The sequence below is a fragment of the Corvus kubaryi genome, unplaced genomic scaffold, assembly GCF_017639235.1.
Source record: "Corvus kubaryi isolate FWS band 111438036 unplaced genomic scaffold, C.kubaryi_AGA036_p1.0 37352, whole genome shotgun sequence".
NCBI lineage: Eukaryota > Metazoa > Chordata > Aves > Passeriformes > Corvidae > Corvus > Corvus kubaryi.
In genome coordinates this window covers 3,106,736-3,177,610 of record NW_024581114.1, presented here as the reverse complement: position 1 = coordinate 3,177,610, position 70,875 = coordinate 3,106,736, and the positions used below count along the sequence as shown (strand labels likewise).

At 47.6% G+C, this 70,875-nt stretch overlaps 3 protein-coding genes across 3 annotated transcripts; all 3 read right to left on the bottom strand.

Annotated features, from left to right (window-relative positions):
- Positions 1-15,525: 15,525 nt before the first annotated feature.
- Positions 15,526-16,989, bottom strand: LOC121666420 (forkhead box protein E3-like). The gene has a single exon (XM_042031921.1). It carries the CDS (start codon positions 16,420-16,422, stop codon positions 15,526-15,528), a length of 897 nt encoding a protein of 298 aa, XP_041887855.1. The 5' UTR covers positions 16,423-16,989.
- Positions 16,990-17,092: 103 nt separating this feature from the next.
- On the bottom strand, positions 17,093-42,375 carry TMEM201 (transmembrane protein 201). The gene is made up of 11 exons (XM_042032170.1): positions 42,164-42,375; positions 36,605-36,725; positions 35,869-36,063; positions 34,247-34,423; positions 33,260-33,639; positions 32,687-32,890; positions 24,158-24,375; positions 23,880-23,951; positions 22,009-22,299; positions 21,729-21,860; positions 17,093-21,312 (listed from the first exon to the last, which is right to left on the bottom strand). Exons 1-11 carry the CDS (start codon positions 42,235-42,237, stop codon positions 21,215-21,217), a joined length of 1,962 nt encoding a protein of 653 aa, XP_041888104.1. The 5' UTR covers positions 42,238-42,375; the 3' UTR covers positions 17,093-21,214.
- Positions 42,376-46,127: 3,752 nt separating this feature from the next.
- SLC25A33 (solute carrier family 25 member 33) lies at positions 46,128-61,435 on the bottom strand. Its single transcript, XM_042032169.1, has 7 exons — positions 61,243-61,435; positions 53,891-54,070; positions 51,539-51,616; positions 49,998-50,098; positions 48,872-48,938; positions 47,315-47,595; positions 46,128-46,680 (listed from the first exon to the last, which is right to left on the bottom strand). Exons 1-7 carry the CDS (start codon positions 61,290-61,292, stop codon positions 46,478-46,480), a joined length of 960 nt encoding a protein of 319 aa, XP_041888103.1. The 5' UTR covers positions 61,293-61,435; the 3' UTR covers positions 46,128-46,477.
- Between the last annotated feature and the right edge of the window lie 9,440 nt (positions 61,436-70,875).

Here is a 70,875-nt window from a genome sequence, read left to right as displayed (position 1 = left end):
TGTAGGAGAAAAGGAGTGAGCCCCAAAGACAAGGGGAGAGACCCTGGCTGGTGCTTGCAGAGTGCTCTCAAACGGGAAACAGTGCAATAAGGATGGGGAATACTCCAAGTCCCAAAGGAGAGTCAGGTGGATTTAGGGGATGAGAAGAAACACCTCCAAGGCAGGAAAGGTGCCCGTGGGTCCAAAGTAGGAGCAGGATAGGTTTTAACACACCTGGTGTTCCACTTCCACCTGCTAATCATGGGAACAGGACCAAGTACTCCTTTAAATGCTGGGTACCAAGGACACACAGGGTTATCCACTCATTTTTTTTCTCCCCCAACCTGTTGTACAGGTCCATTGACTGCAAGGGAAACCCACCCACGCACCAAACTACTGTGCAAGGTCTCATCCCACCAGTTTCCCAAAGCTCAGCCACTTCTCACACCCCTCAGGGCTGCCATCATCCTTTGCTCAGTGCAGCTCTCCCAGCTGTCACAGGAAATTAGTGGCTCCAAAGCAGCAGCAGATGGGGATAAGAAATGTTTCCAGTGTTCAAAGACAATAATTCCTCTCTGTCTCATTAAATTTTCAGCAGCAATTAGATACTCGAAGACCAGGTGCTCATTTGAAAAGTCTCTTTCTTTTCACGCATCTCCTCTGAAATGCCCACGGTACTTTGGGTCACAAATGGGAAAATATTGGGAATGTGGATTTGTGATTTTAATTATTTCACCCACACATGGAAACAAACAGCCTTGGTACAGGGCATGGTTTGTGGAGTCACCTCGACTGGTCCTGCAGTTTTATGACTCCCAGAATCACCATTTTTCCTAAAGTTTTTGCTGCCGGAGACATGTGATTAAGGTATAAATTCTTCCCCCCCCCCCCCCCCATATTATGATCTAAGAAAAGCTCATTATTCTTGCAATCTCTTTTTTTTCCCCTGAACATTACTAGTTGGCAACACAGATATCTTGCCAACAGTACAAGATGTGACTGTTGAAACATTCATTGTTCAACTCTGTTTGAATCTACTATCATGTCTCCATGTGACCTTTTAACGCTCAGGAATTGTCTATTTTAAATCATTGGCCCTGACATGTGTTGAAGATATTTTTAACAGACTATTTACAGGAATTCTGGTTTCTGTTCTGTTTTTTCCTTTTCAACAGCTTTTCTATTTATCATCTCCAAGTTTCACATGTACAGCTGTACTGAACACTGGCAGGGCATTTGCCCACATGGCTTGTGAGAAATTAGACATCAGAAACTGTAGGGGAGAGAAAAAGGAACTCAGGAAAAATAGCTGCAATCTGCTAGCTTTAAGATCCAAGACCCCCAGGAAAAACAGAAGGGAAGGTTACTTAGCTGATTTTCTTCTCTCTTATTGAGAACCAAACAGGGCTAATGCATTTGAAGAGAACACTCCTAAGAAGGGCAGGTGGCATTATTTCAAATACACCCGACATGAGGGACGTACAAGGCATGCCAGTTCACAGAGACCATCTCCACTCCATGCCAGTCTGGTTTACATCTACCCAGAATTGTTCATACCAGTCTGAAAGGTTAATTTTGTTTTTCTCAGCTCTTAAGCTCTCTGCAGCACGCGGACATGTGCTCTATGTCACCTAATCTGGTGAATTTGCAGAAACACACAATTCCACGCTGCTGCTGAGTCAGGGGGTGCCTTGTCCTCCTTGGGGAACGATACAGAGCCCAGCCTAATCTTCACCACTATCCCACTATCAGGAAATTTAGCCGATGTTTGCAGATGAGACATGGTCAGCTTTCATAGCAGAAACAGCGGGAGGGAGGATGACAACGAGCAATGCAACAACACCTTGGTATTTACAGGATCACCTAGCACGAATGCTTCCACCCAGAGAGAAAAAGACCCTGACTGCCCTCCTGGGTCCCAAGCCACAGAGATGTTGGCAGATGTAGTGAATAATAACACTTCTGAAGGGGTATTCCCCACTGCCACAAACGGGGCCAGAAGAGTCTCCCTTGTCCTTCACCTGCATGGGGCAAACCAACCAACCAACCAATCCAAGTCACTGCATTTCATTGCACCAGAGGGCAAACAGGAAGCTCGAGCAGTCTGAGGAGAGTTGAAGCTCTCTACTCCATGTGGTTAACAATGCTCGTAGTTAACACTGCTCAAGGTTAACACTGCTCAACAGCGGAAAACCGCGCCTGGCTGTGGGGCTGCAGACACGGCTGGGAACTCGCTTGTATTTAAAAGTCAAAAGAGGCTTTTTTTAGTTTGTTTTGTTGTTTTTTGTTTTTTTTTTTTTTTTGCAACAAGATCTGAAATAGGATCACAGCCACCCAAAGCCTGCGGCACTGATCCACGCTACCTGTCAGTGGTGAGCCGTGGGGCTCACCTGCCTGAGCACAGCCCTGGGTCACAGCCTTTGCCTCTGGCCAAACCAAACTGCTTCAAGATTTGAAGGCTACTGTTTCTTTTTCCATGTTACACAAAAGCTCTCTGTGCTGAAGAATAACCCTATGCTGCTACAGGTCTGGGGATTTCTTTAAACATGCACATATATATATATATATATATACACACATATATATGTATTTGGGGCACCCAGGTCCTCTTGCAAGCAAGCAACATGCATGTCAAAAGGACATTAGGAGAATTAGTGCAGTTTATCCTAAGTATTGTAACTGCACCTCACAGAGAACAGGAATAGGGACAAAGGCCTCCCAGAGCCCCCAGCTCTGCTCCCTGGACTGACCACTCCATACACCCCTAACTTGTCACATCCTGATGCTCAGACAGCCTTCACCCACCCCCAAACAAGTGCTGTTCCCGCTCTTCTTCATCTACTCTCCAGCAACCTTCTCAGAAGGACATTCCCCTGAAGACAAACGTGACAGGTACTTCATAGCGCAGTCTTTGGGACAGCTGAGGACACCGTGGTTTTAGTATGAGCTGTTTTTCTTTCAAGAACAAGGCCACAGTTTACTTGTTGATATTGCCACATGAGAGATTTCAGAGACTAAAACCATGACAAAACCTCAGCACGTTTTTCTCTTTGATGTCCATGCATTCAAACAAAAGCACCATTAAGCAAAACCTTTCCACAAGCTGTAAGGAGCTGATGGAGAATTATTAGGGGGTCGGATTCAAGGACCTGAGCAGTCTGTTCATTTGAAAAGCCTCTGAAATTGTGTCAGTTTGCAACCCCAAAATGACAGAGAGAAGGGAGAATGATGACAAAGTACTCAGCTCTCTTGCTGAAGGCCAGACTAGCCTGATTTGGTGTCCTTGCCCAGATAAAATACTGTTTTATTTGTGTGACTATGTATTTAAATAAAGGATACTGCAGACTTGAGAACAATGCATTCTTCTTTGGTTTCCCCATAAGTGTTTGCAGAGCAAAAAAATAACAAGACACGACCTGAGTCAGCTGCAGTGGCAGCTGAGATTCCCATCTTGACCATCAGCAGCACCACAGGACTTCGACAGGAGAATGGGCCCTGGAGGCAGTTTTCCTTCAGAGTTGTCAAAATGAAGCAGGAGGGTTTGTTTGATACCTCCTTGTTGTTTCTTCATCAGAATTTCTAAGTTATAACCTCTGCCCATGCCAAAGTTTTGTGTTGAGGAAAAAGGCAAGTTCTGTGGATCGCAGGTGTTGCAAGCAGCACATCATCCCAGAGAACAGAGTGGAAGGTGTCAATCAAAGGTGAGACTGGAGGAGATGCTACTGACCCAGTCCTGCAAGGAACGTGGGGCTACAGCTCTGTCGGGGATACAGTGTGAGTTGCTGACTGCAAAAATTTAAGACAAAGTTCTTTGGGGAAAAACCCCCACAAATCAACAAAATTGCCCAGCAAAACTACACACGCTGCTCTGAAAACCCAAGACTTTCAAGGACAGGATCTGGAGTGAGGTGCTCGTGTTCTGCTTCTCACACCGGTGCCCACGTCGCAGCTTTTACTGTGTCGTGTTTCCCTGCATGCAGAACACAGGGAACATTCCCCTCGTGTTCCACAGGGCATTTTGGGAAGCTTTGCTGTTTGTACAGCGCATCTGAGGTCTTCAGCTGGTGGTGCTGCACAGGTTCAGATCATCAATGTCGGGGCACACCACGTTTTTATCACTTCAGAACACAACTGCAGTACAAACACAGCGTTTGCCCCCTCAGGGAATGCCGCTCAAAAGCTCAGTTCTGTTGAAGAAGGTTTTTGATGCCAAACCAAGAAATGTCAAACACAGATGGCCAGAAGCTCCATCCCGTTTTTCACTATCCGTTCTTCAGGAGGGACAAACAACTTTCCTTTCTCTTGTTGTTTTCTTTTTTTGCAATACAAGTGAGCGATCTTTAAAACCACAGATTTCCATTATGAATTGTAACTGCCTCTTTAGCTAAGCCACGCTATTTAATCTTGAAATTACTGTTAGGGGGTTCTGGATCCTTTTCTTTGCTACCAGAAGGAAAGCAGCACCCAGTCTTCCCACACTCAGAAGTACAGTTCAAGTTCACAGAACTAGACCTCAGTGATAAAGTCACAGTGCTAAAAAGAAACTCCTTCATCCAGTTTGGGAATTTTGGGGGTCTTTATTAATTGTTTCCAGTAAGACCGGATCTTGCAGACTCGTGTGTGGGTGGCTGGCTGCACTCTGAAGACAGATGCAGGTGCCTGCCTGGGCTAAATATTTTGCACAAACTCAAGAGTTTGTTATGTTTCAGTGGTTTTTGTTTGTTTAGCTTTATTTGACATCTAAAATGTGTATTCCAAACTAAGCAACATTCAGAACCCAAACAAATACACTCTCTGCATAAAAATCAGAATATATGTATCATGTTACTAAGTGAGGCAGATGCCAGTGACAAATGCTTTAAGGATTTTTTTAGCAGCCACCTGAAAAATCACTTAAGAGTCAGAAATAAGTAGCAAAGGCCATTGCATGAGTCATCAGTGACAACAAGGAGAAAAGGAATGTGAATGGAATTTTTTTTCTTTTTTTTCTAAAATGAGAGATGGCTCTGGCTGAAAGAAAATTATTTTTACTGTTACCAGAGGAAAATTTCCATTTGCAAACCGGGGAATTTCCACCTGAGACATATTGATGAAGACTCATTTACATAGCTGGTGGTAAAACTACAGATTTTACCCTGGGAACAGTGACGAAGGAAAAACAAATTCTCTTCAGTGGCGGGAAAGGGCAAAATTTTTGTCCTCAAATTTTGGTCTAGAAATAGATAATGTTTATTTTCATTAAGTCTTTAAAAATATTTACAAAGAAGAGAAGATGTATTTCACAGAAGGGAACAGTCCAGCCAGCCTAAACAGAACCAGGACTGGGAAACTGTGCAGGACAAGTACTGACTGTGTCAAGCACTTGGATTATGTGCTACAAGGGCGAGTGTGGCTCGAAAAATAAAGTAAAAAGCTCCATTGTTTATTAGGAGAGTGTCATAATTTAAAACACGGCAGCAGCCAGGTCTGAGCAAGGGTGGGTCTGCCCTCTCAGCAGCAGGAGGCACTTGAGCAGCTCAAGGTGCAGGTCTCACCTTGCCCCTTTCCAGGGCACAGAACCACCCTGCCTTGCCCCTTTCCAGGGCACAAACTCCCTGCTGGAGTCTCCCTCCCAGGGCAGTGGGAACAGGAATGTTCAGTATTGGATCATTTCAGAGATCAGCATTTTTCCCCCCTCCCCTTTTTTCTGCTGTTCCCACAAAAAAGGGGAAAACCTGAGCACCACAAACTAGCAAAGTCTTTCAAATCAGTCACCTAAAACCCAAGAGAGAGGGGACAGCATGGAAGAGCACGCTGCTCATTTCAAGGAAAATACCTGGACACTTGAAAATTAAGGGGGAAAAAGTCCTGCTCCTTTAACTGGTGCTTTTTGGGTCTGGCACATTTTAAAAAATCTACTCCTAAATAGATAATAAAAACATTCACATCTGTAAGCAGCACTGAACATCAATTCAGTTATTGAATCGAGTGACTGACAGCAGTTTCCATGGGCAGTCTCAATTGCTTCCTAGAAGAGGCTGCAGCCTGTCTTTGTATTTGTACATCTTACAGCCCTGAGCAATAAGGCTTCACCCAAGTGATTTTTCCATTTTTACAGTATTGCAGCGAGCTAACACAAATTACAGACCTTGAGCACCTTTGCCCACACAACCACTCATTCACTCGGTTGGAAAATTGTGAGGATCTTGGATTGAATTTGATACAAGTCCATTTTCACCAGGTCCCCAATAGCCAGTGTCATGTGTATTAGTATGTCCTGAAGCTCCCAGCAACTCCCCTTGCACCCTAACAGGGAAAATGTCAGTATAATCCACACTGCCTGGATGTCCCTTTTCTAGAGGGTCTCTGCTGGGAGCTGCTCTGCTCCATCACACGGACCTGAAGTCCAGCTTTTACCCTGACACAAAGAGGAATAAACCATCAGACCAAAGCAGCCATAAAGCACCTGCAGTCTCTTGTGTGGGGGGCTCAACAAGATGATAACTTTGCATTGAATTTCCTATTTTATTTCCTTGCTACCTGCAACAGGAAAAAACTCAACCTCTCATTTCCTTCCTCCTACCCACTTTCTGTTTGGTGTTTTGAGTGGCTGGTGCAAACCAGCTGCTGTCAGGAGCCAGATTTTCAATTTGCTCTTCTTCTGAAGGCCATGGATAGAGACACAGAGCAGAGTCTGCTGGCTAAAATGACAAAGTGGCAGGGGTGAGGAGAGGGCAGTAACAGACACAGAGCTCACAGGCACAAGGGGAATGATGTTTAGATGCTGACAGGATGGAACTGGGCACGCAGCACTGCCAAAAAGGAGAGGATGGAGCATGACTTTGGCTTTCTGAATTAGTCAGGGAAATTTAACGGAAAAATGTAATGAAATCTTTGCAGCCTCAGCCACACAGGTGTGTGCTGTTCTGGACAGCAGAGTACTGCTGCCAAGCCACATTGGTGACTTTGAGAAGGGAATGACCATGCACCACCCACGCACTCATCCACTCTTAGGGGTGGGGACCCAAGGGACGCACTCAACCCTCTAGAGAAGAGTTTGCAAAGAAAAGCTGCCTTGAAAGACATTCCTCCCCACCCTCAGAAGCCCCCAACAAAAATACAACTACTGACTACACGTGTTATTCCTTCCTTCGGTGGCAGAAGCAAAAAAAAAAATCCATAAGCCCTTTGACACTCAAAAGACATCCTTCCTCCTCCTCGAACTTCTCCTTTCCCATAAAGATTTCTCTTTCTGTGCCATTTCCCAGTCTGTCACACTTGTGTCTTGGCTCCCACCCCGGAGCCAGACAAACGCCCTCTCAAAGCACAGAGCTCCTGATGGACCATAAGGGCTTTTACCGCCGGGCCCTTGGGCCACGGCACCCACTTACAGCCCATTCTCTGCTAACAGGTCATGCCCTGACTGTTCCTCCCTGCACGTTATTGATTTACCATTCTTCTCTTCCTTCAAAGCTTTATGGATTGCTGCTGCTCGCTCCGTGTTCCCTGCGATGGGAAGTCCCACGAGGCGCTGAGAACAGACACCAGCACCGCTGGCTGCTCCTCAAACACCACACGGTTTTCCCCTGTGGCCACATAAGGATCCAGACAGCAAACCTGGAGATTTGAACAGTTCCCTCAGATTACCAAATGACAAAAAACCCAACCAACAAACCCCTCCAAACCTACATCTTGTCTTTTTTTCACCGCTGAATCAGAACCAGCAAAAGCCCGCAGACATTTGAAATTGTGCATCCCTCCTCTTGGCAAAATACAAATAAGGCACCTGATATAATTTCCCAGTGTGGCTGAGCTCTTGTCCCCCATGGCTCTCATCTTTACTGAATCTTTGTCTTCCCTTATCTCTGATAAAGAGCAGGGCAGAATGTTTGGTGATAACAGATTTATCACAGGCACTGGGAATTGCTCAATCCACAGCATCAGAGCTTTTTCCCCTGCTCTTCTTCTTGAGCCTCTTTTGTGGGGTTCCAGCTGACCACAGGAGGAAAGGCAGCCAAACATCTACTCAGCTTACAAATTACAAAAAATAGCACATGAAATCCTGCTAAGCTGCACAAAAGTAAAGATGACAACACCCAACAAACTTGCACAGGAGAGAGCTGACAGAGCAAAGCCCCTTCAGTGCCCTTCAGCCACTTTGGACAGCACTGACCAGCCACAGCACAATCAAAACTTGATTCGTTTTTTATCACCTTCTTGATGCTCAATGTCTGCAGCTCATCACCAGATGGTTGTGCCTGTTACCTTGGTTGTACTCTGGAGCCCTTGTAAGGGCTACAAGCTGAAAACACGTCCTGCCCTCGTGTGAATTAGCAAAGACTGAGGGAGCCCAGTAAACTGGCCCAGGGAAAAGTGGTCTTCCCCCACTGGCAGCTTCAGGAGACACTGAGTGTGAGTTGTCCAGCAGTGCTCCCCACTTATTGCCTTGGGATTAGTCTTATAGCAGAAAATTAAAACCAGTCACACTGCTTCTCTTATGTCACAAAAAAATAGAGGAAGAGGCCATAAAAAACCCCAGCCAGCAGCGTAACTGATTCAGAATACAATATTTTGCTCTGTTCTGAATGAGGGGTCAGCAGCTCTGATTGTATGTGTGCAAATTCCCCCAAAATTTCCCTGAAACCTTCCATTACAGAAAGGCAACTAAACTCCAGTATTCAGTTTAGGCTGATACTTGTTTATTTACCTCAATTAAGATTATCTGTTAGATCTTATCATGGGTGAGTGAATCACCCTCTACCACATATGTGCAGCTGGTTCTCCCCGAGGAGAGGAGCAGAGCAGCAGCTATACAGATTGCAAGTGCTCTCTGTAAAGGGGCTTCTCCCAGCACTGATTTTTCCTCCCCTTTTGGCTGGTTGCCTTAACTGAAGAAAAAATTCTGGTGGGAGGACTAAGAATAGCCAAGTGACAGGCTATTTCCTCTGACATACAAGACAGTTGTAGCTTCTATGCTGGCTGTGTGCATCACAGGTTTACAAAGCCCAAAAAAAATTCCCTTAGGTAAAAAAATTCTCTGCAAGAGCTTGCAGAGCAAAGAGGGGAGACCTGCTAAATTCTAAACGGAGATGCTGGAAAGACTTGTCATGGGAAACAGAACCAGGGGGTTAACAACCCTTGGAATTCATCAGGAAGACGTGAATGAGTGTCACCATGAAATCACCAATGACCAAGTGACATTTAGCACACAGTAGAGACTCGCTGTCAAATCTTATTAACTACATCCTTGTATCACAGCAGACAGCTCTGCCCACAGATCAGAGACCACAGCATTACAGTGCAAAAATCATTCATGAGCCTACTGGTGGCTCTGGAAGGAACTGTAGAATGAAAGAGAAAAAGTAATCCTGCTGGAAATCTATTCCCACCATTTAGAAACCTGGACTAACCATCATTCTGTCCAGTTCCCTTACAGCCCTGGCACCAATTCATACATGGAAAAGTCAGGCAACCCTTCTCAACAAACATTTGCACAGACTGTGCTCACCTCTCCGTGTATCACTGGTCTCATCTGGTACCACTGGTAACTGTTGAAAAGCCACAAAAATGGCACTCACAGGAGCTCCAGTGAGGGGATGCCCCCTCCCTCCTCGTCCTGCTCTAATGTGCATGCAAAGCTCATTCATTATTTTTCATCTCTCCCCAGCCACTGATTTAAGGGGCATCTTACCCGATTCCCCTTCCTTTCCCATCCCCAGTGAAGTCCTGTCTTTCCCTGCTTAGGCAGCTATTTTTCCTTCTCCTCCCGGCCCATTTGCCTGCTGTTGTCTTGCTAATTATTTTTACAAGGCTCAATAATTGATGCAATCTTCCCCATTTTTCATCTCCTTCCTGCAGCAGTGTTTGGCAAGCAGGGAACTCCTGCAGCAGCTGCGCTCCGTTGGCTGCTCACCCACCTCCTGCCGAGAGCAGCCAGTGCCAGAACAAGACTGTGCAACCTAATCCTCTATTTACCTTTCCCTGGGCTCAGCAATCATTATCCAGAGGAGCAGCTTTGGAAGTCACTTAGCAACGTGCCAGCAAACCAGAGCTCTGATGTCACCTACAAAAATAGCATCTCAGAAACACCCAATTGTCTCATGCCCTGAACCAAAGCATCCGGGGCCGTGTAGCTCCATTCCTCAAAAATTGCTGCTTCTGGAGAATTTATCTTTGACTCGCTGGCAGATGAGGCAGCAACAGAGTGATTTCAGATGAAAAATAATCTCCCATTCTTCAGTAATCACACTGACTAGAGCACTCCAATGCGTGGCATTGAACAAGAGCACAGATCAGATACTGAAGTGACACAGGTCTATGTGGTAGAGCAGCTCCCTCAACCCTTCAAGTTATTCACCTGTGAAGATGAATTACAGATTGGAAACAGCTTTTTTCACATTTTGCTTTTTACTTATGGTCAAACAGGCCATTTCCCCCCCTCTCAAAACAGCGGGGAGAAAATATGGCAGCAAATACAGAAATTACACTGACAGCAAAGTTCCTAGTGCAACATCTTTGTTTTTTAAGAATGTTCTTGGGCCCCTAAAAAACAGAAGTTACAGCTCTTGAGAATTTTCAGTTCTTTGCTAATTTTCAGTTAATAATTGACCCTGGGTCTTAGTTTGGGAACCACTTTTCTGAGAGTTCACTCTTGTCCAGCTGTACAAGCTGGCCCAGGCCATGGAAAGGGAGGGCAGCTCCTCTCTGGGGCACTTCAAACCAGATGCTTCCTCATTTCACACACTTGAGCAAACCAAGACTGCATGGTGGCTTTTAAAGCATGAAATCCAAGATTCTGCAGGAATCAGCACTGGTTGTTCAACATTCAGCATTATTCTGACACTGAGTACCTTTGACTGATTATCACAAGACTCCTAAGAACAGGACAAATTCTAGATTTGTCCATCCAAGAGCAGTTGAGGAAAACAATTCAAAGGGGAAAATGAATGGATAGTTCTGCTGCTGCACAGCACTGAGCAGGGCATTTATGGGGAGCACACAGACCACAGCACCCCCTCCTTGGAGGGCCCCTTCTGTGCGACAGGACCAACACACAACCACGCAGTGCCTTTTCCAGAGCCTGCACCCAGACCTTTGGCAGGTGTTTCCAGGGGCTTCTTCCAGTCAAACAACCGCCAGCCCTGTCCTGCTCTCCTGCAGCTTGTTGTTTCTAAGAGCAGTGGTGTGAAAAAACAGGAAGCCATGCAGAGGAGAGAGAGAATACAGATTGAGGCATGAAACTGCAGCAGCCCCAGCTCCCCCAGCACTCACCCCACCCCCTCTTCCCTTCCCACCCCCTCACCACAGGCCACATTCTCGATGAGAAATGCTCAACTTGCTCTTGACGGGAAACTGGGTACGGAGCTGGGCGGCCGGAGAGCCTCGGCGGGAGGGGAAATCCAGCAGCATGGGGGAAACGCGGCTGCCCGGGCTCCGATGGCCACGGATTGCAAGGAACAGCTCAAATCTGACTCTGCTCCACAGGTGCATCCATTTCACGCTTCAAGGAAAAGTTTGAACCTCCTTTGTCCTCAAAAGTTCGGATTTGCTTCAAAGATCCAGAGGACTGTTCTACAGACTGTTTGAGCTTTGTCTATGATTTGCTGCAATCCAAACAGGTCTTTGCACCATTCTGTGCCCATATAATTGTTTAAGGAATAAGGATCCTGAGTCACATCTCCCTGTTGAAAAAAGCCACCAGATCCTCTTGTCTACAGGGCTCCGTATTCACAGCTCTCCCAGCTCACCCCGCACGGGCAAATTCTGACACAAAGTTTTTGTTTTGCAGGACTCTTCATTGCTCACACTCTTATCCCTTCAGTCTCCAACACAAGGCTGAGAGATTGAAAGGGTGGAGATGTGGAAACAACAGCTGGGACAAAAGCACTGGTAGGGGACAGAAGGGCCGAGCAAACCACCAAAACCACTCCAGCACCCCGGCTTCCATGGCAGAGAAAATATTCCCATCGTCATCCTGCACATAACCACGGCTGTGCTTATGTCAACCAACTGTCTGGATGAAAGAGGGAAAGAGGAAATGTCTTGGGAATCTTGGTGTTGCTGAAAGCCAGGAAAAAGCCAAGCACCACACACAGCTTAGCCAGTGCTTCTGGAGACCAGTGCTCCAAAATCAAAGTGAATAAGGTGGGATAAGCGGCACAGCCTGAGCCACAGAGGGTGACAGAGCACGAGGTGAAGGCACAAACGACCTGGCACAGCCCAGAGCGAGCGACAGCCCAGGACCAGTTACAGCCATTCGCCCATGGAGAGATCAGCACGGCATCTCCCTACACCGTGCCTAGCTTGTGTCAATCAAAAGTCTTTTACATCGGTGCTAACCCAGCACCAAGCACAGATAATCCTGCTTTTCTACTGTTAGTAACACATAAAACTATTGTTAATTGCCAAAACCAAGGGCAAATGTGTAAGGACAGACATGAGGCCACACAAAGAAGAATTAAACAGTCTGGTATCTACTGGTGGGAAAGGGGAATGCAGAATTTCCTTAGCCCTACCCAAAGCCTCTGTACTGTTCACAAGGGATTGTGCTGGGCTGGGGTTTATTTATAAAACCTATAAGAATGTTGACCTAAGGCTGTAACTTGGAGAAAAATACGCGAAGGTCAGGTTTTCTAAATGCAGTCACAAACCCCAGAGAGAAGCTTACCAGTAAGACCCTTGGCTTTTGGAGGGAAGCAGAACTAAGGAGAGGCCCCAGCACTTCTGAGCTGCCAAGGAAACCGTGCAAACCATGAGCCATCCCCTGGTTTAAGTGCAACCCATGCTACAGCTTTCTGTTCCAGCCACAGAAGCAAGGCAGGGTCTGGGGGGAGCTTGAGGATGCCTGAATGAGCCTGAGGGGGATTCCCAGCACCTCTCTCTGCTGGCAGAGGTAGCCAGCCTTCCCTGGCTCTTAGAATTTTTTGTCTTTTTAAATAACTGATGAAGAACTACGCTCCTACAAGTAGTGATTCAGAGCGGGGCCTTTATCTAAATGCTCTGGATCATTTTTTGTAAGAGACCATCCCTGCTGACAATTGAAGGTGCCTCTGGAGAAGGGAGACAAATTGAAGTGATTAACTCTTGTGTGGCATTTGCATCAGAACGTCCAAGTAAGAGACTGAGCTGTTTGCTGCTGGGGCTGTGGCTCGTTGTCCAAACCTGCTCGAACAAAAAGCCAAGGCCGCTGCAATAAAGGAGCATTGGAGGAGGAAGAACAAGCGGTCTGCAGTCCAAATGTTTGGCCCACAAACAGCTCAGCCATGGACATCCCTACTATTATTAGGAATACCATGAAGTCCTCATCACCTCGAGGAAAATTATCCAAGCCCAGCATGATGGGGGATGCTGTGGGGAGGGGGTGAGCAGGAGGAGCCCCCTCAGGCGCAAACGCCTCTTGAACATTCCCATCTCCGTGGGCAGACTTCTAGAATCTCTCCTTGGCATTGCTCCAGCGTGTATTGATTGTTTCGTTTTCCAGAGGGGATGCCGGTATCTCACAAGGAGCCTTTCCAGCCCCACGACACCGGTCCCTGCGGTGGGCTGTGGCACGAACGCCCCATCTAGTGGCAACCAGAAAGGGAAAAGCTCCGGAGCCCAGAAGGTGCCCGGCAACGCGCAGCAAAGCGCTCGTTTAGGGGCAAGTTGCTGTAAATGGTCGCAAATATCTGGGGGAAAAAGCTTTTTTTTTGTGTGTGTGTGTGTTCCACCTGTCTGGGCTGGGCCCTGCAGCCCAGCACCGCTACCACAACACAAACAAAGGAGAGAGAGACGACAAATTCCTCACTCTGAACCCACAAATAGCAAAGCTGCCCGAGCGTCTCACAGCCGCGGGCACAGAGCCCCTCAGAAACATCCCACGCTATAAAATTCACTTCACACACTCCTTAAAAACTCTTATTTTCAAGTGGAACAATCCCGGTAGGAGTGTTCTTTACTTAAGGGCACATAAAAGCAGCTTTGTCCATGCATTTGGTGGGACCACAGCCGAGACAGCCCCCGCAGCCGACGGCAGCAGGTCCCAAACGCAGCCCTCATGGAAGAAGAAATGGTCACCACTCACCTCAGTCCATCCCTGCCAGGTGGGTGCTGAGCCGCTCCAGAAACAATCCCTGGTCAGGCACACGGGGGTGCAAGAATTTGCGGGGATCCCCGGGCTGTGGGCGCCTGGGGCAGGAAACCCTCCCGACCCCACACATCCCCCGGGTGCGGCGAGTCTGGGGCGAAGCGTCTGGGTCTGATCAGCACAGATGAGCTACAGGTGTGAGGGGTGTGAGGGGTGTGAGGGGGGGACACCGCCCCCGCCCCCGCCCCGCCCCCGGCCTCTGCACAGACTCGGCTCAGGTGGGCACAATTATTACCTGTTCCTTCAGAAATGCGCACAGCTGTTGCTCGTCTACAGGAGAGGATTTTCGTCTTTAAAAAACCAACAACAACAAAACCCCCCACTAAAATAAACCCCCCACTAAAACCCCGAAGCCACCACTAAAAACCCCAGCGAAGCCTTCTTAAAAAGTTCCCTCTTGGGGCCGGGTTTCAGCCTGCACTGCACCCAGCACAGGTTCCTAAGGAGGTTCCATGCACTGGACCTGGGCAATGGAAAATGTTACAGTATTTCCAGTGCTGTTTTTATCACATTGGTGGAATTTGAAGATGACATTTAGGATCGCTTTTTAAGTATAAAAGTTACAAAATAACAGCTATAAAATTGAATTTCAGTTGTACATTCTTTCAAGAAAAGCATCAAAGTAATTTAAGTACTTTCTGGAGCCACAACTCTTAGGAAATACTATTAATATAACATACAAGTGCTGCCCCTCACATAACAGTATTTGAACTCTTCTCTCTCTTAAACTTAAAACATGGTTCTACTGGAAGCATATTTTGTCTCTGAGCCCTTATTTTGAGAGAAAAGCATAAAAACTACTCCCCTGAAATCAAAAGGAAAGAGATCCTTACACAGCAATTACAACATCATTTATAAGAAACATATTAACAATGAACGTATGCAAACATACATAACCAGCAACAATATAAAACAACCCGTATGAAAAATCCATATAAATTCACTCTAAGTACAAACCCACAAGATTCACAGTATTAATCCAAATATCTTTGGGGTTTTTTGGTTTGAGGTATTTTTCACCCAAAACAGATCTATATTGCTTTTCCATAGACCTTGAAAGAAAAGCTTCAAATTAAATTAAGGACATTTGAAAAAATAAGTTCCCTGCATGAGGCAAGGTCTGGCCTGTCCAGGACTCCTCCTGTGCTTTCAGGCTCAGAGGACGCGCGGTACCGATTCGTTTGCTCGGTGCTGCAGCTCCCTCTCGGGCTGCCTGGAAGCTCAAACAACAAAATCACAATTCCCCCCTCCCCCCCCAAATCCAAACCAGTGGAGAAGCACAGTTCACTCCCCTCGGGGCAGACAGGAGTGAGACAAGGGGCGCATCTCGGGCTCTTTCTGCATCGCTCTTCCTGCGGCATCTCCCGGGCGGTTCTAAGTGACTTCCTCAGGAATCCAGCGACGATGCAGCAGCGCGCCGAGCCCTGCCCGGGCCCGGGCACTCATCTGAAGGCGGGGAACAGCCTGACCCCCAGACCGTAGGCCACCGCCACGTCCAGTTCGGCCGGGCTCAGCGCCCAGGCGGGGAGCGGCAGCGGCAGCCCCCGGAGGACGGGCGGGCCCCAGGCGGGCAGCTGCGGGTACCCGCAGGGCAGCACCAGCACTGCCCAGGGCCCCTGCGGGCAGCCCGCGGGCACCGGGGGGACCGCGCAGGGCGGCGGGGGCCGGGGCCAGGCGGGGCTCGGGGCGATCCCGGAGGGCGGCGGGGGCGATGCGGACGGGAGGCGGCAGCGGCAGCGGCGGAGGTAATTCCCCCCCGGGAACATGTCCTGGAAAGCGGGATCCAGTGCCCAGTGGCCGGCGCGGCCGTGGCGGGGGGGCAGCCGTCGGAAGCAGGGGTTGAGGCTGAGGTGGTGGCGGACGCTGTTCTGCCAGCGGCGGCTGGGGCCGCGGTAGAAGGGGAAGCGCCCCGCGATGTAGGCGTAGATGCCGCTCAGGGGCAGCCGCTGCTCGGGGCTGGCGCGGATGGCCATGGTGATCAGCGCCACGCACGAGTAGGGAGGCTTCTGCGGCCCCCCCGCCGTGCCCCGCTCGGTGCCCGGCTCGGTGTCTGGCTCGGTTCCCCGTTCGGTGCCCCGCTCAGTGTCCGGCTCGGTGCCCCGCTCAGTGGCTGGCTCGGTGTCCCGCTCGGTGCCCGGCTCAGTACCCGGCTCGGTGTCCGGCTCGGTGCCCCACTCGGTGCCTCGCTCAGTGGCTGGCTCGGTGTCCGGCTCGGTGTCCCACTCGGTGTCCCGCTCGGTGCCCCACTCGGTGCCCCACTCGGTGTCCCGCTCAGTGACGGGCTCGGTGCCAGGTTCGGTGCCCGCCGCCCGCCGCTCGCCAGAGTCCGTCTCGGCCATGGTCCCGAACTCCGCTCGCCCCAGACCCGTGGGCCCTTTTAAACCCTCTCCCCGCCGCCCGGCCCGGTCTGGTCAGTTCGGGGTCGCAGCCGGGTCAGGACGGCGCCTTGGCTTCGCAGCCGCCAGTGCCGGCGACAGGAGCGGGGCGGAACCCCGGCAAAGCTCATCGCGGGGCAGCGCCAGGGAGAAGGCCCTGCAGCCAAACCCGGTGGAATCCCCATCTTTTCTCGCCGTTCCCGTACAGGGGCAAACACAGCCGGCACTTGTGTCCCCACCCATCGCCCCCAGCCCCGGGGCAGGGCCGCTCGCAGGTCCCTGCAGGTACCGGGAGGATGATGGAGAAGCTGCTCCGCTGCAGCAATGGATTCTACCAGTGTCACATCCGTGCAAGCACCGCAAGTCACTAAATCCTTCAAAATACACCTGTAGGTACAGAATTATTAGTGGGCTGTTGCCAGTCATTTAATTAAAATACATCCTCCTTTAAGAACTGTTGATTTGATCAGCTTATGCCACCTGCCCCCTAATTTACATTACAAAATAAAAACATAAAGACTATACAATAATACATAAACACTCTCAGTCATGATTTCACAAAGAAAAAAACCCCTTAAGTGCCAAATGAACACAAAAGTACAGTGTGCATATAACGGGACCACTCACACTAAGGTGAAAACTTATCCGGTTTTATTTTTTAAAGAAAAATATTCCTCTTTAAACACAAAGCATGAACTAAAAACCTCAGAGGAACAGCTTCTCCTTCCTTGGAGCACGTTTGACTAAACTGTACAGTGATAGAGCTCCCCAAAGAAGTACACACACATAACATACAGGCTTTCACAGGAAATAAGGTTTAGGACTTGAAATTGTCCTCCTCACCCTCTCTAGATACCCATTCAATCCAAAAATACTCTGTACCTTACTCCCACCCCAGAACACAGTGATGATAATTTCTGGATGCAACATATATTTAAAAAAAAAAAAAAGTATTGGCCAAATTGGCCCATTCTAGCCTTTTAACAAATGTCTGTGAGAGAGGTTAAGACCATCGTTATTTCCAGGAATGGTGCTTGGAAGAAAAAACAGCAGCATCCACAGGCAACACAAGCCCTTCAGTCCAGCTGCCCTGTTACAAGGAACCCAGCCAGTTCAGCAGTGTTTTACAGACGTTCCCAGCACCCAGGGAGTGGGAATCAAACATTCACAGGCCAAATATGTTGCTTGAACAAATAGCCTAAAATTCAGTGAATCTGGCCTACATATGCCAGCAATGAGGTTTTTTTTCCCCCAGTGACCAATTTAATGTCTAAGATTTTATGTAAAAAGGTATGATAAACTTCAGGAACCATCAACTTGTTCTACCCATTCCCTCTATCCCATCAAATAGATATGTGCATAATATTTGTCACATCTGCCAAACTCCCCAGACTGCAGAATTGGAACCAGACTCCAAAATACAAATTCTTTCTAATTCAGAACAGCAAAATCATCTAAAGTATCTGCAAGGTCTCAGAACATGCCTAACAAGCCCATATCCAAAGAAAAGTACCTGGACATTTTCAATGGAAAGTAGGAAATGGAAAAGGTCTGGAAATAAAGCTAATTTATACTCCACCTGATCATTAATTGTTGGTATCATTAAGTCATGTTCAAATCTTTATCAGGCCATTTTGCAAAGATCTTTTCTGCTCCATACACTCCAACAGTTTTTACAGTAGGAAAAGTATTAGAAAAATAAAATCTCCCCCCTGAATGACATTGTATGAAGATCAACATCATCAGTCACAGAGATTTTTACAGGGGGACCAGATAAACTTCTGTTTCCTCCAAACCAGCTTTGTACAGAAAAGAGCAGCAAGATAGACACAGTATCTATGAGCTAGATTAAGGCCAACAATATAAAGACAAACATGGGCTCAGATCTTCTGAAATGAAGAAACCTTCCAAATGTTTTTATACATCTGCACACACACACACACACACACACACAAACACTCATGTATTCCTCAAGCAAAGGCTTCACAACCGTGAGAGCACCACGGGAGAGAGTTCTAGCACCAGAATGAAAAACTTCCCTCTTCAGTAATAAAATCCAAAGTCTCTCTATTGCTTTGGACAAGGTCACCAAACTCCCTTCCAAGAACAGTTTCGGTGAGCAGCCACAGAGGTGCAGTGACAGGTTACAGCATTCCTGCTCTGGAATGGGGGTGGGAAGAGGCGTGTGGAGATGCTGCAGCTCCTGGGTTGCTGGAGAGGAGGAGAAGGGTGGTATTGCAATCTGGTCGAGACCGGGATCCAGGTGAGGGCGGTGGTAAAACTCAGCGCAGGCTGGGAGGTGAAAGTGAGAGATTTGCATACACGAAGTCACAGTGTACATCTGCTGGGTGACAAAGACAAGCAAAGCCACGGTATTCTCTGGCAGCTTGTCTCTGTATAGGAGGCCTCTAAGTAGGACAAGGATCCGTGAATGGGATGTCACACACTGCACCAGAACATCATGAAACCCAGCGAGCAGAGGTTTAAAGAGAAGCTTGGCAGTCGCTCTGCCATCATCCTGCCCGTACACATGCTCGAGTGAGTGTGCAAAGTCTATAAAAGGGACAAAAATCTCTTTACAACAAGGTTATGGGTCCAGTTTGGCTACAAGGAACAATTCATGCAAGTTACAATAGAATTAATCATCAATCTACAGCACATCATTGTGCTGCAGGTCTCTCCTGGCTCTAGGCCTTTGTCCAGGAGGTGCTGGCTGTGCAGCCTTCAGCAGCTCTCTGAGGAGGCCGAGAGAGATGCAGAGTCAGGAGTGACCTTTCCTCAGCCCCTCGGATCAGCACGTGTGGGTGCAGGTCTGGCCTCCCCTGCGAGGCACAGCAGGGCCAGTCTCACCCACAGGGAGGGTGGGAGCAGCAGCTGGAAGTGGGAAGCTAAAACTATGCAGGGAGGCTTGGAAAACACAAAGAGACAACTGGTTTTTCAGTGCTTGAACCAGCAGCAGTAAAGCCCCATTTAAGCTGTCACATGCCTGCTGATTAGAGTCTGGCTATGGCTCCCCTGATCTACCAAGTGAGGCTGTGGAAGGAACTCAATTAAAGCATGCAAGAAAAGAAATGAAGTGAAAGGAAAGGGTGATCATCCCTGCGAGGTGTGACTCTCAGGTTCAGAGCAGAGAATGGTCAGCAGCAGATACACTTCGTTCTGTGCACATGCAAGAGCACAAGAGAGGGAACAGCAGCAAACTGAAAGGGAGGGAAAGACACAGTAAGCACCAATTTAGGATGCAAACACAGGACAGTGGGGTGGGGGAGTGAAATTTGAGGTAAAGGAGCCCAAAGGAAGACACAACAGAAAAACTCTTAATAGATCAGAGTCCCACTTCAGGAAATACACAGCTAATACCAGTCAACTCTCTTCTCGCCAGGTATTCTTGACACACTGGTGAATCTTCTCTCTGCACTTGGTTTTTAGGAACCAAAACATCAAGATCAGGATTTCTTTTTTTTTTCCCTAAGATGCACTAAATGATTTTGAGTGTTCAGGACAATACTCTAAATGGGCCCTGAATTCTAAGCAATGCTGAAGACTCACCCAAAAGCAGAAATACCCAAATTATGAGCTGCTTTTGAAAATCTACTCCTTCCCTTGGGCTAGAAAAGAAGAATCTATCCAGAAGGCTGAATTGTCCAGAAGCAGGTTTAGCATTTCTCACTGAGAGCACCTGGGCATTTTACCAAGTAAGAAGTATCTTAAACAGTTACTTAGCAAATCCCAACATCAGACTGAGGTGCCAGGTTTCTGGACAGATGTATACAATCAGACAGCTCCTCACCTACCTCTAACAGAACAGATTTGTGCGATTTACAGCAAGAACAGGCTCTGCCACTCACTGCTTCAGTGAAAACTCCAGCAGAGCTGTGAGCTGAAGCCCTTTGCCTATGGTGCAAATCACACCAACATCCTTTCTTTTTACCCACTTCAGAGTAACAGAATTAATGCCTCCTGGGCAAAGCAAAGCAAAGCAAAGCATGGGCTTCCTGGTTCTGATGCAGCCAGCACAGGGTGTCTGTCTGGGGACACACAGAGCTGGCTGGACACAGGGACACACAGCGGGGCTGAGAACCAGCATGGCCAGAATGGAACTGGTGAAAGCGGCCTCAGGGCCAGGGCCAGGTGGAAGCACGAGGACATCTAAGATGCAAGAACATGACAGAGCAGCCAAGGTCACCCATGTGCTTAGGCAAGCTTAAGGCAACTAAAGAAAGTTCACTGACAATTTAGAGGAGAGTGCCAAAGAGAAGAGAGAAGAGAATCACTGAGCAGAGGCTGGGGATGCTGTCACAGTAGCCACAGCCCAGCACCAGCTACTAAACCATCCCTCTTCTACAGCTCATTTGTTCTAATTCTCCTCATTTTACCAGCACCATCAGCACGAGGTCAATATGTCAGAAAGAAGAGCTGAGGGTAGGTTCCTAAAAACGCAGCTCACGCATTTTCAGGCTTGTGTCTCAGGTCAGCTCTTTTGAAAGAACGAGTGTGGGCCAATTGACTGGCCTCCTGCTTTGAACTGGAGCTGAGAATTCTGCCTGCCATCTCTAGGGACAATCCTGGGATATGTTCTACCTGGAAGTGACGGCAGCAGCTGCCCAGGTTCCTTTTCATGACAGTTGAGTGTACAGTAGTTTTTTAGAAAACAGCATGCAGCAGTGGCACGGCCATTAGACATGAAACCATGGTTGAACTCTTCTTGTCTCCTCAGGACCAGGTGGAACCAGAGGAAAGGGAGTGTTGGCACAAATCAGCGCAGGCTCCTGTAGACATAGGCTGATGTGAAGACAGCATTGAGAGTCAGGCTCACGGCGAGCAGGCCCCGGAGAGCAGAGACACCAAAGTGACCTTGAAGAGGAGAACACAGAGAAAAAAAGGGAATAGTACAAAGAGATATTAAAGAACTGGTAAATAAAAATGAGCATATGTTGTACTATTTCTCTCTGCCCAGTGTTTTCAGCACAAGCAGAAATTGCTGAAGCACTTCTCCTGTCAGGAAAGGCTCCTCTGCTCTCTTTTGGCTCTATCTTCATCTCATCTCATGCTCTCGACACCTGCATCCCCACCCCTCTTCTTCTGTCTTGGTTTAGCCCTTTGTCAGTGCTCTTCAGACAGTCCAAAGACCAGGAACAGCTTTGTTAAGATCTTAGAATAGCAAGAAGGTCCATTTTGCAACTACTTATTTATTTGATTTCCAGGAAAGATCTGTTACACTTGCAGAAATGCTCACACATGCATGAAGCACTCACATGACTTGCACTCACCTCTCCAGCCAGCCAAATCTTCCCCTTTGGTAGTTGTGTCTACCACACAGGTAGACGAGTGTGATGACTGATCCTCCTTTTTGATGGAATTATCACTGCAAATACTCCCCCCTTCCACAGCAGATCTCATATCTGCAAGGAGAAAAAGATAAGAAAATTCACCACCTGGGCTTCTCCTGAAGGTTTCCCGTCTATTGTGGCCTAGATGTTGCAGTGCTGTGCTTGCAAACCAACTCCTTCCCACAAATGCCCTGCCAGGAGCGCAGCACCGGCAGCGTACCAGGCACTCCCTGCTCCACGAGGTTCTTCCTGGGAAAGCCGGGCAGCTCGGGGGCAAAGATGTTGCTGTCGGAGTGGGTGTGCTCCTCGGAGCCGCTCGGGGTGAGCAGGGCCTCGTTCTGCGACGGGAAGAGCAGCAGCTTCTGTCCCTTGAGGTTGAGGCGAGCGGGGCTGATGAGGGGCCGGCGGAAGCGCAGGGACCCCGAGCTGGAGGTGACGGAGCCGGCGACCGACGGCGCCGGGGACGGGATGCGGGAGGGGACGCCGCTGCCGGACAGCGGGGAGAAGGGCTCTGCAGCGGGAACACCACCAGACAAAACCAGCCGGTTAGCATCCCTGTACAACAGGCACAGTGCTCTGTAACAGTTCCACAAGAAAAAGGAGTGGGAGTTGCAAATGTCCACCAATACACCTTGTACTAAAATTCCTTCTTTCTTTGAGTCCCTGTCAGAGACTGAAATGGTATAGTTTATGACTTAAACATTTTCTTAAAGGGCTTTTAAAACTATTACAAAAGCTGCGAAGAAGACTCCCACACCCTGAATGGGGCCCTGAGTGAGGCCTGACGCTGCTCGCTGATGAAGATAAGATAAAGGAACAGCTCAGGGCTGGGACATTCACTGAGCATGGGCTTAACACCTCCAAGGTGGAGACCACAGCCCCAGGGCTATCAGCTGCCAGGCTGGCACAGACCCTCCACCAAAGGGTGAGGGGAGGAGAGGCTTTGAGTGTGTGCTGGAAATGCCTCTGGTCAGAAGCTTATCCACAGCAAAAGGGGGTGACATGGCCCATCACAGGGCCCCCCTCAAAGGGGTCCGCAGACCCTGCAGCAGAGCACCAGAGATGATGCAACAGACCCTCAGTGTTGCAAGGGACAGTGTCAAGCCGGCCCCTGCAAGAGAGGCACGTGGGCGTTCCCGCCTGGCCCAAAGTGTGCATTAACCCACGGAATTCTGCACCCTTCGGCTGTGGCAGCATGTGGCGGCGTGGCCACGGCGCCCACGGGGGACCCTCACCACCGGCAGACCGGATGGAGGGGAGCAACGAGACGTCCTTGGGACCCTCAGATGGGTGATGGGCTTCCACCTAACCCGTATCACCGCTCCCTGTTCCCCCACATACACTTCTTTTTTTCATTTTTCTCTCTTTCTTTTCTCTTCCCTTCTCTTTTACTATTAAATAAAATACATCCATTTTTTGCCATCAACATCTAACCTCGTTTGATTTTAATCTCGTTTCTGGGAATATTTTGAACCTTCTAAGTTCTTTCCAGTTTATGCACAGAGACTTAGCTTGCTCTGCTTTTCTGGGTTTAAACCGGATCGCAACAGTCCCCTCACTGCAAAACACGGAGAAATTCCACCTGTACTTTGCACTGGGATGCAGGAGGTTTGCACCGGCCCAGGCTGTGACTGCCTTGGCAGCAGCACAGACAGCCCAGGGACCCATCTGGGTCAGAAGGGCAACAGACAGGTCACGGAGGACATGGGAGCAGAAGGGCAGAGCAGCCAGGGCAGCCAAATTACCAACTGTTGGACTCTGCTGGGAAAGCTACAAAAGAGCTGCCCTAGGAACAGCTGAAGTCTCCTATCCAAGCAGGCTCAACTCAGCTCTAATTAGCAAAGGGCTCCTTGTTTTGTCTCACTGATGGCCCCATGAGCTCTCCCAGGGAGAACATCCAACACACACAGCACCTGATTTTAATGCAAATCCACTCATAGCTGGGACTCTCCCTGCAGCATTTCTAACAGCAAAATGGACATTTTCACTGGAATGCGAGTAGGGAGGAAAGAATTCAACCAGACCATGTGTTTCAACCCACTCAGTGCAAATCCTGCGAAGACAGTTGCTCTGGAAGGCCTAGAGCAGTACCTGATGTGGGGGATTCCTTGGACTGGGATGACTGTGAGGCCGGTCGGCTTCCACTGAACAAGTAGCCAGAATCTAAAAGCAAAAATGAAACAATTTGAACCCAGCTGGCTCAGCTACTGCCAAACCCCAAACTCCTACTGTTGGATACTCCTCTGTGCCACAGGAGCAGCCAGCCCTGAACAGGACTGTAACGTGTGGATCCCTCCCAGCCCATTTCCTTCTGAAGCACTGCACCATTCCAGGGCCATTCCCACTGGGACAGGCCCCTGCACACTCACCTGCCCTGGCCAGGGAGGGGATGGTGCCCAGCGAGAGCGCCCTGTTGAGACGGCCGGGAAGAGAGGAGGAGGAAGTTCTGCGTGGGGACCTGAAGAGCTGCTGGTTTGTCAGGTGCAGGATACTGGGTGGTGTTGGGACAAACAGAGACGTAGCAGGTGAAGGGAAGGCTGTGCCAGGGCTGCTGGGAAAGACAGTAATCGAGTCCCCAGAGAGGTACCTGCAAAGGACATGCATGACAGACACTTAGCAACGAGAAATCCCAGCAACTGCCTCGCTCATTGTGCTTGCAGGAACACTTGGTTTTGTTACCAGGTCTGGACTAACTTTTCAGTGCAGGAGTGCTGAAGAGTTTATGAGAATGTTCCTACACCTTGGGAAAAGAAGAACTGCTCAGCTGTACTTAAATTATTGTGCACCAACCTGTCCCACAATACAGAGTGGAAAAGAGGGTGGAACAGTTTAGGAACTCCAGTGCAAATACCTTGGAGAAAATTACCCAGAGAATGCTTTATGAAGTCCAGCTGTTGAAAATACAGGAATTTTGTATTATTTTTAACAACTGAATGAAAATACATGGAAGAAAATCTATCATATGAATCAGAATCTCTCAATGATCCCCTGTAAGATTTTTTAGTCACAAACAGGTAATAGAATTGTCAAATAAAGCATGATGAAGAACTGAGTATGAAACGTTTGTTTTTAAATGGAGATACCTGACTTTGCAGATACAGTATTTGGAGGCTTAATCTCACTTCTGATGGAAACAGAGACAGATGAGAGCAGCAATATGGTTACATGGCTTTTCTCCCATCAGAGAAAAGCCAGGAGTAAATCAGAGTGTGAAGAAAATCTCAGCCTTGCACTGTGGGGTGATTTATGCACGTGTCATTCTCTCCTGGAGATTAAAGAGGTGGTGCAGCAATATTATGCTGTGCTAACTCTAGAGTTAAGATTACAATTTAAAGCATCTTATAAACTACTTATCTGCTAGTAGGAGGCAGCCATCACCAATCCTGACCAGCTTAATGAGGCTGAACACGTGAGCCAAGCAGGGTCCTGGTGCAGGAATGCCTCTAACAGCAGCCAGGGATGTGCTGGTCTTGCAGCCCCAGGGGCCCAACCTCTCCAGGTTCCAGAGGACCTGCAAAGGGCATCCTGCTCTGCATCCATGGGGATTCCTTCAGTGACCCCACACACATCTGCCCCACCACACACACAGATGGATGTGCCAGCTCACCTTTGTAAGAGGAAATGAACGGGAAAGGGAATTAGAAGTGCAGCTCAGGACTGATATGAATCATAGGAGAAAGAGTGATACCTACCCCTCACTGTGGCAGGGCTGTGGAGGGCCAAATCAGAGCAGCACCTGTGAGCAACAAGGCTCTTTTGTCCTAACTTTGCACCTTCTGTGTTTTTGGACTAAAGGATCCAACTTTACACAGCTCCTCGCAGCAGCAGAAAACAGCTTAACGGGTTTATTGGCTTTTGGAAGTCTTTCATTTAAAGGGCTGGATGATATTACACTCATTTATCACTCATAACCACAATCCTGGGATTGTAACTGTTTTGGACAAGGCTTCCAATGGCTCTGCTGCTCATCAGCCCCACTTCTCAATCTCACCAAGTTAGTGCAGCCAGATCCTCAGGGTAGTGAAGAATCATTTGACTTGCACCATCCAGAAAAGGAATTTTTCTCATTAGCAAAGAGGAGCTGAAGAATTTTATGTATAGCTTATTAACGCCTTAGGACTGAATGCTGACCAAAGTATGTCTTAAATATTGATCTGTTCTGAACAAATTCCTCCTAAGTGTGCAAAACCCCATTCCTGTTGTCTGCACTCTTTAGTGTTTGTCACTGCCATGTCAAGAGGGCTCGATGCTGCTAAAAGCTCTCATGGGAATGTGCTTCATGCCTGAGAATGGGCAGCTGAACTAAAACTTCTTCCAGAAGCAGATGAAAAAAAGTGAGGAGATTAAGAGGATCATAAGGCAGGAAGCAACTATATCACAGCCCTGGGATGGAGCACTGCAACTGTGTCTTGGCTTCAAGCCATTTATCACATGGTAAGAGTGGCTCTGGCAACAGTAAAAAAAGTAACATAAAAAAAAAAGAAGGAAAAAAAAGGCTCTGGAGTCAGATAGCTTGTGGAAATAGTCAAGGCCTGGAAGCCGTTTATTTCAGAACTTGATATTGTGAACATCAAAAATTGGGTATCTTAATTAGTGTTTACAATGATCACAATGTTACTAGACAGTTTGGGCACAACTCTGCTACACAGATACTTAAAAAATAAATAAATAGAAGGTTAAAGTAGAGTATTACACGGTATGGGACTGTACACGGTCCTGAAGAAACACCTCCTGCCAGCAGAGCCTCCCCTCCTGTGTCCCAACAGCTCCCTGTTATCCACAGACACCACCATACGTGTGTGCCTCTGTAATGCACATTCTGCCACAGATGCTGCATCACTCCTGGGACAGAGGGAGACATGGGAGAGCACGGGGCAGGCCAGGCTGCAGAGGGACCCAGTGCTCTATCAGATAATTCAGCCCATGAAGTAAGAAGGTAAGATGCAGTCACAGGCAGGCAGCTTGGGGGATGTGCCCAGGTTCATCTGATCTGCCCAGGGCAGTCAGGGGCAATGTGTCAGTCAGGGGGTGAAATGTTTCCTCTGGCCTTAATGTCTCCTCAGAACTGAGCTGGGGGCTACCCATGGACAGCAGCCCCTCTCCCCAGGCAGTGGGTGCAGAACAGGTCCCTGTCACCCCAGGAACAGGGTTACTGGCTGGGGAGCAGCACACTGTGTGCCCTGACACTGCTCTGCCCTGCTGCACCTCCTCACTCAGGGCCACAGCCTGTGCCTCCAGCCAAATTCACAGAACCAGGGGTAAAGAGCATTACAGGAATAAAAAACAGGCACGAGGACAAGGGAGAATAATGCTAAAATGGGCACAGGTCTCAGACACATTAATATTTTGATATGTGACTTAGAAAGCTAGAAACTTCAGCTGCCAAGAGTAAGAATTCTTGTCTCCTGCCTGGTGTCCTGCTTTGGACTAAAAGGAGGGTTGAATTAGAGCTGCCATGTCCTGCACTAACATCTTCTGGAGTACAGATGTTCGGCATCAATTGTGCCTTTCCCCCTAGCCGGTGGCACAAAGTGGGGAGGTGTGTGTGTGTGTATATGCACATCCTTTGTCTACACAAATCCAGACTTGCTGGCATGCCAAAAATGTTCAGGGAACCTCTTCCTGCCTGTGCACTCAAGAGCTTTGGTCCCAAACAAGGCTTTACAGGGGATGACTTCAGGACTGAGTACCGTCCCTTTCACTGGAGAGCACCTGCCATGGCTCCAAGAGCCAAGTGTACCTGCAGGTGACAGCACACCTGGAAGGAACTGGCAGGTTCTATGTGACAGCACACAATTTCAAAAGCATCTCTGAAAACCAAAGCAAAGCCATATAGCACAGCCCCCTTCAGCTTTCATGAGTGCAGTCAGTCTGGAGCAATTATCTGGCTATTAATTATATTAATTTTTATAAGAGCATAAATACTTTGTCCACATTACATCAATACATACTTCCCATAGTATCTAAGCATGATTATTAGCTTCACATAATTTCAGCGCACTTGATAAATATCCATAAAGTCAAAATAAAAAGCCACTACACTGTTTTTATAGCCCCACATGTTCTCACCCTTTGACACACCCAGGCTCACCAGGACATGCAAAGCATGGATGTAGGAAAGGAGGAGTTAAGAGAAAGGAAAGAACTGGATATAAATACAGCGTATTTAGAATGGTAAAGGGCCACAAAGGCGTCAGTTTGCATGCACTGAGGGCCTCAGGAAGAAGAGAAGCAGCAGCAGCAGAGATGCTGACTTGGTTGCTACCTCTGGGTTCTCCCTCACCCCCCTGTGGAGTTGCTCAGAAATTTTAGCTCCTCTTGTGCCCTGCCACACTCAGTGGGGGCACAGGAAGGACAAAAGCACTGGCCTGGCCGACACATGGGCAGTGCTGTGCCGTGCTGCAGCCATGGTTCCACCAAAGCAAAGCAACACAGTGTTGTCCCAGATCTTGTCCAGGGAAAGGCACTTAATGAACCCACACTGGCCCCTTTATAAATCTGGTTCTGCTGGGCAGGGTACAAGATTTTGAGTTGGCAGATCAGCCACAGCCACTGAGGGCCAGAGTCAGGCACTTGGGGATGGAGCAGATTTGATTTCAAGTGACACACAAACCCACTAACAATCCCTCAGCACCTCAGCTCTATTCTGCTGTACCATCCCCTGGTCCAGACACATGGTCCGTGTGAAAAAGCAGCACCTCAAATTAGGGGCTTTTGGGCTAAAACCCGCTAATATTGTTAAGATGTTTGCATGCTCTGGCCTGCATGGCTGCGAGAATCCTCAGGCAACAAAACTGCATCTGGAGACCACAGGTTACCACGTGTTCCTCTGTGACCTGAAGTAAGAGCCCAGCTCAGGGAAAACAAGAAGCTCAAAGCACTGACCGAGTGGTTCTGGATGATTTTGTGGCAGCTGTGGTTGTTAGTTACCAAGCCTTTGTCAGCTCTTATCCCACCCAGCAGAAGGAAATGTGTCACACAAAATAGCACCTCAGCTGCATTGGACAGGAGCACTGTGCACCAAAACACACATTTTCTCCTGCTGGACTCGCTGTGGGACAAGCAATCATGCAGTTAGATGATGTACCTAAGATATCTACACCTCGATGACACAGATGGTATCTAACTGCTGAGTGAAAAAGGCAAAGCACCTTCCATACAGAACCTATGGCACAGCAGTGTCTAGAACAGCCTATTTGGCTTTGAAATCAGGTGTGGCAAGAACAGTCTCAGTAAAGGCAGCAGTGGTTTGACCATTTTTTTTTCCACAGTCAATGGTAGAATACTGCTAATTTATGACTCATCTGCAGGGCTCATTGTCTGAGACACAACTGGTACAGATTGAATGCTACATTTTATAAATCAGAACACCTCTGGACAAAAACCACCCTTCTCCTCCTTTCTTCCCTTACCCCAAAAGATCCATCATCCTCCACCATCAGCAACAGCATGTGAGGCAAGCAGAAAGAGAGGAGACTGTCAGCATCAGAGTCTCTAAATACCAAAAATTCAATTGCTGCAAGTTTGGTTTTGAGGCTCTGAGGTTTTTGTTGTTTTTAGAAGCAGCAGCACAGACATGCTGAGGCATGAGAAGTGGGGGAAATAAGCTGACACCTGAGCAAAAACAAAAGCTTCTTTGGCATTAAAATTGAACCCCACTTCAATATGTATTGTGTTATTTTTGTTTCACCTTTGAAATTTTCCCAATTACAAGCAGTAAAGTTCTTCAATTGTAAGTTGTGAACGAAGCACCACAGACATCAGTTGTACAGCTTGGTTGTAAAACAAAGTAGGTTTCTGCTGTTCGGACATACAAATCAGTGCAACTGGTAAATATACTTCATTTATATTAATCTGCATAAAGCGAAGACATACTGATTTCTTGCTTGTATGTCACTGGCAGTTAACATATCTCCCAGATTAAAGGACTTTAAACTCAGTACAGATTTGCCCTTGCTGTGCAAACAGAGCTAAAATATTCCTCAACAGGATTATTCAGGCTTCACCGTGTAAATCCTCTCCTTCCCACAGTTCTACCAACTGCCTGCTCCCAATATTTAGTGTGCATCCTCCCCATCCCATCCCAGCACTGCACAGGGAAAAAGAGAAGAGAATAAGAGAAAAGAACAGGCATGGTAAACAAATACAACATTTAAGAGCAGAACATCACAAAAGGCGCCTGACTCCAGGGAGCTCGAAGATGAGCCAAGTTTAAATTGAAAGAAAAAACCAAAGTGCTCCTAAAAAGAGGGGAGGAAAACAGCTACTGAGAGGAGATAGGAGGCAATATGAAACAGGACACAGTGATGCTTAACACAGCCTTGACTTTCAGCTCCTGAAAATAAAACATCTGAAGAGGCTGCCAGCCATCTTTAGAAGCTGCCACTGAGAGTTTCCTTACTACTGGGCAAGAAACTTTGGACAGATTCATGTCATTCTTATTAATAAAAGGATATTGCTGGCAGAAATCAGGCATGACATTACCATCAGCTGCTCACACCCCTTGTTTCAGCCTTCTCAAAATATCCTTCAAACATGAGACTCCTCCCATCCTTGGACACATCTCACAGGAGAACAGCAAGAGGAACTTTCAATCCAAATTGTACAGGTAAGTGCAGAAGACAATCACAGCTAAACAGAAACATCAGCCTTTTCTTACATGTACTTTATGAGGAAAATTTGGAAGTCCTGAAGCAGGAAGAAGGAAGGAATTTAAAAAAGAGTCTGGATGCCTTATTTCACTTAATGGCCATAATAGCTCAAGGTTTCCTGCGCCTGTGGGCTGGAAGACAAATGTTTTGGGTCAGCATTGACAAGTGATGGGAACATGGAAGATGGAACCAGACTTTGCAGGTGCTGGATTCCTTTTGTGGGTAAGTAAGTAAACAACCCTCAGCATCATTCACAAGCACCAGAATGGAGCCAGGTTCTGTTAGCTTGAAGGTGGATATTGCAGCTCTCTGAAGGCACCAGAAAAAGGTTCCAAAGGAGAGCCCAGGTGGGCAGCAGGTCTGTGTGGCCATTCCCTTGCCAAGTTACAGGCACACAGCCAGGAGCTGCACCTTCCCATGACTCAGCCTGGCTTATTGGTAATGAATTTCAGAGCTTTTGGCAGTGCTGCCTTTGTGCTTTCACAATGAACACCAGTTCAAGAAACAGTGAGTACAAACAGCTAGGAGACAGTTTTTGTTTCCTTTAAAAAAGCTCCTCTAATTTCACCAGCATCTGCAGCACCCAGTAGTGTCTGCATTGCTCAGTAGGAGTTGCAGATACTTCACAGTGAGAGCTCCATTCTGATTATTAATAGTTTATACACTGGAAGATCACGACACCCAATTATCTTGTATCAGACTATTAGGGTGGTGAGTTCCACTGTGCTATTCTGAACAGAAGAAAACAGCAGACATTCTTTAAAAGTGCTATTTCCTCTTGAAAGACCAAAATCCATATGAGAAGCTCAGCGGAGTGCCTTTCAAACAACTGTGCAGGATAATCAGACTGCTTATCCTAAGAGGCCCCAACAAGTTAATCCTAAAAAACCCAAACAGCTGGAAGTTCCTTTCTCCCCACACAGTAATACCCAGCCACCCCAGCTTTCAGCAGAGGACTGCCAGGCACTCAACTCCAAGTCACAATTTCCAGACACCTTTTTTCAGCAGTATTAGCACAATGCCAGACTACAAAAAGAAGCCCTGCAAGGAACCCAAAAAATACATCTGTGTTGCCATGCAGTCCCCCAGCAGAGCTCCCACCCCTTCCTACAGCACACCCTTCTCATCTGTGTTCTCAGCAATAAACACTGACTGAGTAGTGATGTACAATGAAAGCTGAGCAGATAGCACAGCATAAGGTTGTCAGTCCCATATTTTTTCTCTTTCTAATGCTATAGGAGTGGAGGAACAAATGCATTTTTATCCACTTGTGCCTGTACACACATGTTGCTCGGGGAGCAGGTGGGTAAAAAACCCAAAGAAAGCTGGCATTGAAAGCAACAACCACTGGTAAATCTGAAAATTTAACCTCAAACAGCTGAATACTTTCAGGTATTAAGACACCCTGAGCTACATGACTTTTTAAAGCACCTCTTTGAATAAGTTAATGAAGTTCCAGTCAAAAGCACTTAAGGACACTTCTCCATTTAAAACAGGAGCCAGGAGAAGGGCAGAGCGAGACAGGACGCAGGTAAGTGATGCTACACAGTGGAAGGCAAGGAGAACCAGGTTATGGGCTCTGTGTGGTCCCCTCCTCACGTGCCTGGGCACCACAGCACGCGTTAACGAGGACTCCAAATCCAGAGGCAAGTTCCCATCAGTTCCAAATTAAAATGAACAGCACCATTAGGAAAGTGAAGGTGGCCTGGGGCCCATGGTGGATCAGGGCAGAGGGCTCCTCTGTGAGTGGCTAAGGATGGAGAGGCAGTGAGAAGAACCAGGAGGACAGGAGGAGCCAGAATCTCTCTTTGGCTGGAGGAGCAGAAGGGGGAGGAGGCTGCATTTTATGGAGCAGTTTGTGAGGCAGCTGCTGGAAGAACTGACTTTGGGGAAGCTGGATATTTGTGCTGCTGATGTAGAATGCAGGAGGAAGGGAGAATGGAGGCAGCACGAGTAGCTTCCATGGCTAGCAGTGGAAATGCTCCGAGCAGCTAGCACAGTGGTAAGCAAGGATGGGGAAAAAATTACATATATATGTATCTACACACACATATATATACATCTGCGTAGATAGATATATATATATATATATATAAAAAAAGGAAGACTAGATCTTCACTGCTTATCTATTCTTAAAAAAGAGAAACAGAGGAAGGGAAAATAACAAGAGGAGAGAGAAGCACCAGTCACAAAGAGTTCACAAGGCTTTTTTCCTCCTTCCCCCAGCGTCACTGCTCTGGCTCTGACCTTCGGGGCCGGAATCTCCGCTGGCCCGTTGACTTCCGTGTGGCCACGGCTGCGGTGAAGCCCACCAGGCAGCACAGGGACGTGGTGCCAAACTTGGCCGTGTCCAGCCAGCTGGGCGTGTCCACCTTCAGGTACCTCTCGGCCAAGTGCAGACTCATCACTACGAACCACAGGACTGAGGCAAACGCATCGATTCGCCGGAGCCTGCGACGGGAAAAGAAACCAAACAAGGGTTTCAACACCACTGAACCAGCTCGGTCCTGAGGAAAGAGAGGGAAGGTGGAGAGGGTAGCCAGACTGAGCAGGCTCTGTACTGCCTCTGACTACAGCACATCATGTGCAGCCCTGCCTGCTGCTGGGCAAGTGTCTGAGTAGATCAGTTCCACTTTCTACCAGAGCTGCACAGGCAATTTTTCATTCACAGTAATTCAAGCTTAAATTGAATCAATCAAGGCATGCAGTACTACGCGTCCCATTCTGGAAAGCGTTTACCCCTGGATCACCGAGGCAACACAGGACTAGACAGCTCCCAGTAGAGCAGTTTGAAGTGAGACAGAAGCTGAGCACACCCACCTGATGCGCCCAGCCAGAAACATGGCCAGCAGGCAGGTGAAGAGCCCCAGCACGGCCACTGCCATCTGGTGATTCTTGCCGTAGGCCCACGCCGCGCTCAGGTTCTCCACCACGCGCTCCGGGAGCAGGCGCAGCAGCTCCCGCCAGCCCCTCACCGAGCCCTCGCTGCCCCTGCCTGCACGGGGGCTCGTGCCAGTCCTGTTGCGCACAGGGCCAGAGGGGACAGCAGCAGGGACGGCTGTGCTGAGGGAGAAGGGGTCGCCCGACCCGTACAAGGCCATCAGAACCAGGAACGTACAGCTGAGGAAGGCCAGGAACCGCAGAAGTATCACCTGAGCTGGTGTGGTGATGGAAGTGGAAGATGAGGATGAACACAAATTCTGCAGAGGGAGACAGAAACACCTTGTCAGAAGCTGAGTGAACTGCAGCAAGGTTTTGAAACGGTGCTGTAGGAAACACTTCCAGACTGTATGGTTTACTGGACTGTTCTGCTCAAGTCCTTCTAAGTCTCTGTACTGGGCCGACACCACATGGGATTATTGTAGACTAGCAAGGAGAAACAGCAGAGATATGAGCAGAAACCACTGTCAGGCAGGGCAGTGAAACAACGAGAAGGTCATAATTCAATTCCCATTGTCCTTTTTTTCTTTCTTCCCCTTGTACTCTGTAATTTCCTGCACTGCACTCATAAACTGGCTTCCCTACCTCCCCTTCTCTGCCTGTCCCATTATTTTCCTTCCACTCTGTTACTACATTAGACTTACCTTCTGGCAACTGCACTGAATGACACCAGCAAGGGGAAAACCTCAAACTAAGGAGCATCTGTGGCAACACTCCTGTGCTCTTCTAAACTGCCGCCACACCCCCAAGCTCCCAGGGCTAGAGAGCCCCAGGGCTGCTGCCTCCCTTTCCCAGCTGCAGACCCAGGTGCAGCGGTACAGAGCTCTCTGTCCCTGCCCCTGAAGTCCCTCAGGTGTCCCCGCGTACCTGGCTGTAGCTCTTGTCCGTCTCCCGGCGCCTGAAGTGGTGGCTGAGCAGCAGCGCCCGCAGCTGCCGGTTCTGGTGTTTGATGTAATACTCCACAGCAGCCTGGCACGGGCGGCACAGCTTGTAGGTCTGCTCCAGGTGGTGCTTGTACACCTCAATCTCCTCGTCGTACTTGCCCTGGTGAGAGAGCGGGAGTGGGAAAGTAGGTGAGAAGTGCAGGTCCCTCACCAGTTGTCATGTTTGCTATCGACAGGTGGACAAAGCATGACTCCAGTCTCACAGGGACAGCTCCCTGAAACCAGACCTGGGCAGTGACCAAGCTGCAGGCCAGGCATACAACCAGCTTCACACAGAGATGACCCAGCCTCCATGTCCCAGAAGGGATGGCAAAAAAGAGCCTTGGAGGAGGCAGCTGTGGCCCAGTATCAGCATGCTGAATTTCTGTGCCCGATTTTGCTGTCTTTTTTGAGATCTTATGAACTCCACATAGGTGACACAAGTAACTAGAATTACTCTTCCTCTCCTCAAATGAAGGGACACAAAATACCTGTTGCTCCTTCACTCCAGGCTCATCCCTCCCTGGAACAGCCAGCCCTGCTGTGCAAGGCCTCTGCTGTCACACTGACACCCTTATCCAAGCACACTCGTGGATAACACAGTCCCAGGTTTCTCAGCTGGCACAGGCACTGCAGTTCACTGAATGCCAAAAAAGGGGCCAAAGGCTGGCAGTACTTGAGCAACTGGATAGGTCTGGCAAGAGGCAGGGACTAGAAATAAAGCTGAGAAAGGGCATCAGACAAAGATATTTTCATTTATCATGATCAAATTTCAATCTGTTCTCTGGGAGTCATTCTTATTAAACCCATTACAATTACACAAAGCAGACTGGATTAGGCAAACCAGAGGATGGATACATCACACCACAGCTCAGTGTAACCCCAAGGCTTGACCACAGCTGAAGGCTACGGAGTGCAGCACAAAATTCTCTGCATGAAACTTTAGGGAGCCATAAAACTGTGAAGGAGAAACCCCACTATCCCATCCTCCATGTATATCAAGTAATGGGAAGGCCAAGAAGTTGCTCAGCAGGAAACCCTGTTGCTGTAACTGCAAAATCCCTTTGCCCTTCTAGGCACAGATGCCTAACCAGGGAAATTATGTGGCTGCAGAGGATTCCTCTCCTACCTCACTAGTAAATGCAGAGCAGAACAGCCAGGGCCTCAGGAAAACAAAATCTATTAAGGCTTTTATTGTGGGCTGTTGTGCCTCTCAGATCCCATAAACTCAGCCATGGGAAGCACCAGAGTTGTAAGATGATCTCAGAAATGTTTTGGGCTCGAGCTTCAATTTCCAGTGCTCATCTAGAACAGGGGTACATTCCAGCTTTGAAGTAGAATTAGGTAAATTTGCAACACTAATCAGTGAACTTCTCTGCACTGGAGTGCCACACAGTGCTTCTGAAGACTGTTGGAGCATCATTCCACAGCACACTGAGAAACTGCTCTCTCTCCTGCTTACTGGGCTGCATCATGGAATGAACAGAGCAGGAACAGCAGATACATGGATGGGAATGCCTTGGACAAACATTCTCCAGTGACTGGCAGTCCCTAACGAACACTTACCTCCTCCCTTGGTGAGAATGAAGCCAGCTGTTTGATTTTCATGGTTTGATGGTTGTTGCATTTCTTGCAGAGCAGAATTTGGCTGCTCACCCACTGCTGCGGTTTGGCGGGGTCACAGAAAGTCGGACTGCCCGACACAACGTGGTTAAGGTGTTCCATGTACTGGGCAGGGATGGGCTTGTTGTAGTCTCCATTCTGACAAAAAGCAGGGGGGAAAGCAAACATTCCATCATAAAATCAAAGCTAGGTTGACTGTAAGATTCCCTAAGCTCTGTCAGCAGCTCTGCATTTCATTAGCATTCACCTACGTAACAAAATAAGTAAGTAAAAAAAGAGACAAAATGCTTCAAATCTTCGCCCCATCTCCAGTGTCCTGCACACCTATCACAAGTAGCTGGTGGTGCTGGATTTCAGCTTAAGACAGGCCTTGCTATTTAACGGGATACAAAACCAGAGAAGAATTGTTCCATATAGTAAAAAGAGTATTCTTAAGAGATATGTCAAGGCCACTTTTGCCCTTTAAAGCAAGAGAGGAAAATTTGCCTTGGTCTCTCTAGCCAGCACACCCCAGTGCAGTGGATTCTTTCTCCAAGTTCAGGTGCAGAGCCCACGGGTGCTCAGCGCAGAGCTGCCAGCTGTCCAACCGCTGGACATTCAGCTGCCCTGCAGCTGTACCATCCCAAGTGAGGAGCAGGGCTCCCAGGGCATGCACATCCCCAGCTGCTGCTCCCCGTACCTCCTGGAAGCCGTTGTACTGCTCGCAGTTGGGGCAGTCCCAGCAGTTGCGGTTCCCGTACGGCACCACCGTGTCCTGATTGCAGAACCAGCAGTTCACCGACACGTGCGTGGGCTTCTTCCTGTCGGGAGAGGAAACGTCTCAGGCAGGAGCACTGAGCTCAGCTGACGGAGAGGAAAGCAATGGCTTTCAAACAGGGAAATGCAGGAAAACAATCAATCTTCCCGTTCCATGTGCGTAGTGATATGACTCGGAGTAGTCATTTTAGCAATGAAAAGATGGACTGTTAAAGTGGAAATAAATTCTGCCTGACAATCATACCTCTGTTCTAGTACCATGGACATCCCAGAATTTTAACAATAACCTTGTGAATTACCCATTTCACTGTTTTTCAGGGGCATATTTGGGGGTGCAAGTCCTCTCCATAATCAGCAGTGTTATTCTATGAGAAGGTGCAGTAGAATTGATGCTTAATACACAGGATTCCAGGAGAAGGAAGTCAGGATCCACAAGACCTGCCTGTGACAGTGCTCAGAAACACAGGAAACAGGCTCATGGTTACAGTTCTATCTGCCCCGTTTGGTAGAAAATTTTTCAAGGACAAGGGCATATCAAATTATCCTGAGGTTCCAGCACTGTGAACAGCTGTTTCTTCACAACTTTAAGTACTAAAGGAACTGAGGAATCAACATTTCTTCCCCTGCTTTTATGCACTAGAACTGAAGGGATAAAGACTAATGACCTCGATCCGTGAGCCCCTTGTTTTCTAAAGCAATCCTGTTAAAACAACAGCCAGTACAGACAAACAGCTGTGACGTGGCCCCACCACAACAGGTTGTGACAGATGTTTGAGCAAAGAACTTCAGTGGCCCAAACCCCAGAGCCTGTCTGCTAGAGAAGCTCTGCATTTGTCTCGACACAGTGCAATCCCCAAGAGGAGCTTCCTGGCAGGTCAAGGCACCACAGCCCAGCTGTCTGGGTTTATCAGAACCAGTCCCAGTCCCAGTTCCAAGGGAGGGCAGCTGCTCAGGACTCGCTATGGCATCTACACAGACAGATGGAGCCAGCTGCCACCAGCCCAGCTCCACTAGGGAATTATTAATCTGTGTGGCTCCACTGCAGCAGCAGAGAGGGCGATGGAGCAGGGGAGCTCACCAAGGGCCTGGGGAGCAGCTAACAGTAGCCAAAGTGCTCCCAGTTGAGAGCAACTTTTCCCAGCTGTGGGAAATGTTCTCTGCTGCTGAAACATCTGAATACTGCGGAAGTGTTGCCTGGCACCCTGCAACCAAACAGCCAGGGGGGTCTTCTCTCTCAGCCATCACCTCTCTAGATGGATCTCTACAATTGACATTTTTTCCCATTTCCATAGACCATGCCTTGAAACTCGGTTCATAAAATATCAAACCCTCAAGCAATGTCCGAGCCTCCTGTTCAGGCACTAACAATGAGGATATGCTTGAAATGAAGCACTGAAAAGCCAGAATGTACAAAGGATTCCCTGCCAGATGCTGAAAGAAAATGGCTGGAGCTACTAGGATGACAGATTCTCATCTCAAAATAGATGCAAACACCCACACCCCTCTTAAAATGAATATTCCCTGCTCAACTTTCTTCACTGCCAAGGGGGCTCAACTGATCCGAGTTAAAAATACCACTGCTAAAACTAACAGGCAAAAAAAGCCCCCAAACCAACCCAGAGTTTAAAGCAGACAAATCTAGGTCGACAGTCTGAGTTATCCACGAGCTACCGCTGTCCAAAAGCCAAGCACATGCCAAAGCAGCCACGTGAAGGGTGGACAACAACACCTGTTGTATTGGTTCAATCTCACTGTCACAGGTGTAAAAGCTGTGCAAATATAACATGTAGGGTTCAGCCCCCAGAACACAAACCCTGCTGCTCCTAGGGCACAGCCTGAACTCTGAGGGAGGTTATTGCCCAGGTCCCAGGTACTGCAGAACCTGCCACAACCCCTCCCTCTCGCCGCTGTGCACCATCCTCTGGCACCCACGGAAATAAGACACACCACCCCTCAGCTTCTACCCACCCCCAGGCTCTAAATTCCACGACATGACAGAGGTAGAAGCACTGATTTCAAGGATAACGAGTGGAAAGCACTGGCAAAGAAATGAATAAAGCAGTCATGCTATAAAGCAAAAACCATCAATGCCAAACCCTACCTGAAAACTTGCTAATATCAAAGACCAAATCCTCAGTATACTCGAGACCTTTCCATCTTTTTCCAAACAGGATTTCCCTTCTCACTCTTGAGGCTCAGGAAGTACTACCAAGGATTAAGTAGCAGCACTTCATTCTGACAATGTATGCAAAAGAAATGGCTACATCCTGGATTATTTAGGATAAAAGGCAGTAATACTTCCTTTTGTGAACCTATAATCTGTTGCCATAGAAATAGGTGCAAAAAAATCCCAAATTCCCAATCTGGTGCACGCAAAAAGAAGAACAAGGGGAGAAAAAGGTCGTTTAGGCAAGAACATGTAGGTAGGGTGCTAATTTTCTAGTTACTGGGCAGGACTGAAAAAAAACAGAAAACAAGTTCTGCATTTGGAAAGACTCTCAAATACAGATTTAACTACTTTGGAGCTATATTTACCTTGACTGAATTCAGGCAGCAGCTGAAGGCAGTGAGCTAAAGCACACACTGCTTTTGAAGTCAGATCCTGGTATGAGACTGACAACACAAACCCAAGCCTTTAGCGTGCGATCAATCCCTTGCAAAATGAAAGGCAAATCACCCCTGAGGAGTTTATAATCTACCACTGTACCAATCTGAACCAGCTTCACTGGACAGAGAACCTCCCAGCAAGCTAAAACCTGAGCAACAAGAAGTAATTGAGTTACCTGCAGCACAGAGAGATTCCATTCACAGCTGACTCGCTGTGCTAACTCCATGTGTAACCTGCACACCCAGTCAGGCTCAGAAAATATTCCCAGGCTTGGACAAATTGTTTTGCAGGTAGAAAGTATTTGCTTAAGACAAAATTGAGGAGAAAATACCTGCAGTAAACTCAGTTATGAGATCAACACCTAAATGCTGACATTGCTCAGATAATATGACAAAATGCTCCTTTGTGAGAAGCTACTAGATTCCGTTATTTTGCTCACAAAAATCAGGCTGCAGCTCTGCAGGTCCCATTGACAAACACTGGTTAGCAACCAGTTTGTGTCTGTCATGTAACGTAAGGAGGAACCTAGGCTCCTTCCAACTCCCAGCACTCTTCATTACTCCTCATTTATACACACATTTAAGGTCATGCTGAAGTCCACGCTTCTAATGGATTGCCACAACAACAGTCTCCCTGATAAGTGCTGGTAATAATAAACTGGATTTATAAATATTTTTATTTACATCTATTCCCCACCCTCTTTACTACTAAGAGAGAAGATGAAGGTGTTTACTCTTCTATAGTCTTGAAAGAGACCACTGGTGGATGTGCAGTTCTTCGCTGGATTATCCTCATTCTCTGCCAAGGATTAGAAGAAAAACCCAATTCTCCATTAAAGGTATTTAAAGCAGCAGTCTTCACTCTGGCACAACTGGATTACGAAGCAGTTATTCATATGTCTATGCCAGCAAATCTGAACAAAAAGCACATGGGGAAGAGGGGCTGTTTTGCACAGATCAGTTTTGATCAAACCACATCTAGGGGCACTTGGACAGACCAAGCCCCGGCCCGGCACTGTTGGCACAACTGGGTTAAGAGCTCAGCTCCCTGGCAAGGAAGCTCCTGGGTGGCAGATAACCGCTGCCAAACTCTAGGTTGTGCCCATGTCCATCGCCTGTCAGTAAAGGGGTCTGTCAGTGCAGACCCAACACTAACTCCCATTTTCCAGTGCAAGAAAAACACATCACAGCTGCCTAGACTCCAGCAGGTGAACTATGATATAGATGCATGTGCTCAGAACTAGCACCTATAGACAAGATTTAGCCATGAGACCAAATTTCTAGTACAGCGTTGTAAGTTACAAAGCAGCTTGTCCTCTCCCAAGAGCCAGACTTAGTGATCTCTCAACCAGAAAAAAGGTGCCCAGTGGACCCAGGCAGGGACACAGACCCAGTGATAACCACCCCCAGGTTCTGTGCATATCTGGACATCAAATCTTTTATCTCCTTGATCAACAAAAAGCAAAGGCAGCATCATATCCATGCCTGACATCATGTCTGTGTCCCTTATTATGCTGTCCTTCTGATGGCTATGGAAGATTCATTTAACTAAGGCAGAACTAAGAAATGTGGAAGTATCAGGATAGTACTGAGAAATACAAACATGTAGCCTCAAAGAATTATCAAGGTCACCTGAAAGAATTTACCAGCAGTCTTCAAGGACTTGGGGAGAAATGCTTTCCATTCCAGAAACCTTTTAATGAACCTGAGCAAAACAAATCCAGTCTCCTCCCTCAAAAGGCATGTTAGCCTCAACTGGGTCAAAGAAATCTTGCCTGCTTCAGTGGGATTGCTTTAGGCCACCTGGATTACTTGGCTACCCTAAATCTGTCATAGAAATGCTAAGTCTTACATATGGGCTAGTGTCCCATTGATCATTGATATGGTTAAATAAACAGCAGATGCTTTAGAGCAAACCTCAGGCATCATATTGAGGATGTAGGAATACGCTTCTCTTGCAAAGCATAAACTTGAAATGAACCTTAACACAGGGAGCCCTCGGGACTGGCTTGTCTCCAATAGAAGCACTTAACAGACAAGCAGACTGCAAAGTCTATTGCTATAAAGACTGAAATGCCTCATATTCCACACATCCCTACATTCCTATCATGCTATGCTAGATTAGAATCTGTCAAATTAAGCTTTTCTCCTTTTACGAGATCTGAATCATGACATCTCTCCTGATGCTTTTCAAACCTGGTTTTCAATTGGTCTGAATTTGTTCTAAGACCAGGAACGTTCTGTGCAATTAAGAAATTAGTAACCAGAGAATTCTGGTCCTTAATCAATAATTTTGACTTGTAAGGCATCTCTCCAAGTTCTAGCACTGTGCCAACAGCGCTGTTATTTTACAGACCTGTTCCCCAGCAATCTTTCCTTCACCCCACATCAACCAGAGAAAGGAGCAGGATCTTCTCTCTCCCTGCCTCAAAGACGTCAGAAAACAAGCAGGGGAGACCCCGCTCGCCCCGAGCCGCGTCCCCCGGCGGAGTGCCCGGGCCGGAGGGCGGGCAGCGATGCCCGTACTCACCGCTCCCAGCGCAGCGCGTCCTGGATGCTCAGCCCGGCACACAAAAGCCATTCCCGGGGATACGGAAGAACGCACCCAGCCATTCTCCCACACACTCCTGCCGCCGACCACGCGGGGAGCCCTGCCCCGCACACCCGCTCTGGGGACGGGCACGGACCCTCCCGGGGCTCTCCAGGAGCGGCCCCGCTGCTCCCACCCCCGCGGGGCGGCCGGGCGGGCCCCGGGCCCCGCGTGGCGCCTTCCCGCCGCCGCGGGCCGCATCCCGCCATGGCCCTGCCTCCCTCCTTCCCTCCTTCCCTCCTTCCTTCCTTCCCAGCCTCCCTCCCCGCGCCCCTCCGGCCGTACCTCCGCGCGATGCGGTAGAGCAGCAGCCCCGCGGCCGCGGCGCAAGCAGTGACGCCCAGCCCGGCTCCGTCCATGCCGGTGCCGCCGCGCTGACCCGGCGGCGGCGGTGCCGCTTTGTAGGGGCGCGGCCGCCCCCCGTCCCGCCCCTCGGCCCGCGGGGGCGGCGCGTGACTCACGGAAAGGCCGGAGTCGTGCGGCGGGGCCGCCGTGAGTCAGCGCCGCAAAGGCCGAGATCGTGGCGGCGGGGGCGGCCCGGGGCCCCGGCGCTGCCCCGGCCGTGCGGGGGCGGGCAGGGGAGGTCGTGCCTGGCCCGCCGTGCCTGGCCCGGCGCCCGGCCCGCACAGCTCAGAGCGGGGGGGCATTGCCTCTCCTAAATTTAGACGGCGGCGCTTTCTGTGTGACAACAGGGACAGGCCCCGCTGAAGGACGGCCGCCGCAGCCGGGCACTGCACGGAATAGCCCGAGCTGGAAGGGGTGTACAGGGGACACAGTCCAGCCCCTGGCCCTGCACAGACACCCCAATAATCCCAGCCTGGGCATCCCTGGCAGCGCTGTCCAAACGCTCCTGGAGCTCCGGCAGCCGCGGGGCCGGGACCATTCCCTGGGGAGCCTGGGCAGTGCCCAGCACCCTCTGGGGGAAGACCTTGATACCCCACCTAACCCTCCCCTGACATAAATTCATACCCTTCCCTTGGGTCTGTCACTGCCCACGGCGAGCAGAGATCAGTGTCTGCCGTCTCCCCTGAGGAGGGTGGTGCAGACTGGGATGAGCGTCCCTCAGTCTCTCCAGGCTGAACGCTCCCCGTGCCCCCGGCCGCTCCTCTGCCCCACGGCCCCTCGCGGGCCCCAGCTCTGAGGGGGAAAAGGCTCCAAAGCCCTCAGCACATCCACCCCCAGCACCACAAACAAGACTGGAAACAAGGCGTCTATAAAAAGGCAGAGAGCCGGCAATTGGTCAGTTCTCCCCTAGAAAGGAAGGTAACCCCGTTTATGCTCTCATCCCTCAGCACGCACAGGTGGCATCTGCTGTTCTCACAGAACGTGAAGCAGTTGGTCGTTTGACAGTCGTGCCGTGCTTTTACACGAAAATAAGAGGTTAAGATCTTTCCAAAATATGAGACTGACCCAGCCTCAAGTTGTGTAGCTGTTTTTGTGATTAAAACAAAAGAAAAACCTCTCAGCGCAATAAAATTGCTTAAAATTCAGGAGTTCCAAGTTTTGTCAGCATCATGTTTTTTAAAAGGCATAAATGGAAAAGCTCTTCATAGACAAATATTTGTACTGGGAGTAAGCTTAACTACGGTTGGGCTCTTCACTGTTCCATTTCCATCTGTACAGATTTAATCATGGAAATTAATTCTACGGAGTAACAGTGAATATTTCATCTTAACAAATTTAAAAGGCGTGTAATTTTTCCATCTCTCTTCCATTGTTTAGTGCGATTACTTAGGGATTGTGTAATGAAACCAAATGATAGGGAAAGGAGGAAGAACAACCCACCCAGTCATTTGGTACACCAAGACCTTGTGTGTGTCCTCCAGGACTTGTGCTGCAGAGCTGGTCTGTTTTTCCTACACAAGTCCCTCCCTTCCTATCGGCTCCATCTGCAGTATCAGTGCAACCAGAGGTGCATTGTTTACAAGTTTCCTCCGTAGAGGAGCTAATGAGGAACTTGTGCAAGGGGCACCATCACAGTACAAGCATGGAACACAATTCCCAGCAAATGCGGATATTTTGAGGGTTATCAAGGCAACCACAGATATCTAAAGGGAGGCAGTTAAGTCTTACAGTGTAAGGATTTGGGAAATCCTCAAGTGGCTCAGAAATACTTCCAAAACTAAATTAACCAACATGAGTAGCTCATAATATTGCAGCAACAGTATGTGTGTAACTTCCATTCAACTGTTAATTTATGAATGGGATGCAGTCCTGGTAAAATTAATGGAATCTTTGTGGTCACTTCAGATAGCACCGTAGTTTCATCACCTTACTGATAATTAAGCTACAAAGTAATGAAGCCTTTACCCACCTTCCATGAAAATGACTTTCTGAAGAAGCTGGAGGAAAGAACAGTGAAAAATTCTTTTAGATTAACTTTCACAAGCAGAGAAAGCTTGGTTATTTTTAAATTCAGGTACCGTTTTGGAAAAAGCTACTTCAAATTCTTCCCTCTGGTAATAGGCTTATTCCATACTCAGTGACATCAATGGGATTGCTCACAGAGCGTCACCTAAAAATGGTAACTCTTTACAGGGTTTAAGGAATCAAGGGCTAGTGAATTTTAAAAATTCTATTAGAGAGAGGAAGGAAAAAGGATTTAATTATACTAATTCAGAAACTCTATTGTCTCCAGGTATAGCTTATTAACCCCTTATCAAATTAACTCTGTCAGGATTGGTAGCAAAGCTGAAAGGACAAAACCAAAAATCCTGCAGAATACATGATTTTCCATCAGATTTAGGCAGAACAAAAATGTGTTCACTTTCTCTTGCCTTCTCTCTTTCCGAGTCCCAGACTTCTCAAAAGGGTTGGAGTTCCTTCTCCTCGTTCTCAGAAGACATCAGCAGTCTACACATTTGACTAACATTTTAGAAGTGAGCTAGTGCACTGAAGTACAGAGGAATGCTAATTTAGAAAAGCAAATCTCAGAAAATGTTTCAGAGTAGCAGCACAAGTGTCCTATTTCTCAAAAATAGCAACACTGTTTGACAGTTTTGCCTCCTATAAAGAGACTGAAGATTTTGCCTCTCATCATCTCCATAAAAAAAGCCATGTTGATTTTTACTCAACTGTTTCCTATTTTAGCTTAGGGGGAATGTGATAAGTTATTTCCAGTAAGACATAATAGAAATCAGTTATTTTTTGCAGTTTTGCCTCATAATGAGGTACGCACACATTCTACTCTCTTTGCACTAAGCTCCTACATCACACTGATGTCAAACATGACCTCAAGTACCAGTCATCAGCTGGGGTCTACTGGGAACAAATGGGAAGGTTTGAATCCAGTTACCAGCCCATCCTATTTCTGCAACAAAATCCCAGCCTGAAAACTTCACCTGATCAAAGACAGCCCTGCTCGCTACCAGGCTGTTTGCTAACGCTTCCCATGCTCCTCCCAAGCCCACACAGCATCTCTGCTGTGAGCAGTCCCTGAAGTCAAAGCTGTCCAGAAACACTTGTTTATGCTCGAGGACTCAGCACCTGCTCAGATCATGAGGAGCTCGTTGCTGTCACTAGCAGGGAAGGCCGAAGCTGGCCTCAGATGCTGCCGTGTTTGCCTCAGCTGCCAAAGCAAATGACACTAATGAACAGAAGGGCAGAGTATGGCAAAGCAAAACACCAGCCTACATGTGAGTGCTAAAATGTTATCCTGAACTGTCAGTAATAATTCATATGCCACATTTTAATCACAAGGTGCTGCTGCAATACAAGTGGGGTGAAGACTATTAAAATGAAAGCATATTCTAATGTTTTTGAAAGAACTAATCTCAAAGGTAAGAATTGTATCATAAGAACTGTTGAAAATCTCTCTCTCATGGAATTTCCACAGGGCAGCCAGGCCGCAGTCACTGACTGTCTTTATGCTCTCAGGCCTGCACAAAAGCAAGGTCTAAAAGCCAAGTCAGGACAGATGTGTTTATACCCAGTATCATAACCAGGTATCCCCAGTGCACAGAGGCATGCACACAACTGTAATTACATTCTTCCTAAAAGCCTCCCACGATCCTATTGCCAGTGCAAATGGCTTTTCTAAGAGATTCTGGTGTGCATAGTTCATACCATCAAAACAGAGAAACAAGTTTGTCCTACTTGAACACTCCAGGATGTTCACACAGGAGTGAACGATGCACCTTGAAAAAACCAGAACTACTCTCAAACTTATTTGGGCACTTAGGCTATTACAGTGCTCACAAGCAATATGACCCAGTGGTAAGAAGACAGTTTCAAATGTCCAAGCCAGTTCTCCTGTTTTAATACAGTTTTAATGAACATCAGTCCAAGAGATCACTTGATAGTATGAGGTTGACCACATATGGCTGTGCTTAAGGAAAAGGACAAACATATAATTAAATTAAATAATGTAATTTAATTTAGTAGCAGTTTAATTATCATCAAGTTAAAAAAAATTATAATTAACTATTAACGTTAATGACTTGAGACCTTTTAGAAAGCATGAGTCCAAAAGGAAATATCCACAGGTGGTCACAGACTTGTAGTTTTCCCACCAGCACTGCCACCTGCACCAGTCTCTTAAAGGACTATTTGTTCAATGAAAAAATTGGTCTTCAGTCTGTAAGAGGAGCCTTGGCTCTGCTACTTTGCGTGGTCTTCTAAGAGATACACAATTAACTCGTAGGTGGACAAGACAATGGCTGTGTTTGGTATCTGCCGGATGAGCTGGGCAAAGAGTCCTCTGTAGAAGGCCAGGTACCCCTCCTCCTGTGCCACCAGCCGAGCTGTCTGGATGAAAGTCTTGTACTTGGTGCCTTCCTCTCGCAGCCGTGTCCGGATGACCTCTGCACAACAGGGAACCAGAGCCCAGAGTTACCAAGGAGAAACGTGCCAGTACCAGGAATGTTCCTGTGTTCAAACCCCAGGGACATGAAAACCTTCTGTACCAGCTGCCAGCCAGTACTTCCAGCCATGGAACCCTGGACACACTGTCCTTCAGGCAAGAGGAAGAGTTAAAGAGGAGTTCTCTTTCATGTGGAATAAATGATTTGCTCATTGAAGCTACTGCAGATCTAAATGCTTTACTAATGCTCACATAATCAATGCTGCTCTTTCTACACAACCACATCATTCACATCTATCCAAAAAGACTAACACTGTTCAGTCCACAACGTGATCACAGAATCCCAAAGGCTGTGGGTACTTACCCAGCTGAGGCTACTAGTAAGAACAGAAACATTAGGCAATCCATTTTTTGGTGGTTTTTGAGTTGTTTTTAAACTAGCAAGTCCCAATCACCAATCACATGTCTAACTAGGAATAGTGGGACCAATACTGAAAATGTCAGTGCAGAAGCCAAAGCAATGTGCATTTGGCCCTTTGAACATCTAAGAGTTTTACAGCCCCAGGCCCATCATTTGTCTTGGATTCCAGGCAACAGCTGTTGCACTGCACTCATAAATGGAAGGGTTAACATACCATGAGGATAGGCAATACAAGAGGCACAGCCCTTGGAAACAGCAGCAGCAACCATCAGTCCAAAGAAGCTTGTCGAGTTCCTTTCGGTCCCGTTAGAAGAAGGGGGCAGATGGACTTCCTTTAAGTGCTTTTTTAAACTTTCATAAATAGCAAAGCAGATAATGGTCTCAGAAATCCCTGCATAGGAGGCAGTCAGGCCCCTATAGAAACCACGGATACCTTCTGTCTGGTAAACGTATCTAGCACACTGCAAAGCATTCATTGGTTTGGAGCCCCTCACTCTAAAAAACAAACAGAACAGAGCATATCATGAGCCAGGAAAAAGAATTAATGTTAAAAAAAACCCTTATGGCTTTCAATAGTTTTTATAACTACAGAAATGGTTCTCTAAGTTTTACTCCAAAATTCTCCTAGGGAAGCTGCACAGAGCAGGACTACTACGATGCTAAGAGTGCACACTTGGCTTTGCTACTTCATTAATATATACTCATAATTCCTTCAGCTCAAATTCAATCTAGTCTGTCACAGCTCACACCAAGGCCTTAAAAGACAATAAGCACTGAAGAGACATTGGCTTTAAATGGAATCACCAGTTTGACACAAAGCATCTTTAGCAGGCCAAGAGACAGAAGTCTGCTGCATAAGAAATGATCCTTCATTTTAAAAGGCAGCACTCAGTTCAAAGGTGCCACCCTGCAAAGTGCTGGAATTAACTCTTATAAATTATTTATAAAGTTGTTGTGCCTTATAAGATCCTTTTTATCTGACCTAGCATGTCCTTGCAGGAAGGAACTTCCATTCTAAGCAGTCACATTATTAGCAGAGTCCCTTATTGCTTTGATATCCACCAGTGACTGTGAATCATTCAACTGAAAGAGATTGCTGTCAAATTCCCTCTGCCTTCAGGAGGTGTGGTTAACAGGAACACAATGGTGAAGGAGGCAAAAGAACGTTAAACCACTGCAGCAGATTCTTATGGCCTCTAGAAAGTTTTATGAAATAAACTGCTGTGTCTTCATCACAATTTAAAGCCAGCACCCTTTCTGTTACAACTACCTGAATAACACACCTGCCTGATCTGGGATCTGTACAGGTGATGCTGCCAAAAGGGACACAGACTCCACCCTCGTGCTCAGCCTCCCACATGAGCTCTCATGACCCTTCCATAGCTTCTATTCAGTCCTCAACACATTTATCCTCATCATCAACCCCAGAACTACAGAGGATTCTGTAAGCAGCAGAGAGAAAAATAATGCTATGCTCAACTAAAGATTTACAGTGAAACCAGAGGCTGAACCTAACCCAGCAGTCAAGGCAACTCCCACATCCTTCTCAATAGTTTCTGTGCATCAAACTGAAGCAAGACACACAGAACCTGAACCTTTAGTCTGACCAGACAGAATCAAGGTGGCTTGAAAGGTGGAACTGAGAGTCAGGGAAAAACTGGGCAAGATCTATCAAAGCACAAAGAGCCATGAGTAAAACCACAACAGTTCAGTTTTCCAGAGGCTCCTGTAGCCACTCGGTAGCACCCACTACCCCCCCTCAGTTACTTACTTCCGTTCCAGCTGCATTCTCGTCTTCACCATCCATATAGGGTTCATCAGGGAATTTGTGATAAAGGCTGAAGAAAACAAGACCAGAAGTACAGCTGAATCCAGGCCATTGTATGAACCTTACACCCTGTGCAGCGAGACAGTTCTATCACCAGCTCTAGCCAGAGGTGTCAACAGCCACACAGGTGCACAGCTTCCAACTTCATTTTAAAATTCAGGAGGCACCAATCCATGGGTTCTTCCTTTTCGCACCTATTTTAATATGTGTGTCATGTTCCTAAAGGCTGTTGCAGACAAGATGCCTTCCTTACTGACTGGTTTTGGAATTCCAGCTCAAAGGAAACCCCTGGGGACACAAACCTGCACTGGACTCGTGTTCCCCAGGGCTGTAGGTGGTGCCATTGAGCCGCTCATTAACAGAACCCACCCCTAATTAAGGGCTTACTTTGGGAACGATTATTTTTAGTGACCACTTTCGTGACTGATGATTGAATTAGGGGAGCTCTTCTGCAGTATTTTTCCGACAAGAACAAACTATTTTTCCCAGCCTGGTAGGAAAAATACAACCTCCTGAAACAATTTGGCAAAAGCAGTATCAGAAGTTTAATGGTGTTTACTAATATTTTTTCCTTGCATTAAGAGACATGACCAGAGCATTGCAGTTGGAAAAAACATCCCAGATTAATAAACAACAATCTAGAAATATTTCCGTGCTGAACAGAAAAACAGCTCCTCTGTAGACAAGGCCAGATAGGAGCTAGCAAACTCCTGGTTTTTGGCATATACCACTCAGATTAAGTGCACATATTCAGCACCTGCCACCACTGGCCTTTGTTCTTGTTTATAAACCACAATTAACCAGAGACATCAGCCAGGACTGGTGTGTTAGCCCAGGTCCTGCACAGACAGGCAGCCCGGTCCCTGCCGTATGAGCCATTCTAATTATTTCCCAACTATTGAGAGGGTTGGAAGAAGTCTTGTAGCAGCAACAGCTTGGCATAAATCCTTTCAGGTACAAAGTGCATCTCAGAACCACCATCTCAGGTACCAGTGCACACATTGCCTGCTCTGGCTGCACACTGGGCCAGTGCTGCAGACCAGGGGGAGGAGGAATTACAAACACTTACCAGCAGAACCTGCCGAACAGACGTGCACAATGTTGCTGTTGGGCACAAACATGCTGTTAAACTGCTCTTTGGCTTTGGAGTAGCATGCAAAATAGACAGCTCTGTGGGGAAAAGAAGAAGAAAAGCAATGTAATACAGACAATGCCAAATTAGACAGTTACTGCTCTTCGCCCTGCCCCCTGAAAGCCAAAACTTTCTCTGAAGGGGCCTCCACATGACTACTTCCATCTACAAGGGCATAGGGCTTTTTGTTTTCTTTCTTCCCTTACATTACAGCGCCACAGTTTGACTTGACACCCACAGGGTAGGAATATTTTGCTATGGGAGGCAGCATGGTATTGCAGACAAAGCAAGTTAGATCAGACATCTACCCTTGCACTGGCATTATACACACTTTGGGAAGGTCACTTTCCCACCTGGAGCCCATCTTTTCCATACATTTGTTCAGCACTCTAACTGCATTAGCAGCACTTCCTGCTATAAGACTGAAATTCGAGTTTTATACACCTTAAATCCCTACAAAATGCACAGGAATGGAGGCAGCTGAGCTGATCTACAGCAGTCAACCTGCTGAGTAAGGAGCTGTCTGAGCCAAGTACGTTCAGCTCGCAGCTCCCCGAAGTGAACTGCTAGAAAAAGGTGGATAGTGGTGGCTACAATCTGAGAATTTCCATGAAATACCTTATGGAAGAATCTGAAGGAACACAACAGACAGCATGAGTGAGTTGCATGGAAAAGCAGAGTCCTGGATTCAGAGCCCTGCTGCAAAGGTTACCTGTACAGAAACAGGATTCCCTGCTGCTGGGGGGGACATCCCACCTACTAGGCAAGAGGCCAGAGAGGGAGTTCATCACTTTTCAGGCTCCTTTCTAACTGGTTCAGTTTCAGGCAGAGAACATCTGCCAATATCTTGACTGCTAACGAGTTTTATCATTCCTAGACAGAAATATCTTCAGCCCTGCCAAGAACAGGACAGTCACAGGGAGAGACCATATAGGTGTTGTAAGACTTCCAAATGCAAACAAACTTTTTTGCTGCTAGAAGAGGGACACACACCCCTTTTGGGGTTGTGTGGCAGCAATGAGACTCCTTCTCCCTCAGCTGCAGTTTTTCATTTGAGAGGAATTTAGGCAAGCAAGGCCCAGAGAGCTACTCCTCTCCCCTGGCATGCAGCTCCCACTCACTGCTAGGCAGGCACTGGTATGTGCTCATGGAAGCAGGACATTAAAATAATGCAATTATTAACCCTACAGACTTTGCTGCACTACCTCTTCCTTTTCAAGCACAGAAGTGGCTCTTGCAAGGACTTGGAACTTAAGTATACTTGGCATTTAAGTGCCTTATTTGCTCTGCACCTTCCAGTGTTAAAAAGCGTAAACCAGATTTTTATCAGTATCTCTTGGTGTGTACACTGAGCAGAATACAGGCACAAAGTTTACAGATGGGATAACTTCATGGCCTATTATTTTGAATCACAACTGTACTGTAACATTTGTGTTGGCACCTTAAATGTGTCTTTTAGCAAGAGTTTAACTATTTACCTTGATGGTGCAACTCCAACCAAGTTTGGGCCCAGCCCTCGGAAGAGTGACCTTGGTCCTTCTTTTTCCAGAATTGACCTTAAAATAAAAAACAAACAGGGAAGGAGAAGATAGTATTTGGGTTAAAAGTTAGTTTCTTGTTCAGTGGGGCAGAGAGCCAAAAGAACTACACAAAATCAGAGTATGACTTGTGAAGCTCCTAGATTTTAATCTACATAATATACTACAAAATAAGTAGAATTATACACTGAGTAAAAGACACTGTACCATAAAATTCAGTGCTTTACAGGCAAACGAGTGTCCAATGGCACAAGGTTATAATTTCCATTCTTTGAAAGCTGTCAGGAATTGAATTAAAGTTTTGTGGAGAATTCAGTAATAGTTCAGCCTGATGAACAAAGAGTATTTTTAGTGTTTTCTGTATCTAAGCAATTCAGAAGTTTGCTTCCCGTACAGTTCTGTACAGAGACATGAAAAAAGAAATCCTTTTTCCTTTCACAATTACCTAGGGATGTGCTTTTTAGAAAGCTGAATGTGGCAATCATACTACAAATGGTGTGAGTGCAGCAGCTCTCTTAACTGAGCTCACCACGGGAAAACCATGCAAGAAATTCCGGATGGCTCCGGGCTCCGTGGGTAGATCACTGCACCCACTGGAACTGCCAGGTTTTCACAGTTTGCTCTCTAGGTCATTGGCACTGTTGAGAGTGCTCCCCATAGATTTCAAACCTAGCCTCATTAAGCAGGAGGAGACACACGAGCTTCTGAAACACTTTTGTTTTCTGCAGCAGAGTTGAACTTTTTGTCTAAACTCCACGGCTGAGTGTTTCCAAGGAGACAGATCCACCAACTACTTGTTCTTTGTCACTTAACAGTCACGACTGCAGCTTCCAGCTGGGCTAACTCATCAGAATCTTAAATGCATTAGACAAAACCAGCCTGTCCTTCTGAAGTGCTTTCTATCAGCAGCAGACTTAACCTGCCCTCTGGGTACCTGTTTTCTATTTACAGCAGTTAAGGGGCTTTCATACTTAACACCTTTAACTCTTACACAGCAATTTTATTGGTAGAGCTCTGATGGCTCCTTCCTTAGCCATACAATTTTCCCAAACCGTGAGGTCCAAGTCATGTTCAGTTTGACAATGATGAGGACTGAGAAAGGGATGAAAGTGTGAAAGCAAGGGACCGAACTTCATTTCTTTCTTCCCACATTTGTATTTTCTCAGGTCATAATCAACAGCATTATCTGCTCTTCATAGATGCTGCCTGCAAGGGAATGACAGCAGAAATACTTTGCTCTCACTTCTCAACCCTCTAAAGTAATCAGGTTGAAAACTTGGCAATACATACAGCTAAGCAATTCCTCAAGCGAAATGAAATCAAGATCCCAGTCACCAAACTTAATGAGCTTAATAAATATATTAAAAGGCTGACCCATTTTAAACCATTTTCTCTCTCCCTAAAAAAAAAAAAAAGACAACCCCAGAAAAAGATGGGCCCAGAGGATGAATTAAGATCTTTTTGCCTTAAAAGTTACCACTTTCATTAGTTACAGCTGCCTAAAGTCCCATGCTGCAAGGTGAAAAGATAGCAAAGGAAAGGAAATTAAAATCAAACTGGCACTGCCTTATGCATTCAGTCACGAATTGCTCTAGACTCACCTCTGAGTAGACAAAGAAATGTTTGGCAGGGGAAAGCAGGCTGTTTACAATACAGAAACTCAAGTCCCAGAATGACTCCAGCCAGAGAACTCTGCAGAGAATTTGAATTAGCACTCCAGCGTTATATAACTGTGCAGCTTCTCCCTAAGCAGTCTGCCAGGCGTGCTGGCCTTACATAAAATCATTCAACTTGCACTGCTGGTCGGTATTTTCCTTGGCACTCCTGCCACCTGATCTCAGCAGGACCTCTGCATCACCCTGGGGTGCCCAAGCAGCCAAACAAACTCAATCCTTCCGCAGGAGGTCTGACCGTAAGTCGATGGTGCTTTGGTATTAAAATACAGTAGCTGAGATTGTCATAGTTGCTGGTAGAACTATTGAGCAGATGTTAGATAATTTCACATTTCCTCTTCCTTATGAACACACATCTGAAAGGGAGCAGCTAGAGCATCAAACACTGCAGTCTGAACCACTCAAGGCTTTTAACAGAGACTAAGACAGGTACAGACAGGACTGATGCATAATAATAATCAGCAAAGACAACATCTAATAGCAGAGGAGAGCTCAGTAAGTCAGCTACAGCCGAGATGATAAAAGCCCCCAGGACGCCCACTAGACACCATATTTTAGTGAAGTGAAACTCTGATCAGTGTGTCAAGGAATAGTGAATGAGAGGAGGAGCAGCACTCACTTGAGAACACTGAAGAGCCCAGGGGATACAGACGTTGGCCTGACCATTCCTTCCCCACTGATGGTCCCCAGCTGCACCTGGGGGTAGTAGACAGTCCTGAAGGCCAGTTTTGAAGATTGAAGCCTTGTCTTTATCACCTCTAAGGGACACGTAAAGATGGCTCCAATTGTTCCTCCACACCTGCAAAGTACAATTCAAACAGCGGACAGAGTGTGACAAACATTGCTGCACAGATGTGTAGAACCACAGCACAGCATAGAAATAAAGTCTGAAGACTTGTCTCCAGTTTTTCCTCACTGTGGACAAGTCATCAGGAAACAGGCAGGTTTGGCACTGGGCAAGGGAGACTGTTCCCATGCCCTGGGGGAAGGACTCAGAGTGGCCATGGGTAGTGATGAGATCGGTAAACACAAAGGTGACACCAATACTAACAAAAAATCCCTGACTGACCATGGGACTGGTCCCATGGTCTACCACGACTTGGAATTCTGCCTGTAAAAACTTCCATGGCATCCATGTTTCGAGGTTGTTGTCCCAAAACAGACATAGCCTTGGATGGATTTTTCTTATGGGAAGCAGGAAGCTGCCAGATGTGAACGAGCCACTGGGGATTGGGACACTACAGAATGAAAAAAGCAGTATAATTCTTCACCATTTCGGTACTTATGATTAAGGAACTGTCTTCAGAAGTAGCAAATATCAAAAGTACACTAAGCTAGGCACTCTTAAACAATGGATATCAACTTTTTTAAGGGGGAAGGAGGGAAGGAAGCAACAAGGATGAGAGGGAGGGTTGGCAAAGAGAATAACAGGGCAGAAAGGTTCCTAAAGAACAGACCTCCCATACTCTGGTAACAGAAGGACAAAAATGAAATAATACACACACATGATCCTATAATAGGCATCTATTCATCTTACTACCCTCAGAATGAGCCTCAAAAAAAGCATATTGGGCCAAGAATATAAAGTGTATGAGTCCTAGTTTTAATTTTTATCAGTGGTCTGGAAAGTCACTGGTTAAACTATTTCTCTCTGCTGCTGCTCCTCTTAGGTAACTGAATGTTCCTTCTGGCAAACTTCACAATTAAACATAATGCTGAGGTTGGCTAAAAGGTACTGTATCTACATCTTATTATTCAAACACACTGGGATTTAGGAAGACTTAACTAAGTACTTTGGGGTTTTTGCAAGGGCATTTACTACAGCTAAACTGACTAGGAAATATTTTCTTTGTTTGCACAAGTGTCAAAGCATGTGATTGCTTCAGAAACCTGTATTTACAATTTTCCTTAAAAAACACCAGGGGTCAAGAACTTAAATCTCTTTGATGTTCATGTGAAATTGCAATTTTAGTAGTTTTCTATGAAAGGGAGATGAATTAAAAGAAGTAACCATACCCTTTTTCTTGTGTATAAAAACCCATACTGCTTGCTAAAGAACACTGCATGCACTAATTTGGGAGCAGAGATCCACAGGACATTAAAGAAGGTATTAGTGCGTATTTTCTAAAGCCCCTTCCAGACATAACTACCTTACTAGGAGAATCTTTTTTTAAACACAAGGGAAAGGGCAATAAAAGAATGACAAAAAGATCCAAGCTGTAGATGCACGCCAGCTCATGAATGCTTTATCCAGTGCAGCTTATTTTGCCTGCTGCACCAGTGTATTTTATATGAACAGACGCCATTCTGTGCCAAAGCCCCAAAGTCCCCACACTTGCATTAACAGCGTGGCCACCCAGGCTGTGCAACCACAGAAATCAAGGCTTTATACAGCTCCAAAGAACACCCCAGACCTCATGGCCAGGGAACACAACTTCCTCACCACAGCTTTCATGTTCTGCAAGGTTCTGTCCAAGTATGACCCCAAACTGGGCTTTTCAAATGCAAATGCATCCACCAGAAGAAACTGCTTTCATGGAAACTGGCAATATGATTCAACAGCATTGTTCAGTGAGTAAATCCTTGCTCATTCCTCTTCCTTGCTGAAAGGGATAGAAAACTAAACTAGGGACGATCCACACATCCACAACGACAGACACTATAAGAAAAAACTTCACCTTCATCCCTTTGTAAGCACTTATGCTTTTGAGTGTTGACTGAAATCACTGAGTTGATCATGAAACTCAGTATAAAGAAGCTGAAATTGTGTCATTTGGCTCAAAAATGCTAGTGCTCAAAGACCTTATCAGGCCTCTGATTATTTTGTGTACTGAAGCTAGGCTTGGAGCTGAGCCCTCTGTGGGTCCATACGGCTTGGGAGGACATGGTTTCAGCTCCACCTTCTCTCTTTAGTCAGATACATCTCACATTGCTCACGTATCTCTGAAATGACATCCCAATGGGAAAAGGCCTGTCAGGAATGGTTTCTCCAGCAAAACCTTTCCTGTTCCCAGAACTCAGACATTGCTTGGAACAGAAAGTGTTTTGAGAGTCCCCCCCCTGCTGCCTTTCCAACTGTGTCTATCCAGCACAGACACACATATGTGCAATTAACTCCTGACTAATCAATGCACTCCAGAGCAACTGCAAGTCTGGGGGAACTTCATGAAGGTAATTTGATTGCCTTAATTCCCAATTCATTTATATACCAATGCTCCACTACTGTGTATTCAGTCTTCAGTCCCCATTTATTTCACATTAAAACAATACTTTGACAGTAACAATTCATAAATTCAGAGCACTGAAACTCTATTTTCTATTTCTGAACTACCAGCTGCTCAGTCTAGTGACTCCTTGCCCTACAGTTTTTTAGCCTCTCTGGCATATTCTCTCCCACATCAGCTGTCTTCTTGCCTTCCTAGCCCACTCCTTGCCTTTCATCCTTTTAGTCTGATAATCCAGTTGATTTATGCAGCCTTTAAGTACTTCTGCTAATGCATATGTAACCCTTTGATACCCTGCATGATGAGTTAGTATCTGCAACACCAGTTTTAACAGCTCAGAGTTTATGTTGTCAGTGCGACATCCAAGAAAAAAACATTATCTAACAGCAACTCTCAGAGTGTCACCAGGGTGCACACATTATGTCCCAAATATAAATACACTGCAGATAGTTCAAGTAAGGACTTTGATGTATTGGGCAGTTTTTTCAGATGAGATGATTTTCCTTCGCATGGGAATTCCACACATCATCCCCTGGGAAGATGCCTGAAAAACAACACACTGTGCACAAAAGAAACACTTTGTATTCCTAGAGTGTTCCAAATGCCTACATCTGGGAAAAAAGGAAAAACAACCTCAGCTATGTCGACAGCCATACACCCTGAAAGATTCAGGGGTATGCAGCAGGATAAATTTGATTTGGGAAAATCGTGAGCTGCAATCAAGGCAAAATCTCCAAGCCTTCATCCTGTGAGTCAGGGTTTTTTTGCTGCATCAGTGCAGAACAACAGTTCCAGAGATGTTAAGCAGCGTTTACTGCACAAGCCTCTTGCAAAAATCCTGAAACAATGTCTGTATCTGTCTTTAGGGAAAAGGATAGAAACCTCCCTGGAAACAAAACACCATGGCAGAGTATTTTCAACAGGTCAAACATGGTGATCCATGGAGATACATAATGTACTTTCTCTATTAACAGCTGCAGAAAAACAATTTACTTCCATAAAGAGAACATTGTTTAAAAAACATGCAGAGGACGCACATATCAAAATCCAATTTCCACTTTTCTCTTGCTGCCAAGATTTCTATCTTTACAAAGTCCACCCCCGAAGTACCAAAGACCTGCGCTTGAAATAAACTCTCAGCACTCACTAACACAATTGATATAGATGCCAAGAATCTTAATTAGGACTTACTTCATCAGTCTTAGATTTAATCACTGAGCAATATTCTTAATACAAATATCAAGCCAATGTTGAATGTTAAAGGAAGTCCTGCAGAACAAAGATCTTGCAGTAGAGTACCACTGACTTCACCAAGATCACAAAGATGATGGAGCTGCCTGGTTAGAGCAATCACAGCTTATAACCAGCCTGACACATTTTGCTGTGTATTTGAAATTATTCTTATTTTCTAAAACATGCCACATGCTCTAGCATGACATGCACAGCAGAAAGAGCAAAGCAGGTTCTACCTTTGATATTTCATTACTGCATTGTCCAGACTGTCAACAAAACAAGCTGCTGCATTCTCAGATGCCAAAGGAAACCGAGTATCAGAACAATACAGACTGTTCCTAATTCTTTAATGTTATTAATCATTCATTCAATATCCACCTAATCATGTTGTTATCAGGTATAGGTATTCCTGTAAGCATTTCCTGTATTCCTTGAGCTGCTACACTGTTAATGAGGTAGGGAATGCACAGGAACCTAAACTAGGAGGAGGGTGAGACAGTCAATCCCAGCACCAACTCCTTGTCCTGCACCACACACACACCTTCAGGTGAACACTGCCTCTCTCCATTTTACAAATGGAAACATTATTTCCCAAATCGCTTGTCAGCATCAGCACATTGTTTAACACTACCACTTCTTAGGAAATCTCTGTAGTAACCAGCATTCCTCCAGCTGGAAAGACAACATGGAGTAACCTCTGCTGCAGCAGCTTTTCCAAACAAAAACAAGCAACAACTGCACTGACTTCAGCAGGGAAACAGGAACCCTGACTTGTAAACACGCTTGTATCTGTCGTGCAAGTCAGGCATCATTGTCTCTGCTGCTTCTGAATCCTTCCCAGCCCTCACAGCCATGTTCCCATCAAAACACCAAGAGAACTCTTTGGTTTGCTGGTGCTACTGGAAGCCTGAAAAGGAACTAACAGAAACTAAAGGGCCAATGAGTCTGTCTGCCCGAATAACCTGGTTAATACGAAACCATCTCTTTCAACAACTGGAGAGCACTTTGCAACATTCAAATGCATTTCATCACTCCCAGCCTCTGAAGTGCTAAACATTCTATTCTGGCACTAATACTATCTAAGGCTGGCCTGCCTGCTTTGTGCAAACACAAAGATATGAATTACTTTTTAATCTGACACCACAGCCCATCCCCACCTTCCCAGAAAACCATCATAATACCAATAATGCCTCTATCAAAATTATTTCAAGTGAATGGGTTCCTTTTACTTTCTCTGCAAAAACCACTTTACAATTGAACAAAGGATGGCATCTTACATGACATATTCTGAGCTTCCAACATTTTCTTCTGCTGGATGGGTGATTTTATCTGAGGTCCTGGTTCTGCAAACAGCTTTATGTCACAGTACAACCCATTTATTACAACAGAGTTCTGTGAAATAAAGCGCAAAGCTAAAGGTATTTGAAGGTCTGAGGAAGAACCTCAATGGAGACTATTATTCCAGCACTAACACACCAACAATTCTTTCTAAAACTCCTCTGGGATGTAACAGATGCAGCAAAATATTGTCACAGCTGAACTCCTTTAATCAGCCTTCATTGAGCAGGCATCCTCTACCACCACTACTACTACTAAAAACCAAAATGCTTAAAGCAGACACAGCAGAGCCTCAGATCTACCAGGATTTGGATTTCCAGCCTGCCTCCAAACACATCACCTATTTCCCACAATATTTCTTACACATAGAGAAAGGCACGTTAGAGCTTGGGCACCAGTTTGAAACTGATGCTCCATTTTTTGTTCTACCCAGTGAGCCCCAAGAAGTGCATTTCTCACTTGAAAAGCAAGCAACAGCATTAGGACATCTGTACACACACAGGACAGGGAAGGTTAGGGCCTCCAACTGGGGAAGCTCTGAAATAAACTGGATGGCAGGGGATGGACACTGCATCAAACACTTCAGCACTGGCTGGTGCAGGAGAAGACTACATCTGCTGTCTCATTTTCCTCTCTGTAGCATCACAGCAGGAGAAATGATGGCACTTTCCTGTGTCTCTTTAAATAACAAGAATACAGAACCAGACACAGGTCCAGCAATGACCCTTTAAAGGCCCATTTACCCTAAAAGGGCATCTCTTTTCTCTGTGCTGTATTTTCATCACTGCTTCTGAACCAAACCAGCCTTACCCTAACAGAGAGGTCAGGGGGACATTCCCTGATGTATTTCCCTTCTTTCCCTGCAAGCTCTCTCAAAGGCAGACAGGACCTGGTGACTTCCTGCAGAAGATGTTTACTGGGATCCTTGCAGAAGGCAGAGGGTACAATAAATCACTAAGGAAGATGCTGACCACCCAGTACTAGATTAAAACACTGATGAGTTTAAAATTCTTATTTATTTATAGTCTGAGGAGTTACAAGAGGACACCAAGAGCTCTGGATAGGTGCTGTTACTATCCAAACAAATTCCATGTGTACACTCCAGTCCAGCGTCTGTCCCAGGCTCCAGGTGCTGCTCTGATGCAAGTGGGGGAGGCAGGGGGGAGAGAGGACGTAGTGCAGAGTATTCAAGCCAGCAGAAGGGCAGTGTCTCTGCAAAACTTAAGCTTTGTTCGGTTTAATATTATATTAAATAAACCTATTGCTCCAGGGACATGTCAGAGGACACTTAAGTATCCTGTTAAGCAACAGAAAAACCAATGGTCTGCTATTAGTTTTAAATTAACAACAGGTTTCATGCTGGCTTCCTAACTCGTCAGCTGACAAGCACTATAGAATATTCTATTGCTTAGATAATTTAAGCTGTTAAAAAATTAAAATATTTCTGACAGGGCCAAAAACGCACTTAATCTACACAAGGGATGATTAAAACTTAATTTATACCATAAAATTATCTTACTCGACTTCTATTAAAATAACTGCAATAAGTTAATTTTCAAAGGGTATCTGGTTGGCGGTTTGCAGGTTAGGGCTGTTACTTTTGGCTTTTAACACAACAAAACCAGTATCTTACAAGTCCTTGAAGCAAGAGCAGGACAGGAGCGGCCTGCCATGCCACAAGTACCAGGACCTTCGCTAACCCTCTTTCCCCCCAATCCTTTTCCCTTCTTGGAGCTCCTGCGTTTCGCTGGAATCCCAGGGATGAGGGATTCAGTCACCGCCCCGCTGTCTCCCAGCGGGTGGATTATGGAGGTGCTGAGCAAAGCTCACCTTCCTCCGCAGGACCGAGCTGCGGGCCCTCACAAAGCCCAAGCCCGCTGTGGGGACAGGGATTCGGGGTGACATCCCGCGGCTCGGCTGGGCAGGAGGGCCGCACGGACAGCGGGTCATTCACCGGGCCTGCCGCCGAACATCGCCACATGTCGCGACAGTGCGGCCACGGCTGTGAGCGCCCCGTGCCCGGCCTGCCCGGGCTTTAGGAACGGCGGCCGGGAAAGGCCCCGCTCGCCTCCTGCCCGAGCCCGAGCCCGAGCCCGAGCCCGAGCCCGAGCCCGTGTCCGTGCCGCGGGCACAGCGGGGTCCCCGGCCCGGCCCCGTCCCGGTGCCCCGCACTCACCCCCCGGCGAACAGGTGCAGCAGGGTGTTCTCCTGCGGGCCGCCCGCCATGGCGGCGAGGATGAGGGTGAGGAAGGTGAGGGTGAGGGTGAGGAAGGTGAGGGTGAGGAAGGTGAGGATGGTGACGGTGTCACCGCCGGGCCGCGCGCCGAACCTGCCCGCGCGCGCGTGACGCCGCCGGGGGGCGCGGCCGACGGCCGCGGGTGACGTCACGGAAGAGAGCCCGCCCACCGTAACGTCTCCATGGTAACCACGCCCCCGTGACGTCACGGTGAGGCGAAATGGGGCCGGGGGCTTGTGGCCGTGTGGTGGGCGATGGTCACGGCTCCGTGGGACCGCCGCCACCCGTGGGTCAGCTGCACGGCCGGGGCGTTTATGAGTGCCCAGCTTTCAACATTAAAATCTTGAAGAAAACGTTAAAATCTACAAAAAGACTCGAGGGCTGCGTGTTTTTCATGCACACGAGTTTCCCATTGCCCCTGACAGCAGGCTTGAAGAGCTTCAGATTCCCAATCCTAAACCTGCCAGGAGCTGGAGTCTGACATTGGGGTGTGCACATTCCCGGCATTTAAACCTCAGCCTGTTCGGAGGAACACAGAGCTGCTCAGGCTAAACCCAAGAGATGAAGCGATGCCTGGGTCCCCACCAGGGTCAGTGGTGTTTGGGTGTGCCTGTCCTGGACCCTCAGTCTCCAAAGAACCTTTTAGAACTTCATGATTCTGTTGGAGGTGATGGTGATGAACCCTGAGGTGCTGTTAAGAACGGCCTGAACTGATCTGTGTGCTCTACACGTAATGATTTACTAAAGCAGAGTCAGTCTGGTGGACGGGAGTGATGGGATCCTTGGTTCATGGAGTTTGCTGAAACCAAGGAATTAAAAGAGCATTAAAGTGCAAACAGGATCTGAGGCAAAGTTACAGCTCTGACCGGCTGGTCCCCATTCCTCCTGGGACCCTGAGGACTCCAAATCATAACAGATCCTGTGAAGTTACTCTTTGTAAGGACATAGAACATATACCTGAGATCCAGGCAGCAATATGGATTTGCTACTGTAAATGTATTAAAGATGCCGGGCTGGTAACCACTGCAGGTTATCAGGACAGAGATGACTCCATTAACACATCTGCTTTGTTTGCTCAAGGTATTGATTCAACCACCATGTGATCTTTGGAGGCCCCCCTTGTTTATAGTGCCTCTCACCAGCCAAAAAAAAACCCCTTTGGCTTTATCACAATGACAGAAACTTCCAAGTAGGTGTAAACATTGAGAAATGCATCTCTGACACCTGATAACATCAACACACCCTGGCTGCAGGGGCCTCTTTGCTAAGCCTTCCAGCTCAACACAGCAGTGGGACACCTGCAAACATATAAGGATTCACAGGAAAAACGGGGCCAAATAATCTCATTTACATCCACAAACTACAAAGGCACAAAGGCAGGACTTCAGTGCTCACACAGGGCCCTGTTACACACGCACAGCCCCAGTCCACAGGGCTTGGCCAGGTGTTGTCCCACATGCCCCAACAGGAAGCTCCCTGGCACATCATGGTCAGTTCTGAACCTCAGTCTGGTGCTCCCAGTGCCAGAGGCAGAGCAATCCTTCTCGCAGTGGGAATCTGCACGGACACCACAGATTTTGGGCAGACATGCAGAGGCAGGAGGTATTTCCAGCCCACCAGGAAACGTAGGGATACAGTCAAATGGGTTCACATAACCTGGGGAGGTGCCAGGCAGTCCTTTACAGTGTGGAAACAAGAAACTTGACCTGAGGGACTCTGCTTCGAGCAGGGAGCAGAGGAAAGAAAGGAGAAATCTGCCTTCCTGCACAACAGTGGATGAGGTCACTGTGATGTGGGAGGGAGAGGAAGAAGGTGGGATATTCAGGTAGGAAAGGTATTGGTCAGATGTTTAGGGACACAGAGATGTGGAGCAAGCTGATCGCGGCAGGATCTGCCAGGCCAGGGCTCTGTAAGCTGTATGAAAAAGGATGGAAGTAGCTATAGCAGGGGTGGCTGAGGAGAGAAGCAGCTGTACCTTCTGAGCACAAAAGAGGAAGGAAAAATCAGTTAAAGCAGCTGGAGCATATAGGATCCTTCAGAACATTCACATGATATCCTTTCCCTCGATTTGTTTTATTCTGTTGCTATTGCTCTGCCCTTTCCCTGCCCTCAGGCTGTGCACAGCGAAGGATCGGGACCAGGGCAGTGGGGTTTTCTGCCAGGCTGGGGCTGGGTGGGAGCAGGAGCAGCTGCCAGGAGCAGGAGAGCTCCAGGGCCGTGTCTTGGGTGCCAGCCCAAGCAGGGGTGTGCGGGGGGCGTAGGCTCAAGACAGCCACTCACCAGACAGCTGCCCAGAGAACCCTCCAGACAAGGCTTCCCCGGGGCTGCCGTGGTCTGGGAGACAGGGAAGGCGGTGTCCAGGGCTGTGCTGTTGCTGGGCACAGCTCCCGAGCCGGGTCAGTGCCTGCCGGGCAGGGCCTGGGCAGTGCTGCCAGTAAAGCTGTGGGGCCTCATTCCCAGCCCTCTGTGCCAGCCAGGCTGAGGCAGGACAGGTGAAGGTCAGCAAAGTTTTACCCTTTGTAGCTTCAGCGTAGTGTATGCTCTGCTCCCTACGGCCCATGCAAAAGCAAAGATGGGCAGCAGGAGAAAAGAGCTGTAAGGGTGGCAGGGAGGAGCTGGGCGCAGTCTGCCCTGGGTGTGTGTGAGATTTGCCAGCCCCAAGGTGACATCTTTGAACACTCGACTTTTACAGAACCGTCTTTACTCCCTTTATGCCCTTTGGTACTGCCAGAGACACACAAAGCCATAGACTCATGGAGTGCTAAGGGTTGGAAGGGACCCTAAAGATCATCTAATCCCAAACCTACTGAGAATGTTTAGGGACAAGCTGCAAGTTTTGAGCGGTTATACAACACCAGTAAAGTAGCTACAGGCTTTTTATGGGGAGCACTGTTCCTAAAGAGACCCAGCTAACAGGGAGGACTCCCCAGTGGCACAAGGCCAGAGTGGCAGGAACCGAGATTTTGCCCAAAATTGTCGCTTTTCACCCGGTTTCTGCCCGCAGCGCCCTCTGGTGGGAGCAGCGCCAGGAGGCGGCCTTGTCCCCCGGCCGTGTCCGGCTGCAGCGGGCCGGTGACAGAAGCGCTCCTCCGTCACCGGCTCCCAGGGCAGGCGATCAGCAGCTTGTGGGTTGATGTGATTAGGTGAGCAGCCGCCGGAAGCAGCCAGGGACACGAATCTCAGTGTCCCGCTGAGCTCATTACGGGTGTCTGGGCTGGGCAGCCCGAATGTGCTCCCAGCCGCACCAGACGCTGTTTGCCTGGGGACCACTGTCCCAGAGAGAAGAGCAACGGGCTGCTGACCCCAGACACTTGTGCCACCTGCTTTGCATCGGCCAGGAACTCGTTCCTGGAGCACGGCTCCAGCCTGGTTTGCACGGCTGGGCCAGAGGACGCCGCACACATTCACTGGAGCAAGGCGTGGGCTGAATCTGCACATCATTCCTCAGCCTGAGGTTGTCTGCAGTCCAGGCTGGAGGTTGCTTGGCAGTCCCTGCTTGCCTCTACCTCTCATTCCCCAGCAGAGAGCACTGCAAGAGCAGTGTTAGGAGCAGAGGCACCTGAGAGCAGTGAGGGATTAGTCCGGGAAGGTTTGATCTTGTGCAGTCTCTGACTGCACCTCCAGCTTTGCCTGTATATGCCTATCACCCACCCTGGACACTTTGAAGATGCTCTGTCTTGTGGCTCCTGTTCCCTGTCACCAAACGCATCTCCAAGGAGAGATCAATTCTCAAAAGCTCAGGCAATCAATGACTCTTTCTGAAGCCCTGGCACTGTTTGGGCACCTCACTTGTTTGAACCAGACAGCAAAAGTACTCCCAGCTTCGTGGGCATCATCACTTTGATTTTGCTTCTCCTCAGCCAGGTGGAACAAGGAGCTGTGTTTGCTTGTACCTGCTTGCACAGCCTCAGCAGCTGTACAGCTGTGCTGTGTAGGGGAATGCCCCTCCTTCCCCATCGTCATTTTCTGGTACTGATCTCAGATTGGGGTAGGTGTTGACTGTCCAATCTCCCACATGCTTCCCGTGCCAGAGGGATATTGCCAGAGAATCCGTCCCTTTCTTGCTTCAGCCATCCACTGGGTTTGAGCTCCTGGGGTACAACACACTCTGGTGTTGTCTGCTCCTCCATCCAGGGTGCCCCTCACCTCTGAGAGCTGCAGGGTGCAGGTTTGGGTGCAGGAGATGTGGGTACAGGCAGGGAAATCAGAGGAGGGCAGGTTTTGTGGTCATGCTGAGAACATACAAAAGCACCAGCAGAGTGGGCCAGATCTGGGAAAACTCTGTGCTCCAGACACTGTTGGTACAGCCTGTTGAGCATTTCTAGGGAATTGCATGAGGATAAATGTGCACAGAGGCATTGTGGCCTCCACAGATCAGACACCGCAGGAGCCACATCAGGGGAAGTTCCTAAATTACTCCCATGCCAGTACAGCATGAACCCAACCAGGACAGGGTTGAGCTGGCTATTCCTAGGACTTGTTTTGTCTGGTGGCTTCCTACAAACTAGAGCAAGGACTCACCAGCTTGTTCCACATCATTAGCAGCTGGCAGCTTCCCAACCATTACCAGCATAGTCTGGATCTCACCCAGCATCTTTGAGATGAAAGACATTGCAGCACCATTGCACTCACTGTTTTAGGTCCCAGTCCAGCTCCCATTCAAGGCAGTTACTCTTTTTCCACTGACTGCAGCTGGAGCTGGGTCTGACATTCCTGTAACAGATCTGTGTCAAGTCCTGAGTTAGGTGAAATATTGGTAAAATAGTCCAAAACAACACATAGGGGCCTGCAACCCTGCTATTTTCTGGCATCAAATTAAAAACAGCAACACAGTCAAGCAAGAGCATGAGGAATTCTGTTTCCTTCCTGAAAGCACTGAAGGTCTGAACTTAGAGCAGCCAAAGCACCTGGTGAAAGGAATCTGGGAGCCTGCTGTAAGTGGGTGTCTGTGGGAGGCTGACACTCTTTCCAAGGTGCATCCCTGCCAAGAGCATCATCAAAGAAGTCTCTCTGGTGGTGATGAACATCCTGATAATAGCACTCATCTGCCCTCAGAATGGCCAGGGTCACTGCTCAGATTTTGGGAGCAGCCTTGGGAGAATGTATGTCCAAGAGAGTATCCAAAGTCATAGTGAAGACTGTGTAGTATCCAAGAGCACGGTGAAGAGACACATCACTGGGCTATTCTGTCAGAAAAATTTTGTTGAGAGTGATTTAAATCACTTGGAGTGATTTCATGGACATCCCAAAGGCTGTAAAGTAAATGCATATAGTTTGAATTCCTTCTATCTTTCATTCTGCAGCGAGTGATTACTGACTCCTCCTGTTCTCCATGAGGAAAGATGAGGCACGAGGGTACAAAATGAGCAGGCAGGGGTGAGGCTGGAGCAGACTGCCTTGCCCCCAGGTCAGCAGTTGTCTGTCACACGTGCAACTCCCTCAGTGAGCTGCTCTTGGATGCTACAGATGGAGGGCCTGGGTTGTTACAAGACTTGGCCTCTGTTCCTAAACATCTTGTCATTGCTGAAATAGGTTTAGTTCCACGCTCAGGACCAGGGCACCAAGCAGCAGCTGTCAGTTCAAACACTGTCATGCAGCCACTGGAGGTCTGACCCACCCTGGGAGCAGCAGCCTGTCAGCACAGGAACAAGGTGGACATTCAGGGGAAAGGGAAACTGGGCAAAATTATAGCTGGCAAAAGACTTTCTTTCCACACTAACATGGAGCTGGATTCATGAGCTTATGGTAAGAAGATGCCACTAAGGCCAGGAGTGTTTTGCCTAGAACAGGAGGTGTGATCAGTGGGAAGGAGGGACTGAGAGCCCGGAGAGCCCTTGGGAAGCTGTTCAGAGCCTGCCCACGGCCAGCCTGGCTCAGTGCTGACTCAGACAGACACCACTGACTGTGGGACAGCCAGCTCTGCTTCTGCTGCAAGCATCAGCAAATCCTGTGACTTCACACTCTGGGCAAGTGCTGAGACACCTCTAAAGGAGACATGAAACTCCCAGGGGTCTCTGAGGAACACCAGGAGCCCATGGGAGCCTTCCAAGAGCCAGCATTGCTGGAGTGCAGTGGGTGAGCAGAGCTCCTCCATCCTTGGCAGTTCAGTGCCAACACAGCCTAAAGAGCCAAATAGAGGGTATGTAGTCAAATACAGGGGATATAGCCAAATACAGGCAGAAAGAATCCTGATTTTTGGAGGATTAAAAGGGGATCAATGGAACAGAGTAGCAGTATCCCCCCATGTGAACCAACTTCCCTCCATCCTGCAAGCTTCTCTGCAGGCAAGACTAGGATTAATGGGAAACATATGGGAGGAGAGTCTGTGATCCAGGGCTCCAGGACGAGCAGCTGAAGCACGAAGGAACACCTGGACCCCATTCAGGAGTGAGCTCAGGGATAAAACATCTCGTGAATGGGGAGTGGGCTGGGTGGGGAACTTAAAGGGTACGGGGTCCAGTTTGGTGCTTCCCACCCTGCCAGGGCACCACGCCAGTCTGGGAGGAGCATTCCAGTTCCAGCACAACAAAGGGTGAGAGTCACTCACCATACCCTGCATCTTCCACACAACTTCTCTTTCCCGCCCTCCCAGGTTAAATTGTCACAACTGGACTGATGGTAGAGTCACCAGGGTCCCTGGTAAAGCCAGTGGGGACATTGCTGGGGACTGAAGACAATGCTATAGTGCAAGTGAACAGTGCATTGTTATGTAGCAGAATGAGAGTTGCTTCCAATTTAAACCCTGGTTTCATGGCGACAGCTGCATCACCTACGTGCTCTTGTCATCCCCCAGCTGTAATTACAGCAGAAACATGGTGGGAACATTTTCGATGTGACAGTGTTCTGAATATCTGTTTTCCATATTCGTGGTACTCTGCAGTTTAACTAACAAAACACCTGCAGGGGTGAAATATCCTTCATCTCAACAATACCTCGCGCTTGCTTGGATTTGCAGATAATCACTTGATGAAATCTTTCCCTTAAAAATAAGGATTGGTTATTTTTAAAGAGGAATTAAATAGCTGAAGTGAGGATGGAACGCACAGAGGAGAGGAGCTCAGTTACCACAGGCTCTGCTGTTTTATTAGCTAACATCAGCATAAAGTGCTCAGTAAAATGGCTGCCCATCCCATCAATTTTATTACCTTCCACATGTGCTTTTTTATTATCATTAGCTTAGCTTTAAACAATCCTTTCCAACCTTTCCTGTGTCTTGATCTTTGCTGTCCTCACTCCAGAATTAAGTAACAAGGTTGTAACCAAGCATTTTCCATGCCTTACTGTACAAGGCTCATTGGGTCATTCCAGGACTACTTCCTTTACCTCATCCCTGACACCCTGGTTCTGCCATGAAGTCTGTGCACACTCCCTGAAATCACCAAGGCTCTCACTACAACATTAAAGCTCTGCCTGACCTTCAGATTTATCTCAGTAAATCTTCTGTCCAGCATGGCCTTAAAACAAACTGCTCTAACAGCCCAAGATGAGGATTAAGTTTTATAGAAACAAAAGCAATAATTGCTACAATTTGAACATATTTTCCCCTGAATTTGTTTTTTATTCAGTAAATGAGGATTTTCATTTAAATATGTTCTGTAACATTACAAGTGGATGCTGGAGCAATGAGCCAACAAGGCTCTTGCAATACAGCAATAAACCCCTCAAGGACTGTGTGTCCTATTGTTACAGCTTTATGGGCACTGCCTCTTTTTCTATAAATTTGACACTGTCAATCACCAGATCCTTCCAGAAATCTCCTCAGTCAGCTCCCCCAAGAACTCCAGAATAAGCTGCAATGCCCTGAAACATCTCAGGATTTCTTTTGGGACCAAATCTGAACACAAGGATCTCTCAAAGCTCAGTCCTCTCCCTTTTTCCTGATGCTGAAGAGCTGCCTCAGTGTCATTGCTGCAGGAGCTTCCCCAGCCACATCCAGTGCCCTGAGTGCTCTCACCCCGGGGTCCTGGAGCTGTGCAAGTGGCACACAGATGCAGACAGATGCTGACTTGCTCCACACTGTGATTACTCACCAGAGGAGAATGCTGTGCTGTAGGCACAGGGATAAGGTGTGAGTAGGAAGCCTATGTGAAAGGGGGGACTTCTCCCACCAAGAATATGTGCTTTGTACCCTCCACTTCTCTGCTTTTCAGCCAGCCAGTAAAATGAAAACCATGTGAGGGGTGGAGCAGGAGGGCAGGGATTTATGGGTTGTTTTATAGGAGATGATATAAAACACTTTTATGTCAAGCTCTCTGTTGTGTTAATTTCCTTTCTCCTTCTCTTGCTCTTTCCTTAACCACATGCAGGAGAGGGAGAGCAGGAGAGATCCAGGCAGTTACAGAATAAATCTACCTGTGGAATGCCTGGGGTCAGTGCCCAGCCCACCCTTCCTGTTACCATGCCATTTATTGTGGCTTAAGGGAAATAAAACCTGGAGCCAGGGGTTGTCTTTGTGCTGTGGGCACATCAGTCTTGTTGGTTCACCAGCTCTTCCAACAGCTGTGCTGAAGTGTGCCCTAAATGCCACCTTTTAATCTGATCCTCAGGATTCCACTGCAGTTTTAATCCCATTGTAAGACCTACCTGGCACACAGTCTAAGGGGATAAGGCAGGTAAAAGAAGGAAAATTATTTCTGTTTTATGGATTTATAGAGATGGCTGTGGGAGCTGGTAACAGCTGACTGCAGGGGATGCCAGTGTGTGATCTCAGGGCATGTTGGCCACTGAGAGAAACAGGTGACTCCGTGGCAAATGCCATTATTCATGTAGTTCACACTTCTTTGTCATCTCTGACTGAAACAATGAGGAAAGGCAAAGGATGAGAACGGGTTAAGAGGGAAGGGGAAGCAGCACAAGGAGATTTTAAAAAATAAATTACTCCATTCAAGGCAAACGGCAGCCTGTTGATATATCTCACCCAAAGGGGACTGAAAAAGTGACCTCATGCTGCTTGTCAAATACAATCCCATCCCTCCCATAACTACCTAATGCTGCAGCTCCATCTGTCTGGAAGCAAGTCCCACCACACCAGGGCCAGCTTTACCACAGAGACAGAGCAGTGCCTGTCATTTGTAATGACTGTGTGTTATACAGCCTGCCCTGGTCAAGTCATTTTCCGGTAAATCTGGGAGCAGCAAACAAACGCTGAGCCCTGCACTGTCACGTGGACATGGTGCAGAATGGTTGAGTGCTTCCATGCAAGTTTGGGTCATGCTTTACACACTATGCAAAACCCCTTGATTCATCTCAATATCACAGCCTGAAGACCTGGTCATGGGCCTGGGTCACACACACCCCCAGCCACTGGACTGGCCCCACACTGCCTGAGCTGCAACCTGCCCCAGGGCTTTCTCTTTCTTTTGCTATGAGTTTCAAGGATGAACCCAAAAGTAAGCTATCATTGACTAAATTCTAGCAGTTTCTTTGGTGCCAGAGACCCAGATTGGTGCTCAGAGACTCTGAGGGGTGTGCCAAGAGGCTGCACCGCCTTTAGGATCCTTGGGAAACAGCCTGTGCTTAACTCTTCCCACTTGGATGTGTTTCATGGAGCCATCCAGAGTCCCATTAAAGCCA

Coding starts and splice junctions, on each gene's coding strand:
- LOC121666420 (XM_042031921.1), bottom strand. CDS start 16,422: ATGGCCGAGACGGACTCTGGCGAGCGGCGGGCGGCGGGCACCGAACCT.
- TMEM201 (XM_042032170.1), bottom strand. CDS start 42,237: ATGGACGGAGCCGGGCTGGGCGTCACTGCTTGCGCCGCGGCCGCGGGG. Junction 36,726..42,163: donor CTCTACCGCATCGCGCGGAG/GTACGGCCGGAG, acceptor CTCTCCCGACAG/GAAGAAGCCCACGCACGTGT. Junction 32,891..33,259: donor TTTCTGGCTGGGCGCATCAG/GTGGGTGTGCTC, acceptor TTCCCGTCGCAG/GCTCCGGCGAATCGATGCGT.
- SLC25A33 (XM_042032169.1), bottom strand. CDS start 61,292: ATGGCGGGCGGCCCGCAGGAGAACACCCTGCTGCACCTGTTCGCCGGG. Junction 48,939..49,997: donor CTGTTCGGCAGGTTCTGCTG/GTAAGTGTTTGT, acceptor TGTTTTCTTCAG/CCTTTATCACAAATTCCCTG. Junction 46,681..47,314: donor TTGTATTGCCTATCCTCATG/GTATGTTAACCC, acceptor CCTGTTGTGCAG/AGGTCATCCGGACACGGCTG.